Below are 52,288 nucleotides of genomic sequence, written 5' to 3' on the forward strand. Positions count from 1 at the left end.
ACAAAAGAAGAGTGTGGAGCCTGAGGGTAAAACGGCTGAAAAGAGACCATTCTGGTGGTGGGATCCAAAAGAAGAAGCACGAGGAAGGCAGTGCTCGAGAGTAAAAAAAAAGAAAAGAAACAAAAGAAGACGAGAGACTGCAAGGTGCTAAGGGATCCGAAAAAGAAGTGGAGAACAGCGAACATATAAGTAGAACATCGAGACAAGTTAAAGATAAGGTCTACGGCAAGAGAGAAGTCAAAAGAATATAAAGGAGAAAAGAATCGGAGAAGGTGTCTTACCCCAAGATTCATCGATTCGACAAAAAAGAAATCCCGGGTATTTTCTAATCTTTCTCTCTGTCCTTTATTCTTAATTTCTATTTTTTCATTTTATTTTAGTTATAAGATAGATGTAAGTTTAGTTTTTAAGTTAGAGTAAAAATATATCGACCCGCGTATATTTGTCACGTGCCACGAAGTCTTGTTTGTTGGTTAGATAAAAAGAAGTGGTCAACGCCTGTGTATCTTAACTAAGCCAGTGAGATAAAGTTGGGATCGTGTAAAAAAAGAACCGTTTTCGTTGTGAATAAATATAATACTTTGTGCTATTTTTGTTATCAAAGTCTTTTTTTTGTACCTTCCTGCTCGCGGGATCCAGTACGTATCATAACGAACATCACATTGGCGTCCGTGACAGGATCCCAACGATAAAATAAAAAGGCGTTTGATCATATGTAAGTTTTAATTTTGACGGGTAAAATATTGTTATATTTCCGTGTAATCATTTTGTATATATATATTATAATGACCACGAACAGCCCAGTCGGAAGTTCGAGTTCAGGGGAAGGAGTAGGCCCCAACCCACCGGTAGTGGTAACAGGATTCCTTGGGATGATTCCTATGTTTTCCGGATCGCAAAATGATGTGGTAAATGTAAAACAATTCTTTCAGACAATTGAAAATATCGCGCGTCTTGCAGGTTGGGACGACGGGGTTAAGGTGGCTGTTCTGCAAGCAAGGCTTAAAGGAGAGCCACTAACCACCTTTATGTGTTTATTAGAACAGTATCCTGGGTCATACTGTGAGATAAAAAGGGATCTAATAAAGTGCTTTGGTAAAAGAGGAGCTGGCGATAGGGATATCGTAGATCAATTACTAACCCTGAAGCAAGGGGGCAATGAGTCGGTAGCAGATTTTTCGGTCCGCACTAGAACTTTGCTTGCCCGTGCTATGAAAGAAAACAACAAAATTTGCATGCTGCGGGACGACATGATTCTTGAGCGCTTTATTAAAGGTCTGAAGGGAAGTATAAAAATTAATGTGATGAGAAAAGCTCTGAAGACGTTAGAGGAGGCTTTTGACGCTGCTGAGGCGGAGGAATTGATCGAAATCGAATTCAATGGCCGGTTCGAGCGAAGGACAGTTAGCGCGGCAATCGAGGAGAATGTAGATATCATGGTAGGGGAGCGTGAGGACAATAGGATAGATAGGGATAAAAACAATGAGAGAATGATGGAGTTGGAAAGAAAGGTCGATACCCTTGTTGAGGCGGTAGGAAAGTTGTTGGACACCAGGAGTCAGGAACCGGAAAGAAATAATAAAAGGTGTTATGTGTGCGGAGAAGTGGGCCATTTCGCCCGGGGATGCCCAAAGCGAGCGAATGCTCGTTTAAACTGATTAGGGAGCGTAATAGAGGCCAGCATAGCGCTCCTCACATATCGGTCAGTCTGGCCAATGATATATTAATATCGCGAAAGGGTCTCCCGTTTGTCGAGGGTGAAGTGGAAAACATTAAGTTTTCTTTCCTGATCGACACTGGTGCGGAGAAGTCGATAATAGATTTAAAAGCAGTGGGAAGTGTCCCGAGAGAGAAGGTAATTAGGGCCACACTGAAAGATGAAAGTGTTGGTATAAGGGGCATCAACGGGAGTATCACTGAGTATGAAGAAAATCTAAGGGTAGAAATAAGTTACGGGGGCCAGGTGTGTGGTGTAACGGTTGCGTGTATGCAGCTACCGGAACACATGGAGTATGACGGCATATTGGGGATGGACGTCGTGAACGACCTGTATAAAATTATTGACGGGGTTAGGAGATCGGTGAAAAGGGGCTCGACTCATAGGTTCCGATATAAAGACCACCACGATGAGTGTCTGGACGTAACCCCCATTGAGATTAAGGGCTTAGATAGCTTAAATTTGGAGGAAAGGAAACTTGTTTATGATATATTTGGAAAATACCCTGGATGCTTTGCAAGTTCAATCAAGGACCTAACGGGGATGATGGGCGAGCTACATAGTCCTGTAGTAGACCAAACTAAGCCTGTAAGCATCCACCAATACCGCATTCCTGAATGCTATTTACCAAGACTGAAAGAATTAACAAAATCGTATCTAAGAGCAGGTATTATAGAGGAGAGCTCCTCGGCGTGGAACTCGCCCATTCATATCGTTGAGAAGCAAAGTGGGGAAATCCGCATGACCCTGGATTTAAGACGCGTAAATGACCTTACTGCCCCCCCAGGAATTTCCAATCTCCCGTGTGGACGAGATTTTGAGTAAGTTCCACGGAAGCAAATATTTCTCAGTCTTGGACCTAAAGTCCGGATATTTTCAAAAAGCTTTAGACCCTTCCGTGAGACATGTTTATGCGTTTTCAACCCCGTGGGGGAAGTTCCAGATGTGTCGCCTCCCACAGGGGGCTAAGAATAGTGGCCGCTTTTTTCAGGCAGTAATGTCTAGAGTATTAACCCGTTTCGTAGGGATCAACTGTTATATATTCCAGGATGATGTTGTTTTATTTTCAAAGTCATTGAACGACCATTTAACTTTATTAAACGAAGTCGTAGGAACCCTTCACAGCAAAAACCTTAAACTACACCCTACAAAAAGTCGTTTTATTGTGGGGGAGGTCAAATATCTCGGTCATATTATTAATCAGAAAGGAATACTCCTGGATAATGATAACGTGAAGGCAATTCGCGAAGTAAAGCCGCCGATTAATACAAAGGGTGTACGGAGCTTCTTGGGTATAATTGGTTATTTTAGGAGTTTCATACCCAGATTTTCCGACCTCGCACTGCCCCTTACAAATCTTACAAGGAAGAACAAAAAATTTGCCTGGGATGCGGCATGCCAAGATAGCTTTGAAAAGTTTAAGAACATACTTTCTAAACCCCCTCTTTTATGTCATCCCGATTTTAGTTCCCCATTTCACCTATATACGGACGCGTCAGAGAAATGCGTCGGTGCGGTGTTGGGGCAAATGAAAGATAAAGGTTTCTGCCCAGTGGGATACTTCAGTCGACGGTTTAGTAGTACAGAAGAAAATTACTCAACAGTCGAAAGGGAGTGCTTGGCGATGGTGCTGTCATTGCGACATTTTAAACCGCTGGTTTTAGGTCACCCCATAGAACTGCATACCGATCATAAACCGTTAATTTTCATGACAAATATGAATAATCACAACAAAAGGCTCATGAGGTGGTCGACGGAGTTAGCTGATTATAACATAAAGATAACTCACGTGAAGAGCCGACATAATGAAGTTGCAGATGCGTTATCACGCATGAATTGTAATCAGGAGGAACGTGGCAGAGCGGTGTGCAGTGCTATAGTAGAAAATCGGAAACTTTGGGAAGAGGTAGTCAAATCCCAATCTAAGGACGAGTTCCTTAGACGTATGCGTAGTAATCGGGAGTCGCAAAGGCGGGAGCGATGCGAGGTGATGGGGGGCATTCAGCTGGAATTCAGGCTGGAAGATGATGTGTTGATGCACGTGAAACCGAGAAGGATGGGCCTCGGAAATAGAGCACATGTGTGTGTGGGGAAGGAAGTGGCTGATCGTGTAATTTGGTCGATCCACAGCTCTCCACTGTCAGGGCATCTTGGTGCCGAGAAGACGCATGACTTGGTTGATAAGTATTATTACATCAGGGACCTAAAGAGTCGCATTAAGCGTATAATCAGAGGATGTGAAACGTGCCAAAGGCATAATCTGCATAGGGGGCGGGCCCCATTTCAGGAAACGAAAACTGCGGAAGTTCCCCTTCAGAAAGTTGCAATCGATATCATCAGCCCACTCCCGATATCCCGTAAAGGCAATAGGTATATCCTCACGATTATTGACATTTTTACACGCTATGCCGAAGCAATACCTATCCCCAGTCAATCGGCCCAAGTCATAGCTGAGGCCATATTCGAAAACCTGATATGCCGTTATGGTTGTCCTGATGTAATCGTGTCTGATAGGGCGGCAAATTTTACATCGAGCCTTTTCAAAGAGGTGTGTGACGCGCTCTTGATTAAGCGCAACATAACAACTGCCTACCGTCCGTGCTCCAACTCCGTTTGCGAGCGCTTCAATAAAACTATATGTGGAATCATCGCACGCATATCAGAGGGGGATGAGCATAGTTGGGATGAGTTTGTAAATCAGGCTTTGTTCGCATATAACAATTCGACTCACTCGGCAACGAATGAGTCTCCTGCTTTCTTGTTGTACGGCATTGACCCTCATTTTCCTGGCGCGTTTCCAAGCGAGAGCCCAGTTGATGATTATGATAGGAATCAGGGGTGGAGGTTTATAAATAAATTAAATGTGATAAGAGAAGCTGCATATAACTTAGGTAGGCAGCGTAATCAAAGAAATAGGTGGAGAATAAATAGAGGTAGAAAGTGCGAGATATGGAAAGAAGGCCAAAGGGTGTGGCTTCTGCGTAAGGGAAAGAGGAAAGGTGTAGGGAAGTTCTCACCTAAGTATCTGGTGCCTTACAGAATCACCCGTGTGTTGGGGCCTGTTACGGTGGAGTTGGCAGGCAACAGGAAGAAAGACAAATGGATAGTTCATACAGATCGCATCAAGAATTGCTACTCCCCAATCTATAGAGAACAGAGGAGTGTTCGGCGTTCACGCCGGAAGGAAGATGCACAGGGCGAATTAAATGGCATGGAGGATGAAGAGGCGGATGACCATCTAAGGATATGGGCTCACCTAAGGAATGCAGCACCTGATACATCTGCACCCCAAGTGAGAAGAAATGAGGATAATGAGATAGGGAATAGGAATATGACCGAGGGGGACGTAGAGCCACAATCCCGCTATAATTTGCGGGGAAAGCGGATAAACTACCATAAATTACACCATGGTGTTTAACTCATAAAGGGGGACATATGTGGCCGTCGGCCATGTTTTTTTTGTATAATTTTGTACATATGTTCGTATTTTATTGGATTAGTTTTAAGTCTTTCCTGTCTCTTTGTTCTAAAATTCTTCCTAGAACGTTTTCTTAATCCTTCTCCCATGGGGGTAAGACGACCAGTTCCGAGAACGTGGGAAAACAAAAGAAGAGTGTGGAGCCTGAGGGTAAAACGGCTGAAAAGAGACCATTCTGGTGGTGGGATCCAAAAGAAGAAGCACGAGGAAGGCAGTGCTCGAGAGTAAAAAAAAAGAAAAGAAACAAAAGAAGACGAGAGACTGCAAGGTGCTAAGGGATCCGAAAAAGAAGTGGAGAACAGCGAACATATAAGTAGAACATCGAGACAAGTTAAAGATAAGGTCTACGGCAAGAGAGAAGTCAAAAGAATATAAAGGAGAAAAGAATCGGAGAAGGTGTCTTACCCCAAGATTCATCGATTCGACAAAAAAGAAATCCCGGGTATTTTCTAATCTTTCTCTCTGTCCTTTATTCTTAATTTCTATTTTTTCATTTTATTTTAGTTATAAGATAGATGTAAGTTTAGTTTTTAAGTTAGAGTAAAAATATATCGACCCGCGTATATTTGTCACGTGCCACGAAGTCTTGTTTGTTGGTTAGATAAAAAGAAGTGGTCAACGCCTGTGTATCTTAACTAAGCCAGTGAGATAAAGTTGGGATCGTGTAAAAAAAGAACCGTTTTCGTTGTGAATAAATATAATACTTTGTGCTATTTTTGTTATCAAAGTCTTTTTTTTGTACCTTCCTGCTCGCGGGATCCAGTACGTATCATAACGAACATCACACTATAAAATAATATTTAATTATACTTTCTATTTGCAAAATTTCCTCAATTTTAACTCAAAATAAGAAAAAAGTGAGCTTTTAAGAAATTTGAGGGATTTCCCGGGACAAGAAGAATTTCCCGGGTTAAAAAAACAACCGGGATCCTGTTTGAGAAACCCTAATTGTAATATTTTAGATTATATAATCAAAGTCGTAAAAAACTCAGAGACAAAAATGTAAAAAATTACAAAGATTAAGGAAAGTATTAAATTTAAAAAATTATGTCATAAAATTTATTCTCCGTGCTTTGATTTTAGCGAAATTTTTAATTATATCGTCAAAATATAATTTCTTTTGCATATTTTTCTCATATAATATGAAAAAGAAAACTTGTTTTAGTTTTTAGAGGAAATTCCGGGATTTAGTTCTGCTCCAGGTGCAATATACAGCAGAATCTCGCATAACGAGCATAATTCGTTCCAGATTCCTACTCGTAATGCAAAATGCTCGTTAATCGAAACAATTTTTTTCTAGAGAAATTAATGTAAAATACGATAATGCGTTCCACGCTGAAAAAGTGCTCAAATGTTTTATGTATAACGTTTATTCAAAAAAATTGTACAATATACATTGTGAAGGACCGTGAATCATCATCTTTTTTCTAGCGCGGAATGAACCATCCTGGAATGAGAATTCGATGTGCAGAAACAAAAAAAAAAAAAGAAAAAAAAATCACAGCTAATATGTTTGATAAACACTCCAAACGATATGCCAAATTCTCGGGTTATGTAAATGCTATAATTAAATATTAGAAATTAATTAATTTGACTAGAGATAGGCAGTTATGTTTCCATCTTGTATTAAATTTAATAATTATAAATAGTTAATTTTTAATTCAAACATTTTTAAAATTTAATTTGGAATCTGTCATTAATCGGTTATTATATACGGGCTATGGTTGTTGATGTTTATAAGTAATATGTGTAAACACAAGTTTAGAAAAATATGTGATCGCAAGCGACACTAAGATGCTAGCGGAACAAGTGCTAAACATATGCCGCATGCGCACAATTCGCCCTCTCATCACTCGTAATGTGAAATATCGCTCGTTAAGCGAGGCAAATTTTTACAATTTGTTTTGCTCGTTATGCAAAATACTCGTTGTAAGATGTGCTCGTTAAGCGAGATTTCACTGTATATCTAAAAATATTAATCTTTTGAAATCTAGAGAAGCACAAATTTTCATTAGCATACACATTAACTAAGGTGACCAGATTTCTTGAACGCAAAAGCGGGACGCCAGATTAATATTAGTACAATGTACAGGTACAGTACACTAACTCTTTGTTGGTTACAAATAATTATTTGAAATAAGTAGCATATGTAATTAATATGACCCGCAGGAGTATTTATTGATCACATTTTTATAGTAACAAGTAAGAAATAAATCACCTTATTCGTTTGACCTAGGATTGCCTACGAGTTACAGGTATACCTCGAGTTACGTCGTTTGTCAAAAAAGTACATGGAAAAATAAAAATCAAGTTTAAGTCATTTTATTTGACTTTAATATTTGTGGCAGACGGACGGTCTGCCACAAATATTAAAGTCGTAATATCACTAGAAAAGCGTTAAAAGTATATAAAATCATATTAAAATATGTACATTTACAGTAAATGTTAATATAATCATCATAAATCCTAGAGAACGAAATATGAAAACATCTGTGTTTCTGCGTTGTCGTCTTATTTAGCGATCTTTAAGTGCTCGTTATTGGCGTTTTCCACCGTAGTTTCGACTTACGTCGTAACTACACAAGTAAATTCGACTTACGTCGCCTCTCCTAGAACCAATTACCGACGTAAGGCGAGGTATACCTGTATTTACTCTAAAGGCTAAAGCGAACAATAGACCGGAAGAATGTGTGGCCAACAAGTATTTCATAGATGAGTAGAGCTTTCGTAACATTCCTTCAGCTGCATTTCGTAAACTTTCTCGCAGGACTTGTCAGTAAAGTTACACTTGACTATCAGCATGCCTTTTTAACATTTCAACTTTAAGCTGTGTTTTCTCGGTTGTCCCAATCTTTCACTTGCAGCATTAGTTCCCGGGAGACACAAGACAAACTTGACATGCTTTAAAACTCGTTTATATGGCACATGATTTTCTGTGAAATGTTTAAATATTTCCATCCGTAGATCTGCAACGGTCGACTTCTTGGTGTTCCACTCGCAAATCTTTTCTTTGGAAACAAACTTGGTAATTTAAGTGATCTTATCAAATAACTTATTGCCATTGAAAGCCCGGTTTGGAAATTTGTATATGACTTGTGGTAAGCTTGTTTCGGTATTTTTCCAAGTCAGCGTTTCTTTCAAAGCAACTCAGCTGAAGTCATTTATGTCTTCAAATTGCCCTATTCTTTCTTGAAAATGCTTAACACTGTTGTCATAGAACTTAATATTTTATCATCATAATCACTATCAAGAATCAAATTACAGTAAAATCCTGTTAAAATATTTTTGAAGAAACCGGCTTGGAAAAGTGTCTTAAGCGAGAATGACAAAAAAACTTTTTTTAAATCAAGATATTTGATTACAGAAGAAATACAATGAAATGTGATAGCTACAACTTTTCAAAATACTGATCCAGAGTGGCTTGCTTTTTGTTTTTAGTGCAAGCTTCTAAACATGCAAGATTCTAGGAAAAACATAGCGTAATATTCGGGCCAATACGGTATATAAATATATACATTTATATACACTTAACAATATGATAAGACGGCGCAGAACTTCTTGGAAAGCACAGATACTCGACGGAGCTACCTATTTACAGCCTACTGTTTTTAAAACCATCGTTAGTCAACTCACTATTTTTTTCTAATCGATCACTGCAATAAATTTAATATTTTGAAAAAAATAATTTTTGAATTCAAAAGTATTTACAGTTGAAATTTATCAGCCAATCAAAAGCATAATTTCAATTTCCGAACACTTGGCACTTTTCCACTTCTATTAGTTGATGGTTAGAAATCGTTTAACTATTGATATTGGAATCAAACTTAACGAATCTCATTTGTACATAAATTTTCAAAATTTCAATTTTAAAGTTTGTTAGCATTGGCCGTTAAACGAATTAACTTCATAAATTTCGGTATTAATTACCTATTTCATAATATCAAACGTTACGCACCCTTCTTTCGAAATTACATGATTCTTGTTCATGCATCTAGGAATTGGTCACCGACATGATCATTTTAAAGAGTAAAAATTACTTCACAGGCTGATATCTTGTAACATGTTATGGGCATCTTATGTGGAAATTTTTAACATGTGTCTTATGAGCGAAATAACATGATCGCAAAATTTGAACAACTTAGACGGGAAACATCGCATTCAAAAACATCTTAACAGAGTTTTACTGTATAATGCCATTTTGAGGTCCCCGGCAAACGTCAGGTTCATCCATGAGTTAAATTTAAAACGTCCCCTGCATATTGTTTTCTGGAAATTCCTGGAAATTTGCCAATAGCAGCAAATTCCCTCGTGGCGCGGCAATATACTTCAGCCGCACCTTCACTACGATGCATTCACGCAAGCATATATTATAGATAGACTGTCAGATGACAATGGAGTCTTCTGGTTGAGCGTGCTGCCTTGTATTTTTATTCTCCGAGCGGAAAGTGGGATGCTTAGGCATCCCGGCGGCATAACGGGCATGAACTTAAAATGTGGGACGTGTCTCGCGTAAAGCGGGACGTCTAGTCACCTTAAATCAGCTTTATTTTTATCTTAATCCTACATTTTTACTTTCCCGGCTGTTAAATACAACAGAGGAAAAGTATGGCAATCGGTAAAAGAAAATGACTCCCTCCCAAACTTTTGCATTTTTGGACGCAGGAAACTTGAAACGTCGAGAAATGCAAACAATTCGGAGATTTTTGGGAGGTCTGTATGGATGTTAGTGCGAGTGTGTGAGTTTGGCACCAACTCCTGTGCTTTTTCCCGAAAATTTCCGAAATTTTGCAGGGAGATTTGTGTATTAGGGAGATTGACGCTGTTAAATTTTGATTGTTAAAGGTCCAGCGAGTGGGTAGATAGAGAGGTCATGTGTCATATCGCGAGTGTAATCGGATTTAATATTTTTAAAGCTAAAGAACATTTTCAAAACTAAAACATAAAAAATTCAATTATATCTTGAAATTATTCTGCCGGGTGATGTTAGTCACAGAATATAAATTCTGTAGAAAGCCACGGAACCATCATCAAGGTCTCACCCTCATCCGTGGGTTTTTTGTTTGTCCAGAAACCCCGTAATGACTAGGCAGAATCGCCATTACGGGAAAAACTGGAATCACGACATTTACAAATATAAATATTGTTGATATATTGGAAATTATCTCGGGAATTCTGTTTTCATGCGTTAGAATGTTATGTAACTGGAATTGGTACACCATATCCAAGTGAGGAAAACAGTACGAATTTTATTTATCATTGACGGCACAACGACGCTGAAGCACTTTCCAATTGAAATTAAAAATTAATTCTGTACATTGTTCGCAATTGATGACAGATAAGACAGGCAAATATATCCAATCGAAAGGAATTTTCTTCTATAATCAAGTATCGAAATCTTCCAGTGCAATTTGCAAATCCAATTTTCCACAAAGTTTTCAATCGGCAAATTAAAAACATTAAAATGATGTGTCTTTAATGCATTTTCGATCAATTCGTCATCTGATGTATAAATTGAAATTGTAAATAATCAAACACGAAATGTTAAAAATTGAAAACAAACTTCCCTTTTACATCTCTTGTGACCTGAATTCTGAAATTAATGATAAGTTTTTTGAATATTGAAGATGGATTTACACTTATCTTTTAATTGAGATCCTTTCACGTTTATAAAACTTTACACTTTCAGATAAGATAGAAAGAAAATCTGAAAATGCATTCTTCACAATGAAAAATTTATAACAAAAGGAGAGTAATTGTTACTTTGACTTATATTGTTTCAATTTTAATTATTATCTTTTGAGATAATTTAAGTATGATGCGAAACTTATATTATTAGAATTTTAATTCAAATCCCCTTAGAAATTTGAGATTTATTATTTATTCAATAAATGAAAATTTTGTTGGAATTAAATAAGCATAACATTTCCATATTTAATAAAATGTTATTTGGCACGATGAATAGCCCGCATTTGAGGAAAACTTTTGATATGGGGTCTCGAAGGCTTTGCAGCGTACTTTTATTTTTCCATTTTCAATCTCGTACCATTATGCAACACTAATTCGTGACGGAGCATGCAAACTAAACTTTTTAGAATTCACAGTAAGAAGGGATTTCTCGAAATTCCCCGCCGGGGGGGAGAAGGAGAGCATTAAGGCTTAACCGGAAGAACGGCTTCTACTGTACTATTTTAGATGCGATTTTTTGTTTTCAACTACGTTTAGTCTTCATTGAGTACTTAGGTGTATTAAATTGATAACATTTCAGATATTGTTATAAATATTTTTATATATTTCGATTTTTTAATCAAATGTTCGAACTGTTTTAAATTCGAATTTGCTATTACATATTGGTTTGACTATAGAACGATTGTAAACGTTCCAGAAAATTGATCAAATTGAAAACAGTTCGTTTGATTTTCAGCAATTCTCAGTGGACAATCTTTACTTTCTCATAAAAAGTATTCTGTCAAGCTTGACCAGGGAATTTCTAATAGGTCGTATACAGAGCCGTAACTAGGGTATGGCCAACGTGGCTCCCGCTATAGGCGCCGATTTAATAAAGGCGCCAACGAGAAGGTTTTGGAATAATATGTATTCGAAATTAATAACACAAAAAAACTTCTATAATTATATTTATATAGTATTTATTATCTGTAATTTTTATGAACATATATTTCAGAAATAAACCACCATTTTTTATTTTTATTTAATAACAAAACTTAAAAAAAACGCGCCATTTTTATTCTTGGCCATAGGCGTCCAAAATCCTAGTTACGGCACTGGTCGTATAGTATGTTACCGGCAAAACCCGATTTTACGCCAAACTAGTTTGGCGTAAGCGTGTCAGGCCAAACTAATTTAGAATTATTATTCAAGTATATTAATGGTTAAAATAAAATTAAAAGGCAATCAATTAGATGAACAATATTTATTCAAACATAGTCTACTTAATTATAAAAAAACGGGGTTAATGTTAGCCTATCTATCGAAGGTGGCTGCTCGTCTCCGAGTCCAGCAATCAGAAGACAGGGGACAGTGGGGACGCGCGTTCTAACCTAACCTATTCTAATAAATTACCATAATTATTAGCAACCAAATTATTAGAATAGGTTAGGTTAGGTTAGAACGTGCGTCCCACTATTCCCTGTCTTCTGATCGATGGAATCGGAGACGAGCCGCCATCTTCGATACCTAGGGTTACATTAACCAAAAACGGTATTAATTAGAAGTGACACAACACTTGTACAAAACTGCTGTATAAAATAAAAATAAGCTAATCAGTACTTATCAGTTTGTATTTTTTTTAAGCCATGCAGGGCCGGATTTACCAATCCAGGGGCCCTGGGCACAAATTCGGTGGGGGTCCCCCTTTAAGAGTAGGCAAATTTGATGATTTAGAAAATTTACACAAAATACTGTACTTTCAATTAGATTTGAACTAGGAAGTTGTAAATTTCATTTAAAAATAAGGTTATTGTAAACATACATATATTTTATTGTGTAAAACTAATTATTTTAATTTAACTGAAAAATACCTATATGAAATTTTTTCCCGAAATTTTCCGATGTTTCATAGGTTTTTTCCCGGGTTTGGTTTTCTCTGCCTGTTGCCCTCATGATTAGGCCACACTAGGCTGTCGCGGTAATAGAAAAAAATTATGTTTAAACATAATTTTTTTTAGTTTTGTGGGGGCCCTGGGCACAGGCCCCAAATGCCCTTATGTAAATCCGGCCCTGAAGTCATGCACTGTACCCATACCTGTCGTTCGAAAATATTTTCAAAAATTCAAACGAAAATAATAAAAATAACTTTTAAAATCAAACTAAAATTAAAAATGAACTTATTTGTGTTTTATGATGAACTTAAATTAACTATTAATATACTTGAATAATAATTCTAAACTAGTTTGGCCTGACACGCTTATGCCAAACTAGTTTGGCCTAGGCCAGGAGTCGGCAGTTTGTCAACTGAAAAGAGCCAAATTGTCATGGAAACAGGATAACAAAAGTACCAGAGAGCCGCACGTTACACGGATGGACAGACAGATGGACATGGGTTATATATAAAGATATGCTTCAAATGCTACCACTCGCATGCGACTCATATTAATCAACGTAAGTGTGGTCATGTGCGGACGGGCTAAAGAGTGGTAGAGAGTATGCCGTACGAGTCGAAGTTTGTTCGGCGGCTCTATCTCGTAAACTCATAAGTTATAAGGCTGCTTGAGATGAGGTGAAATTGTAGTTTATGTCCGAATAGCCTCAAACATTTATGCAAAGAACCGCTCCTGCCAACCCCTGGCCTAGGCAAAACTAGTTTGGAGTAAAATCGGGTTTTTGCCGGTAACATATATATAACTCCACCCTGTGAAGGGAGTCTTTTTAGCAAGGTAACTGGGTGGTAAGAGATGGAGAACCCCTGAAAAATTCCTAAAATTTTTTGACCTGTTAGGATTGATCCCAGGTCCCCAGAAAAGTAAGGGCTGGCATCTTAACCACTGGACCATCAGGCTGTCAATACTTTATTTGTATAGTAATTTATCTTATCTCAGAATGCATATGAGTAGTATAAGGGAGAGAGACTCTGGGATAATTTGTTAAACTTTTAAGACTTTATAACTTTTATCGTAGTAACGCTCAACATTTCGAGGGAAAGACGTCGACCAGGGGCTAAAAATGGCAATAACCGTTGAATCGTTCGAGCGATTCTACGATATTAGCATTCCAAAAGCTCTCGTAGACATTAAAACCACGCCCATTTTTGTTGCCCCTTCGGATATACTTCACCGCGAAATGTGAGCGAGCGTTTTTACAATACGACGAACGAGCGATTGTAGAATAATTCGCCGAGTCTTAAGAGAAACGATATTTTTGTTATATATTTTTTTAAGACATTTTTTGTTTATATATAGATCTCTTTACAATACGACGATCGCCGACGAGTCTTAAGAGAAACGATATTTTTTTTAAGAGATTTTTTTGTTTATATATAGACCTCTTAAGAGAATTAATATTATTTTATATATATATAGCTCCGGCAAACGTTGTTTTGCATATAAATTATTTCTAGTAATTGTCTAAGCTGACCATCACGCTTGTGTGGCTCAAAATGTAAACTTATTATTGTATAACACTTTCCCCGTGGGCGAATTTAAAAAAATCCCTTCTTAGTGTCGATTCTCGTGACGTACCCTATTCGGATCAGCGCATCTAATGTATTAATACCGAGTTCTTCACAGTAAGCCTTAATCCGTCACTTTTCCCGATGGGAATATCAAAAATCCTTTTTGTGTATTGCTGTGGACGTACTATGAAACGCATTAAAACGCAAAAAACGCATGTAAAATAATATAGAAGCCGAGTTCTTCACGGAAGGCTTAATCCCGTCCATCTCCCCCACTGTGGGGAATTTCGACACGTATATTATATAAAAACACGTGCGTTTTGAATGCACGTGCGTCAAATTTCAGAGGAACGCATAGAACAAACGAACGTCTCACATTTATTATATAGATAGACTAGAAAATGACTTCGTCATTCGAAATAGAATTAATGCTCACAGACAAGCAACTTAGGTCGTCGGAAGTTGCTGCCATCTGTCTGGTCATAAAGCCTTAATCCATTATACAATATTTTTGCAAGGGGGAAATGGTGTAGGTGATTAAAAATAGATGTAGCCATTCTCAGACCTACTGAATATGCATATAATTTGGTAAATAATCGTAAAGCGTTTCGGATAATTAATAACTTGTGACCGAGAATTTATTATAATAAGATTAACTTTAATATTTAAGATATTTTTTTTGTTAAGCCAGTGCCTCTGTTGGCAAAATATTAACTTATTTTCCTTCGAAATTTCGAAGGCGATAAAAAAATTACAAAAGCGGAACCGTCCGTCGCTATTCGGATCGCGCCATGCTATTTGGTTTTTATCGATCTTTACTATATTTTTTTTTCCTCTTTCTTTTATTTATTTTTATATTTTTATATATATTTTTATTTTTTTATATTTATATATTTTTATTTTTATTTTTATAAGTTCTTTGTTAAGCTGGTGCCATCTGTCGACAAATTAATTTGTGTCGCGACTACGATTAAATAAACGACACACAATTTTCTCTCTTGTCTTTTTATTTGAAATACAAGCTAAATGATATTATAATAATTAAAAAACAAATAAATATAAAAAAGTTATAATAAAAAAATGATGTATAATATGTATTTAACGTATAATAAAAAATATAGATGAGTAGATGGGATCTCCGTCAAATGTATCTAAAAAAAACAATAAATATTATGTTGTATATTTATTTTTAAAAAAATTTTTATTATAAATAGTTTAAATTAGAAATTAAAAGTAGATTGTAAGGAAAATCCGCAAGAAAAAAAAAAGCAGAGGGCGTTAGTTGTTGTTCTTTTTCGAAACAAAGAAGATTGTCAAAGAAAGAAAGATGCTTAGTCATTGTGTCTAAATGCAACTGTTGCTTTTTGACTTACAATTGTTTTAAATATAAGAGACGATCGATAGGATTAGTCGATGTATCGCTATCAACCGCGTCTATAAGAACCGCGAAGGTAAGAAGTTTAAGATTAAAATTATAAAAAGTGAATTAAAGCTATAAAAAAAAAAGTTTAAGAACTAGCTTTAAGAACTTTGAAGAGGAAGAGCATCAAATATGCTTTTTTCATAAAGGAACATGGAAAATTATGAAGCGCAATGGTAATTATCTTTTTTATATTTTAGTAAAAAAATTTTTATTCAATTATATTTTTTTTAAAAAAGTATTTCGTAATTTTTCAGAATCATCGGATATTCCGATAGACAATATTTATTTCGTTAAACCACCAGTAACATCAACCCTTAACATTGAATCCGAAATTAAAATCAACATATGCAAAAAAGAAACGATTGATTATAACAGAAAAACCTATTGTAATCTAATTAATTTAAATGCTCAATTTAAAAAAACTATTAATATTCTTTATGTAGGCCTCAAACATATAATAATAAAAATGGGAAATAGAAAATTGATATTATTTGAAAAAGACCTATAGAAGGTAAGTTTTTCAAAAAACTTTATATAAAATTTTAAATAATAGATGTAAGAATATTCCGCAAGATTTTTCGAAGCAAAGAAAGACCGGTGTCTAGGCATAAGCTCATTCTTTAGTTTTTTAATATTCGAAATAAATTTAAGCTAATGCTTCCTAAAGCTAGTTCTTAAACTTTTTTTTATAGCTTTAATTCACTTTTTATAATTTTAATCTTAAACTTCTTACCTTCGCGGTTCTTATAGACGCGGTTGATAGCGATACATCGACTAATCCTATCGATCGTCTCTTATATTTAAAACAATTGTAAGTCAAAAAGCAACAGTTGCATTTAGACACAATGACTAAGCATCTTTCTTTCTTTGACAATCTTCTTTGTTTCGAAAAAGAACAACAACTAACGCCCTCTGCTTTTTTTTTCTTGCGGATTTTCCTTACAATCTACTTTTAATTTCTAATTTAAACTATTTATAATAAAATTTTTTTTAAAATAAATATACAACATAATATTTATTGTTTTTTTAGATACATTTGACGGAGATCCCATCTACTCATCTATATTTTTTATTATACGTTAATACATATTATACATCATTTTTTTATTATAACTTTTTTATATTTATTTGTTTTTTAATTATTATAATATCATTTAGCTTGTATTTCAAATAAAAAGACAAGAGAGAAAATTGTGTGTCGTTTATTTAATCGTAGTCGCGACACAAATTAATTTGTCGACAGATGGCGCCAGCTTAACAAAAAAAAACTTATAAAAATAAAAATATATAAATATAAAAAATAAAAAATATATAAAATATTATTTATAAAATAAAAATATATATATATTTTATTATTAAATATAAAAATAAATAAAAGAAAAGAAAAAAATATATATATCGTAAAAGAATCGATAAAAACCAAATAGCAAATGGCGCGATCCGAATAGCGACGGACGGTTCGCGCTGTTTGTTATTTTTTTAATCGCCTTCGAAATTTCGAAGGAAAATGAAGTTTAATATTTTGCCAACAGATGGCATTGGCTTAACGAAAAAAAATATCTTAAATATTAAAGTTATATATATATATAAAATAATATAATTCTCTTAAATAAAGAAAATTATTCTCTTAAGAGAGATCTATATATAAACAAAAAAATATCGTTCTCTTAAGACTCGCGATCGTAAGAGATATAACAAAAAATCTCTTAAAAATATATAACAAAAATATCGGCGAATTATTCTACAATCGCTCGTTCGTCGTATTGTAAAAACGCTCGCTCACATTTCGCGGTGAAGTATATCCGAAGGGGCAACAAAAATGGGCGTGGTTTTAATGTCTACGAGAGCTTTTGGAATGCTAATATCGTAGAATCGCTCGAACGATTCAACGGTTATTGCCATTTTTAGCCCCTGGTCGACGTCTTTCCCTCGGAATGTTGAGCGTTACTACGATAAAAGTTATAAAGTCTTAAAAGTTTAACAAATTATCCCAGAGTCTCTCTCCCTTATACTACTCATATGTTAAGAAAAATTTATTTTAATTTTTTGATTATGGAATATTTTTCAAATTTATATAATAAATTAAGAAAACTGTAGTAAATACTATTTGCTATAAGTAAGGAGACAAAAATTGTTGAAATTTCTATATTTAAAAATAATAAACAGCATTTATACATTAATTTACAGAACAAAAAAAAATCTTGGAGAAATATAAATCTTATATTATTTACATATTTAAAATATAATATCTGTTAATATTTTTGAATTTGGGTGCATGTTTTACTTATTCTAAGATAAGTCTATTAAAAAAAAAAAAAAATTACATGTAAAGATTGAGATCGCTTTAATTATAGTCTTTTTAAAATATAGTTTGACTTTAACAAATATTATACTAAATTAAAAATTTGGACAATTATTATATGATTAATCTAACATAATAATAATAAAAATATATATTCAATATATATATATATATGGATAATTAAAAAAACTGTTTCTAATACAAAATTTGGTCATTGAATCACATTCAATAAATATGTTTAATTCTTGTAGAATATATAGAATATATATGTAATAATTTAATGACACAAAATAGTTTATTTTGATGAATACTGTAGAGGAAACAATCTCAAGTCAGGGGTGATGAATCTTTTGGGTAAGCATGCCAAAACAAACAGATCTAATTTAAAAACCTGCATGTAATCAAACAATACAGCTGGATTCATATCAGGCTACAGTAAACAATTTGGACTATCTTGAGAGTGATTATTGTAGCTGTTGAACCTCAGATGTTGATCCACTCTAGTTGCAGAGTACTTGTCCAGGAACAATGTCCTTGCTCTCTCAACTGCCCATACTAGTAACTGCAGCCATGATAGCAACTTTCAATATAGTTGCAAAAAAAAAAAAAAAAGGCTTTGGTGACTTCTTCCAGTAGTAGTATGGACATTAGCAGAAGTGCATAGCTGGAAAAGGGAATTAACTCACTTCAAAGGTGGTATTATATAATCCTCTTTTCTTCCAATAAATAATTTTTTACAATCTGTGTCTCAAAACTTATTGACTGAAGGGAGTATATATGTATAATATATAACTGTAGTCTAATATGAATCTGGCTTAGGCATTTGATTACTAATGTTTATTGGGTTGATTGTATATGTAAACTAATGTATGCCAAAACTTTACAATTCAGATAACTATATTTAAAGAAATATAAAAACTTTAAATCTGTAAATTAAATTAAAATTAAATAAAATAAATTAAAAAAAAAAAATGCTGCTAGAAAACAATGATGATAAACAAAACTGGATATAAATTAATCCTGTACAATTTTGATGTCATAACTATCGCAGAGAACAATGTCATTTAATTAAATGACATTGTTTTTGAACTCTGAAATATTTTACAGTGAAAAAGTTATAATAATAAAATATTACAATTATTAATTATTACAAATCTACACAATAAAAAATAAATACAATCAAATAAAATATTCATGCTAGATGAATTCAAGTATGCCACTTTGAGCATACATGCCATAGATTCATAACCCCTGATTTTTATAAATGGCATTAATAAATTTATTTACAGGATATAGTTATTCAAATCTTTCTTAATGGAGCAAAAGAATAATTAATAAGAAAAACTTATTTGAAAATAAACTCTGTAGCTTTAACAAAAATAAACTTAAAAGTACAATCCATTGAGATTTTACAAGTTATAAAATATATTCGATAAAAATATAAATATTTTTCTAATGAAATACAGATTCATTTAAAACAAATATCTGATTTTACTTTACTTCTTCTGAATTTTAAAAATTATTTATTAATAAAAATGTGTATCATACACATTTGTTAAAATTATAGAATGCTATTTATTTTATATAAACTTATTTACTATTCTCTTTTAAATTTAAAGAGATGGACCAGAAATTTGCAATGAAGGAAATAATCCTTTTCTTTGCCTGAGCAATGATGAAATGGAATGTGCACATTTTAAATAATGTCAGTTGAATTATCATTTCAGTGAATGACTGCTTGAATTGTTAAATAATTTTGTTCAACAGAGTTCACATTTTGCATACCAGCAACTGAAGAATTAAAGTTATTTTGACTATGTGTGATCTCTTGTTCATCACTCCGATAAATGTCACTAGTTGGTAAATCAAGTTCTTCTATAAGGAAATGAACCTATATTCAATAACAATAATAAATTATAAATTTGATGAAAAAATTGAAGTGTTTTAATCTTATTTACTAAATTGTTTTACTTAGAAAATAAGTACATCATCTTTAAAAATACAGCCCAAAAACTATTACTAAATATAAAAATAGTAATAGAGTTTAGATGTTATTCTCTTGAATTATATTTCTTAACATATGTGAAAAATTTCTAACAAATTATTGGCAACAAAATTTTTAATGACATTCTTGATAGTTTAATGGGCTATTACTCTGCAAATACTATTTTTGATATTGGTTGAAGTTTGGTTGTAATGTGCTCCAAAAATGTGTATGATAGTCAAATGTCTGAAAGTTAAGCAATATAGTTACGTGTTATAAAGGGAATTCTGTTCCCAGAGAACTAAAATGATAGCTTATAAAATTGCTGAAGATAGGAAATGTTTTAATTTTTACAGTGAATATGCTACAATGCATAAAACATGAAGTCATGGATTAAACCAAACCTGGCCAACCCATGGCCCGTCACGTTAAATTGTATGGCCCGCCAAGCAATATTATATATCTATTAAAACTTTTGTTTCCCATTATGTGTATACTAAAACAATTAAATAAATGAAAATTTGCATGTGTCATTGTTACAATGCACAAGTGCAAGTATGAACTATTGGTATAACAATAAAATCTTATAAATTTTGTATTTGTTTTACTTTAGGCAAACATGTTTTTAAAAAATTGTGGCTCAACATAATGTTACATGTGATCAAAGTGGCCCATGAAACAATTTAGGTTGGCCAGGACTGGATTAAACAAAGTATACAATAAAAATTAAAATTTTCACAAATGATTTTGATGTTACCAAAATCAAAACTAGTAGAAAATGCCACCACACAAGAGCTTGAAACTCATATTTTTTTGGCTGAAAAATGTAAAGAAGTCCAAATTTGATATATGGAAAGCAAATTACAGATATCAAATTATCATACACAAAAGAGAGAGTTGTCTGAAAGTCAAACATTTGAAGGGTGAGAACCATCTAGTATTTTGTTAAATTAACAATGTTCTCTATTTTTTGTTAAAATACACTTGAAATCAACATGATTGAAATAACTCACTTCATCATTGAAAGTTTCTGGTGAACAATGTTCCTATGAGTTTATTTGCTTGTACAGGGAGTTTCAAAATAGCTTTACAACTTGACAGTAACATATTGGTGGACTGATGGAAGAAATACATAATTTAAAACATTGAAATGTAGTCAAACACTTTGAAGTTTCGTCCATAAATTTTTTTGATTCAATGCAATTTCCATTTGTTGTGTAGCAGATGTAGTTAATTTCTTCCCATACAGTGAAGCAGCTCTGATGTCACTTGAGCAACTGCAATAGTTATTTGAGTTTGGAGTTTGGCCACATATGCAGGTAAAGGTGGCATGTATACTTGATCTTTAACAAATCCCCTATAAGGAAAAAAATCTAAAAGTGTTAGATCTAGGAAATGAGGTAGCCATGCATTTGGTGCATCCTGACCAATCCACCCTCCTGACAATTGAATTGACACACACTCTAATAAAAATTTTGAATGCAAAAGTTTATGTAAATGAAAATTAATCTGCATAGCTAAATTTGTGCTTTTAAAAATACTGTGTATATCTTTTAAATAAATTTTTATTCTCCTACAAAGTTGTAGAAACAATTTTGAAAAACCCTGTATAATGTTCTTATAGAAGTTGTAGCAAGATATTCCTTATAGCATTATAGTTGTAAATCTATAAATTTATAAACAATAATTTTATGCATCTAACTTTATATAGAAGTATTGAAAATTGTCAGTAATAAACTTAAGTTTGAATATATAACTAATATAAAAGTATAAAAACTCATAAATTATCTTCAGTTCAAAAGATTTTTAAAACAAAGTAACTAATTTATTAGATTTCATTAAAAATTATATATTTTACAATTTAGAAGAATTAAAATTATATGAAGGTTTGAAATATCAGAAAAAAAAATTTATTTTGATACATGATACTAAACATATATCTAACTAATTATATAAAGTTATAAATTAATTAATTAAATTAATATTTTACATTTGTTATTTGTTTCAATGTAGAAAATAAAAAGTGAAAATTATGAAAATGAGCAGAGAGAAAAGTAGAAATCACATGATTATATTCTGTAGACATTTATGAGTCTTGTTAAAAAGTACAATATTGTAATCCATCTATAAAATTTTATAATAAATTATCTCAGATAATTACACAGATCATAGGATAACATAAGATACACATATATATTATACATACTTTAATGTCCTGCAACAAAAACTTTCAAGGAAATCAACAGGAACACAATACTTTATTTTAAACACAAATAAACAAAAAAGTTACATATAAAGCATTAAAAATAACTCTTTGGAATCAACATGATAAAATCAACAGTTAGTACCCCACTATTCAAGTAGACAACAGTTTGAAGATTCCAAAAACTGTATCACCCTTCATAAATTAAATTCTTTTTTACCATTTTTAAAATGCACAACTGAAATTAGATAAGAAAGTCATTCTCTTTACAAAATATATAATATAAATACACATGCATACACATACATATGCACACAGTTGTTGTTAATAAAAATTAAATATTAAAATCTTTTCAACATTTACGTTGAAAATTTTTTAAAAATATGTTGGAAAAGATAATTCAAAAAGATATTATTTGAACTTTATTGCTATTTTTATGTATTTTCAATTGTATTATTAAGATGATGTAATTATTTATATTTTAAAAAACTATTTATTTTAATCATTATAATTATGTTTTTATCGCCTATTAAATTTATCATTTTTATAAATGTTTTTATTGAAATATTTTATTCATAGCTAGAATTTATAATATATCTTATAATGCTAACAAAATAATTGCAAATTTATAAAATAATAACTATATTAAAGGTTTAATTGTTCATTAATGAAACATTGATTAAATTATTATAGACCTGTGGTGACAGAAGTGATATATGCCGTAGTTCCCGAACAAATGTTAGGAAGAAGAAATCAAATCCCATAACCAATATCCATTCTGTTGTTGTGCTTATTAGATGATATACAAATCCCTGAAAAAGATATAATTATAATAAATGGTAACATATTAAAAAATATTAATAATCATTAAATTTAATATTAAAATTTTATTTTATAAGTTCAATTAATATTAAGTTATTTTAATATTTTTAATGTTTGTTCTTATTTAAATTTAAACAATTTTAGTTATAAAAAAATATTCTTCAGAAATTATTATAAAAAAAGAAAAAAATTGGATACATTTTTCAAAGCTAAGCAACTCTTATGGCATTATTCTAAAGTAAATTCCATTATTATTTTTCATCAAAAATATAAATATCACATTAAAAAAGCAATAAAAACACCAAATGTTAAAAAATACAAAAACAATCTTTACAGAAAAAAGATCAAGAAATGTTAACATTAAATATCATATTATATATAGTTGAACCTCGAATGATGGCCAGTCTAAACAGTAGTCATTTTTTCAGGAATACTTTATGTTCCTGTCAATGGGTGATGTTCAATGATTTGGCTGTATATGAATATGAAATAATGTAAAAAAATGGCACAAAATTTTTATTATACAGTTTTCTTTATATAATTATCATCAAGTATCAATAAATAATCATAGCAGTCATTATATAATCCAACATACAACTAAAATATATATAATTGTTTGTTTTGATTGAAATATATATGTACAGTTGACTCCACATAAGTCAACACCCGGATAACTCGACACCGTAGGTTAATTACTCGTACGTACTTAATTACGTAGGTTAATAAAAAACTCGGTTTACTCGATATTGTTTAACTCGTCACCACTGGATAAATCAACATACTTTTCCGTTTCACACTTTTTAGACGTCTGATAAGTCAACTCCCCTCCTGAAAAAATGAGTTCACACCGTGCAAGCTGTGTGGTGTGAACTCATTTTTCAGGGGGAGTCGATTTATCAGAATTCTAAAAAGTGTGAAACAGAAAAAGTATGTTGATTTATCCAGTGGTGACGAGTTAAACGATGTCGAGTAAACCGAGTTTTTTAAGGTTAATAACATTAATGCCTATGTAAGTCAGCCGGGACCACAAAAACTGACTATATAACCGACGAGTGTCAAGTTATCCGGGTGTCAACTTATGCAGAGTCGACTGTATATGGGTCTGCAATATCTTTATTATATGAATTAGTTAGGAAAATCTAATAATTTAAAGAACAGAAAAAATTCTTAATTGATTTAGAATGAATTAAAAATTCTTTAACCACATTGTGTGAAAATTTACTCTAATAAAAAAATTGGTAATATACTACTTACTCCATCTTTTGGATACCATTTTGTTGGATCTTTACCATTAAAATGTTTCATAGCAATAACTCCTGTTACAATAGCTGTGTAAATAGTTATGTTCAGAAAAATAATTTTTCTTTTGTTGCTACATTTTTTCAAAATAATCATGTAATAAAAACAAATATAATAAATACAAAAAAAGGATACTTATGATAAAACATACTGATGACGTTAAAACCAATCCAAGTCTAACACGAGCTACTGCTAAAGAATTCAGAAGAGGATATGCATAATAAGACATTACGGTTTGAAGCCACATGTACACTATGCCAGATCCAAAAGCTATAAAGGTACCAATAAAATGTACTATTGACACAGAGGTTTCCTACAAAGAAAGAAATAATAAATAATTTAATTAAAATAGTTTTTAAAATCTCAAAAATTTAAAAAAGTTTACCTGGAAATTTGCAACCAAGGTCACTCCAAATGCACCTATCCATCCCATCCATAAACTCGCAAGATTGAACTTCAAAACTTTACTAGACTCTGCTGATAGATGATCACGATAGTATTGTTCTACTTGCTTAAATTTCACATAGGTGGTTGCCAATACTATTTAAATAATATTTTTCATATAATTACAATATTTATAAGGATTAACTTACTACTATGGTTATCCAACTGAACAAATGAATCAATGCATCTCTAACAATAGGTGAAGTTTAAACAATGCTAATGTTTTTTGACCCTATGGGTCTTGTCTTCAGGCAGACAGTTGAAAGTGGAATATCAGTGTCAAAAGAAAGGAAGATGGGATAGACTCCAATAGAGTAAACAATTGGGGATTGAAACTATAACAGCAGCACTTGATTCAAAAGACTAAGAAGATATTGGCAAGTATGGGAAAAGGAGTTCTTTGTCCCTCCTGTTTATACATGAGTTTATAATTGAGTAGTTATAAATTTTACACTTCTCTATGATGCTGACATAGAAAGGGCAAGAGAGAGTTCTTAAGACTTCACCTGCTGTTGAAGGTACATTGATTAATTCAGCTACAATATTTAACTCCTAAATTTTCAGTTTTAAATAATACACATTATATTGATTTATGATAAATAATTTAATAAAACTTTTAAATCTTATGTAATAATGATAATGTTTAAGAACAATTATGCCCAGTAAATATTAAATTTTGAATTGAACTAATATCAATGTTGTTAAATTACAGGAATATATCAAAAACAAAATAATCAAGCTAAGAAATTTGATAAATTTATTTTTAATATCTGAATGATTTATGTCAGAAACTGTGTGAATATTTACATGAAAAAGTTTTTCCACTTCTGAAATAAGTGATAGTCAATCCATTATATTTTACAATTTTAAAGTCTATGAAACCCTGAAGATGGAACACAGCAACACAGCTCCAAAAGAGCTTGATTTATATAATGTACTGATATGATGTGTTAAAGTACTGTATCTCCAAATACAGCAGTTTTGTTTGATGTTTAAAAATTTACAAAAAACAAGTTTAATTTTTAAAAAAACTTTAAAAATTAAACTTGTAAATTCAATTCATTTAAAATTTATTTTAATTTTAACCACTATTGAATATAATATTAGTATAATATTAATCATTATTTTCTTTAATACATATAAAAAACAAAATACAGAACTTACAAAAAAGTGCTACAATAGTTAGCAATTCTCCAAAAATACAACTCTCTGGGATGTAAGTTCCTGTATCACTGATATATGGAAACTCAATTTCAACATGATGAAGACAGATAGATATGAGGTATCTAAAAATTTATTAATTCAAGATAAATGTTATTTGAAAAATATTTAATATTTTTAGAGTATCTGACAAAATTTCTTAATACTTACGTGATCAGAAATGTTACAGGTATCAAAACAAACAATAATAAAGGTAGTAAATATACTTTTCTTAGCACCATGCTTCAACAAATTTTTTAACCTAGAATTAATTTATTTTATTTAAAAAATAAATTATTGCTGCTTTCTTAATGATATTACTTATAATTATAAATAAATGCTTTTATAGATAGAATAGAACTAAGATCATCTAAACTAATTGGAACTGAAGGTAGTTTGGATAACTGAACACCAAACCGTATAATGCTAAAAAATTTACATTAATGCATCATGTCAGGATAATAAAATAAAAATCATAAATGAGTACTACAGAGCCAAACTTTATCTTTATTGAAAGAAATAATCACGTATGTTCCTTTGAACAAAACAGATCGTTTCTACAAAATTAACAACACAACTGTCTATTGACATTATGGAAAAGGTTATTTATGCAAATAAATGAATTTTTTCCATACCATTTCTCCAACATAATACCACTTGAAGTGGTATTATGTTGGAGAAATGGTATGGAAAAATGGTATATTATGTTGGAGTATAAAAAGTCAAACTTAATCTAATGCAACACACACATCATTATCATAGGCAAAGACTACTAGGGCAGTCAAGAAAAGATCCTTCTTGATGCTGTATGTACACTCCTTAATCCACTTCGCTAGGCCTCTAGCTGTCACTCCTGCATACTCCAACGAGTGGCTTAGGTTATCGCTTCTGGCTAAAACAACTCCACTTTGTTTAAACGGTTGATGATGTCTAGTTTTGATTCTATTATCAGCCTGTTATGCTTTCTTTTAGATGACAATGTGAGCACTTTCAAAAACAACTCTCACAATGTCCACAAGAAATGTAAAAAAGCAGTGCACACCTCCTCAGCGACGGTTTTGTGGATACACTTCTATAATTTCCAAGAATGTTCTCATTGTCCTGCAAAAGATCTTTTCCGAAAGTGTCTCTGGTCAGTATGATATGCCTTTTATACAGTCAAACCTGTTTTTGTGCGGTCTTTTTCTGTGCGATTTTTATTTGTGCGATTTTTTTTGTGCAGGTATATGAAAATTTCAATCAAATTGGAACATAATTGACTCCTGTAAAATTTTTAAAAACTCTATTGGTTGTTTTCTATGACATCAGCAGGTTTTTTTCATTTTTTATTCAGTAAAATTTTTTTCTCATACGTTTATTTTGGTCCCCTCTTATTTTAATAGCATAAAAACCATAAATATTATGTTATATTTGAACAGATGCAGTAAGTTAGCTCCCCTCCAGCTTTAGACTGCAGGTGTGAAATTTCATGCCTTGTTAAATGAAATAACACTTCCTGCAGCTATATTTATCAAATAAAATCATTATTTAACGATTATTTTTAACTTTTTAATGTTAGATTGTATTTAAGTGGAAATAATTAATTAATATAAAAATTAAAATTCTTAGAGGATTTTTTTCCCCATTAGGTGTTGCAGAAAAAGGCCCAAGGAGTTAAAAAAGCAATTCCTAGTTATTTCGTACGGTTTCGAGTTATTTTCTACGTGAGACTTTTTTTATGCGGTCCCTATTCACCGCATAAAAAAAAATATTTTTTTAATTGTGTTGGGAAAACTATTTTTTATAGCCACTTGTGAAGTTTCGCGCGATTTTTTTTTAATGCATTTTCTTTTATGCGGTCCCTATCCCCCGCATAAAAACAGGTTTGACTGTATTTCTCATACTTTCTTTGTGCATTGTGCATGTCTGGTTTCTTCTAGAAACACCTAATGGTAAGATGGCTTTGTTTAGAATGTGGTACTGTACCTTAAGTAAAGAACCATAAGACTTCTTTGAGTGAGGGGAAAAAAAACAACAGTCCAATTTGGATAACTGAAGGTCTACTATTATTTTCAGTTTTTTAACTTGTTTAATTACAATAATTTTTACTTTACAATATTTCAAAAAAATTATTTCTTGAAGTACAAAATAAATATTTTATTAGATTGCAAGGCACTTTCCTAGTTTGACATTATCAACATATATAATTTAAATATCTAAAAGGTAGTTAATTGTTAAAATCCAAAACTTCTTTACCAACTGTTTGAGATAAAACTAGATCTCCCCTTAACATGAGAACAAAAAAAATAATAGATTATTGTTCAGAATGTGTAAAAAATACTGTAACATAGATAAAACTACTAATTACCATTCATATAGCCCACTAGCAGACCCGGTCACGCATTGCTGTGGCTCAAAATGTGTCTATTATAGATGTATAACACTTCCCCCGCAGGAGAATTTCAAAAAATCCTTTCTTAGTGTACATTCTCTTGACATACCCTATTAAAATGCAATCAAAAATGCAAAAAACTGCATCTAAAATAGTATAATAGAAACTGAGTTCTTCACAGTAAGCCTTAATCCTGTCCTTCTACCTGCAGGGGAGAATTTTAACATCTATATTACATAAAATCACTCTGGTATTCAAATGCAACGTTGTGTCAAAATTTCAAAGCAATTAGTGAAGAACTTTTGGAGATTTGAGATTAGGAACAAACGAACATTTACATTTTTATTTATATAGATTGTACATTAAAAAAAATAATTTTGTTACAGAATTTTAAAAAATTGATTGTAGAACAACATTAACAACAGTGATAAAGATATTGCTAAAATATATAAAAAATAATTATCCAAATATTTATTATATTGGGTTGTTCAGAAAGTAATTTCGTTTTTTTATTACTAGAGGAATTAGATGTATTTTTAACAACCAATATCATTTTAAACCACATTTTCATTATATACTTCGACAGCTGACATTTTAAGGCTTATTTGCAAAAAATTTTGTTTGATTCTGTACAATTGTTTTTTTTCGGTGTCTCATCAAATTTGGAAATCGAAAGCATCATTTTCGGCATATGTTGCTTTTTTATAACTAAAAAACCAAAATGCTGTTCAAACAAGAAAAAAATTGTGGGACATGTTTGGAGATGTGTTGAAAGACAGTGCCAAAACTGGTTTACAAAATTGCATTCTGGCAATTTTAATATCGAAGATACACCACCATTTGGCCATTTGAAGCCAATGAAAACAAAATAAAGGTACTGATTGAAGCAATTTGCCGTATAACAACATGTGAAATCACTAAGAGATTAAATCTGTTAAATTGAACCATTTATTACTACTTAAAACGAATTGGTTTCATTTCAATGCTTGATATATGGGTTCCACATGTTATTAAAGAGAGATGCTCTCTATGGTGGGATTTTAAAGAAATTTGTTTTTGAGCTTTTACCAGACAATTTAACAATTGATTCGAAAGTGTACTGCCATCGAGTAAACAAATTGAGTGATATCATCAAACAGAAAAGGCCAGAATTGATCAACAAACAAAGTGTAGTGTTTTACCATGATAATGCTAAATTTCACAGAAGTTTGGTAACTCGTCAGAAACTATTATAGCTTAGATGGGATGTGTTATCACACCAACCATATTCACCAGATCGGGCACACTCAGATTATTACTTGTTCCGGTCTATACAATTTTTTTTTAACTGTAAGACATTTACTTGAAATGACAATGTCAAAAATCACTTGGATCAGTTTTTTGTAAACAATGATCAAAATTTTTATGAATGTGAAATCATGCCACTACCAGAAACAATGACAACAGGTATTTGACCAAAATGGTCAATATATAATTCAATAAAATATTTATTTATTATAAGAATATTGCATTTATTTTTCTATGGAAAAAACAAAATTACTTTCCAAACAACCCAATATAAATGGAAAAAAGAAATATGAAGAAAATAGATTTTCGGTTAAAGATAAAAAAATACAAGACAGATCTTACAGTTTTCCATACATAAGAGGTCTTGTTGAAAAGCAAAAAAATAAAATGAAGCAGGTAGGCATCAACGTAGTTCCTTAATTAACTAATAAACTAAATATTACAGGAGTAAAAAAGAAAAAATTAAGTGAAGAAGAAAAATTATACAAGATGAGCATAATATATGAATTAAAATGTGATTGTAATAGGCATATATATTGGAGAAATAAGAAGACAGTTAAAAATACAAATAAAAGAACACATAACAGCTTTAAAACTTAAATATCAATGGTCAGAATGGATATTACATCAAAAAAATAAATAAATAACTAAATATCTCCAAATGCAAGATATAAAAAAAAAAATTAAAAAACATTTTATTGTAACAGAAAAAAATTGCAAGAAAAAATGTAAATGTGATAAATTCAAACACAGGTGTAATAGTTTCTCTGGAGTGGCATATAATTCTAGATGATGATGATAAATAAACGAGAAATTGTTGGAAGGTTAAAGATCTGTAATTAGTACAGTATGATGTATATTATATGATGTTATATTGATATAAAAATTTTAGTGTTTTTGTGGCTGTCAAAAAGCTGAAATATGTGATAATGATGTGGATTATTGAATCAAAATGTCTTCATCACAATAAAGACATTGAAGAGAAGAAAATTGGCTTTTATTTTGATTATTCTTTTATGTCTCTTTTAACATAATTTTATCTTGGATAAACAATTGGTAAAGAAGTTTTGGATTTTAATAATTACCTTCCTGTTAGATATTTACATAATAACTGACATTAATGTTTTAAAAATACTTCAAAGTTATACCTTATTACTTTTTAGTGATTTAATATATAAATAAAAATGTAAATGTTTGTTTGTTCAAAATCTTAAATCTCTGAAAGTTCTTAACCAATTGCTTTGAAATTTTGACAGAACATTGCATTCGAATAGGCACATGTTTTTATATACTTACTATTATATTATAGATGTTGAAATTCGCCCTGCAGGGGAGAGGGACAGGATTAAGGCTTACTGTAAAGAACTCTGCTTCTATTATATAATTTTAGATGCAGTTTTTTGCGTTTTTGATTGTGTTTTAATAGGGTACGTCAAGAGAATGTACAGTAAGAATAGATTTTTTGAAATTCCCTCCCGTGGGGGAGAGGTTGTTAACACTTCCCCTGCAGGGAAGTATTAAGAGAAAGAGACATGTGAGATTTACAGGTGCAGATGCAGTTTTTTTTGCATTTTTGTGGGAAATCAAACATACTTTTAGATCCATCTAAAAATTCTCTAATTAGTCTGAAAACAGGGGGGACCTAATTCTTGCATTTTGTGAAAACAAGTAAGATTGACTATAATGTAATGATCTTAATTTTCACTATCGTTACTTTTTGTCCAAACAATGTTAGGCTTTTATCTGTTAATTTAAAATAAAAAAATAGACTGCTAAATTCAGATTGTCTAATTCAGTTTACATGACAATAGTGTTGACTAGGGTTTGATCATAATTAGCTTATTTCATATTGATAATTTAAACACCTATCAATAGTGTTGCCACCTTTACAAAATTGCTGACCCGGACGGCAGGTCAGGTTTGTTCGAACAGTAGTTCCTGACGCATGCGCAATGTCATTTTACAATGAGAAGAATAATATGCATGCCAGTTCTAAATCAGTTACAGTTAGGGACTAGGGACTTGCATAGGAGTAACATATGTAACCTAAATTAAGAAAGAAAGAACAGATAATTTAGCTCCATAGAAGACGTGTATGGATGTATACAAGCAAGAAAAAAATAAAAGGTTGCGAGGCAAGTTGCTTGTCACACGTAGGCATAAACAGAGTAACATGGTGGAATGGCAGATGAGTTTCAGTGAGTGTGAGGTCTTTTGCTGTTCAAATGGTGTAACTTTATAAAAATATTTGCAAAAACTTTGTTTCATCGTAATTTCACAATTTCTAAAAAATTTCTGGACAAAATTAATAGTTCACCTGGACAGTGAGTCAGTGGCGTGCCATGACATTTGATGACAGGGAAGCTGTGTTTCTGAAAGAAGCTGACTTCCAGGGGCAATCAGTTAATTGTGCGTCAGTGATGGCCTAGGGTCCATTAGTACGTGCGTGGTGGTGAAAGGACGTACCTGACAAAAACCGACAAAAAAGAAACATACACTGGACGACAAAAAAAATAACGCACCATGAAGGACTTGTTGGATTTGAATAAAAATTGGTATGTTGCATCATCATAGCTAGATATGTAAATGATTAGCTTTTGGGATCAGGTTCTTGTGTTGTATCGCCGCCAGAGGGTAGAAAAGTGCTTCCTCTGTCTGGTATAAAGGTGCACGCTGTGACGACTTGTGCATATGTCCTGCGCTTGTGTTGATGGTTGTGACTTTGTTGAGTGACAGACATGCCTCTATGACACATTCGACAGCCTTACACTCAGTTAAGTGAGTTTGAGAGAGGTCGCATCATTGGATTGAGAGGAAGAGAATGGTCATATCGCCGGATTGGCTGCCATCTGAACCATTCTGATGGAAATGTTAGGATGTGTTATGAGCAGTGGGGATGTAGGGGAATGCATGAATGGCAAACAGGCTCCGGACGCTATCGACAGACCACCAGGTGGGAGGATCATCTCATTGTACGTCAAGCACGGATAGCGCCTACAGCTTCGTCGTCTACCATTCATGCAGCAGTGGCACCTGCGTTACAAAACCGTGTATCCAGCTGCACCATTTCCAGGCGCTTAGTAGAAGGCGGATTGGTCTCCCGATGGCCAGTATGTGTTCTACCATTAACAGCCACTTACCAATGCCTCCATCTGCAGTGCTGTCGTGCACGACAATCATGGACAGCTACCGACTGGCAGCATATTGTCTTCAGCGACGAATCCTGCTTTTGTTTGGGGGCTCACGATGGCTGTGTGAGGGTATGGTGGCCCGCTGGTCAAGGCGTCAACCCAGCCTATACTGTGGAGCGGCACACGGGCCCAACCCCTGGTGTTATGGTGTGGGGAGCCGTAACATACGACAGTAGGACACCTCTAGTTGTCATGCGTACTACCCTCACAGCCCAACGATATGTGCAATACAACCTCCGGCCACATGTGTTGCCCCTCATGGCAGGGCTTCCGACAGGCATATTCCAGCAGAATAATGCCCAGCCACACGCTGCAGCGGTCTCCCAAGCATGCCTACATAACATTGCCACACTTCCTTGGCCTGCACGGTCTCCAGATTTATCATTAATCGAACATGTGTGGGACTACCTGGGACGCCAGCTGTGACAGCCGCGGGATCTGACACATCTTGAGTCCCAGTTGCATCACGTGTGGACAGATATGCCACAGAACATTATATGGAACCTTTATGCCTCCATGCCGAGGCGTATCACAGCTTATATCCGCACTAGAGGCGGCACAACGGGATATTAGTGCCTGCACTGTATTGAACATTACTGCACAATAAGTATGTTTTTGCTTTATGGTTGCAATCATATACCTGTCTAGCTATGACAATGTCACATACCAATTTTTGTTCAAATCCAACAAGTCCTTCCTGGTGCGTTATTTTTTTTGTCGTCCAGTGTAAAATAAACATATACTATGTACAAAATAGCTTGCTTTAGGACAATCAGCCGTTCAGACACCCTAAGCGTCGATGTGGTTCTTTGATGGTCAATCGAAGGTAGTCCCGGGACAGTGGCTTTGACAAGTCTGTAGAGCATGGGGAGACTTCCTCTGTTGGTGTTGGGGACACGGTCTAAGTCCGAAGTGGCACGGGTTACAGGTTGGCACAATAGACGAGAAACTGTTTTTTTTTTCCGCGTTGACACATGGCGTTTTTGTTATTCGGAACGTTAACCAAGTACCAGGTGTCCTCGATTGTCGGAGATTATATCAATCTCCGTCCTTTCTTTCATCCATTTTGATTGGTCGTTCTCCCTCAATCACGCTTCCCGAGTGGTTGGTCCCTCTTTACTAAACGTAAAGAGACTTACCTGGAGAGTGAGAAAAGTCAAAATCGAAGACAAATTCGATCTTCCACCGATCATAGGATGACTTCCTTCCGCAATTTATGGTTTCTGCCTGGCAGTTTGATATAAACAATGGGTGTCCGACTATAAACGACTTTTACCTATGTTTTTTTAAACTAATAAATTTTTCTCTAAATTAACCGTTTTTTCGCGTCTTTCGTGACGGGTCAGACCTGTCCGGTACATGACATTTCCATAAAAGTTTTAAACAAATACTGGAAATGACAAAAATAAACAATTTATGTATTTTAGTTATAAAATACAATTAATACATACATAATACAAATTGATATGATACAAACAATAATAAAAAAAAACTTTTTTAAAATTTTTTACAAACTAACTCTATTGACGATTTTTTTCCGCAAAGTCGTTAATTACTTTATCATAAAAGTCACTGGTCGTTGACTCCATCAATGTATTTGAAAGCTTTTTCTATCGAAAGCAACGCTAGCAACGACAATTTTTCCTCCAACTGAGTGAGTATTCCTGGCCAATGTATGAATTTGCTTCGCAGTCGAAAAACTGCGCTCAGCAGACCCACTGGTAGATGGTACCGTAAAAATTAATGATATTAAATCATATAATTCTTTTAGTATGTCTTTGTTTGGATCGTCATTAATTATAATACTTTTTATGTCTAAGAGTTACTAGTCAATATAGTCCAGACACAAATATAAATATTGCGATTCACTACGTAATTTAGATAAATCAAAAAATTTCCCATAAAATTTACTTAATATAAAGAATTAAAACATGCTTGGAAAAATTGTTTTTCATAATATTAAAATTATTAACATCTAAAAGTGATAAAAATTCTAAAGATTTTATGTCTGAAAATCTGTCAATATAATTACAGTTTAATTAAAAGAAAATTATAATTAAATATAACTTGGCACTTTATACGTACTCTTTACTTTTTAAATCTTAAACAATTCACTTAGTCAGATAGCTCCCTACCCAGTGGCTAGGGATAGCTACTGGGTAGGAAGTTTCCACCAGCTAAACCGGGTGAGGTTGGTGCTCTGTAAAGCGCATGCGCCAATGCCCTCTGGCTGCTTTACACCATTCAGTTATTCTCGCTGTGGAAGCTGTCTCGTAAGCGCTTCCATTCCGTCACTGATATTCGAATATACAATAGCAATCTTACCGTTTTTTTCACATGTAGTTTAGAAATTTGTAATAAGATACATAATGCAGTTATAATAAAATATTAATTTTAATTAATTCAAAGTACGTTAAAATATGAAAATTTATATTTTAGAAAATACAAGGGAAGTTCATTGGAAGGTGGAAGCGGCGCTTCCACCGCTTCCAATGACGGCACGCCACTGCAGTGAGTCAATTCCCGGACTGTCTGGGTGAAAACCGGACAGGTGGTAACACTACCTATCAACATCTGAAGAAATTGGAAAAAAATTTTTAATTAAAATTTAATTTAAATTTCTTTAAAAATTTCAACATAGTACGGATTAATATAAACAAAAATAATTATTAGAGGACCAAGTTCAGATTACATTTCATATAAGGACATTCCATACCATAGACATTTTTAAAGCCAACCAAAAACTATTTTATATTAATCATAGGGATGGTACCTTACCTATGGCCATAGAAATCCTTATATGAAATGTAACCTGGACTTGGTCCTCTAATAAATATTTTTGTTTATATTAATTTTTATTTTTACTTGTATTAATTATAATTATTAATTTTAACTTTTTCTGTGAGTGTGTGTTCTCTTTAGAAACATTTTCCATTGAATTCAATATGCTTATGCTTGTTTTTTTAAAATGGTGTACTTCATTGAGGAAGGCCTATGATATTAGGTCGAAAACATTATGATTTATTAAATATACTGCTAGAGTTACAAGGTGCACTGTTTCTTTTGTTTATTTCTCCAGTTAGATCTTACTTAATAAACATATTTTAAGTCATGAGAAAAGCTGGAAATAACAATATTGAAAATATTAGTTTCCTGAAAAAATTAACATCCAGAAACCTCAAACTCTTCATTCAATATTAATTTAAATCAGTATGAATTTTGAAATTAGCTATGTAAGGAACTGAGTCCAAGCGGTATTTTTATTTTATTTTATTTTTTTGGGTCTTATGTTTAGTTAGGACGAAGGTTCCCCACCACTCTCTTAGTAACCAAAAAAGAAGATAATAAACCAACTCATGAAAGAACGAGCACCATAGGAAAAATCACGCGCACTTGCGCTGCCCAGCGGAAATAAACAGTCCACACAAAAAAATGGAGGGGGAATCCCCACACTCACTAGAAAAAAAAAAAACTTACTAAACAGTCATAAAACATCCCAGAAAATTGTTCTAAATGCTTTGTAAATGGTTTGTAAGATTTTGTCGGAGAATTGAAGCTGCCAGAAAGAAATTTGATGTTAGACAATTAAGTATGTAAATAAGGGGAGTAACCTAGCTGAATTGTGACGTCACCTCACAACATAAAACCAGCTCACTATCCGAAGACGAACGAGGTGATTTCCTGATTGAGGTGTACTACTGAGTGAAAGATTCGAGGCGAAGTCCCGATTGAGAATTAGGCGATCTAAGGTGTTTAAAGAGGAATTCGATTTGACGATAGCGAAAGGATTGAGGAAACAGGTTCCTAGTATAGTGAGGTGACGGATAGACGTTTAGTTTGTAAGAGATATTGTTCATAGTTCTTAAGTATTTGATTTGTCAAATTTTCAAAGGGGAATTAAGATTAAGTTAAGCTAAGTAGCTGAGTTTTATTGTCGGGTTGACTTGTTGATTTTCGTTAATAAATTTTGTTTTGGATTATAGACATTTGTACGTAGTTAAATTCGATTTACTAATTAAATATATTTGAAACTTTTTCTTTGACTTGATATTTGTCGTTATTCTTACTAATTTTTTCAGTGCACGCGTAAAAGCCCAGGCCTGGCAAACTAATCTCAAATCTGCGTAAAGTATCTGTTAGGTTAACGGAAGTTTTACCGGCCACAGTTAGTGTTGGTTTCCTGAGATACTAAAAATAGTACTTTACAGCTACACAATATAGAATATGATTTAAGGGCAGAACAGATCCAAAAAATTTTAGCATAACACAAAAATTGTATTTCTTGTATTTCTATAAACATTATGATACAATCTAAAAGTTTTTATATCACTTGAAATAACTGTTTCCAAGCAGACAATACTGTGTTTACTTGTGAATAGCATCTTCCACATGTGTGGTAACAACCAATCAGATCAATGTTCCATGTTTTAAATTTTCAAATTTTATTCTATTTTGTTTATTTTGATGTAATCTGATGATAGTTGCTGAAAGCAATTGAAAATGTTTGTTTTGATTAAATTATTTAGTTTGTTGCTGGATTTTTGGTTACTTAGTGAATCAATCAACATTATGACACCTTTCTCCAGTTTGACACCTCAGGTAGTTGCCTCTCCACCTCATCTATAGGCATGGCCTTAATTAAGATCACAACTAAAGTTAGGTTGACAGACCAAATAATCTACAAAGCAATAACAACAGAGTTTCAATCTTTTCCTTATTGTTTCAGTTTTTCCTATCATCTAATAAATGATTAATTCTTACCTAATATAATAGAATAGTAGTTTAAGTTCAATAATAGCCAAGAGATCGCATGTTTAATCAGTCTCCATTAATTTGCCTATGATGTTAAAAATCAGCATGGTTCATTACGTAATGTTTATCATTAAACAGCTATAGATAAAAACATGAGCAATAGCTCTTATTAATTTATGTATTTATTTTAAACTATATGATAATGTTGAAGCTTATCACATCTATCAGTCCTCACTTTTTGATCATTTTTAATTTATATGACCAAGTTAAAAATAATTAAAAATGACAACTAAAGAATTTTAAAATATTTTTCAAATATTTAAAATAACGACATAAATTTTAATTATCTTTTTTGCAATTTATTAAATATATGTTTTGAAAAATTGATACTCATCAGTTATCACATTCTAATAATAATATCACCACATCGTTACTGTGCATGATTAGCTCAAACCAGGGCTGTGGTGTTGAAGTCAAACATATTTGTTACTAGAAGAGTTGGACTTGGTAGAAATGGACCAACTCAGATTCCTGTTTTCTTTTTTTTATGTACTTTATATTAAATTCCTAATAAACACATTAACTTTCTATCTTGCATTATAAGAGCCTCCTGTAATACAAGATCTTAAAGACACCAACCACTGCCAAATTATCGGGCTAGAAAACGGCTATATCAATATTAATAATTAAAGATAATTTGGAACTAGAGTTAGGCGTTAGGCTTAACATGTCGTTACCAGTTCACTATGACATGTCCGAGGAAGCTGATAGAAAATTTTCTGAGGATACACTTTGATGAGTTGAGCACAATGCCAACATCACCGAAATGCTGGAATACTATCTCCAGGTGCTGTATATATAGTTCAGGTGAGTTGGAAGGCATCATGTAAATAGGGGATGCAGAAATCTAAGCCTCTCACCATTTGGTGAATAAAATGCTGAAAGGTTTGTGTTGCATTACATTGGAAACTCCATTTTTGTGTCCTTTGGATTATGAAACACAGCACGTATCAAACAAGCTGGAGGAGGTAGTAACTGCAGTCTTTGGGATGTCATCCATGTGCACAGGAATATTATCAGATTCCTGTGCAAACGGACGATTGGTGCCTGTTGTTAAGTCAAGGGCAAAAAAAAAAAAGAATTCTTTTTACCATGCAATATTTGTACATACTCTTGAATGTGAGGTAATGGGTACCTGTCAGGAATGCTGCTGGCATTGAGTTGACAATAGTCACTGCCAGGGCACCAATTGTTGTTGGGTTTTTTAATAGAATAAAAGGGTCTCGCCCAGCTGCTTTTATATAGCTTGCAAATTCCCAGTTGCACCATGCAGGCACCTAGGATAGGCAAAGACAGGATGCCCAATACTTTGGATGTAGTGGACTATGTCATGTTTGGGAGGCATTGGATTCACATCTTCACTCCTTATTAGTCCAAGTTACTAGCGGTTTACCATATTACCACACAAATTATACAATGGCCAGGAAAAAAATAAAATTTTTGTTTTTTATCATATTGAATACTTATTTCAAAACTTATAGATGAAACTAAATTTATAGTTCTATTTGTTGATATAAACTCTAATATTAGTGATTAAACAAACATCTTAATTTTTAATTAAAACAACAAAAAGTTGACCAAAACTATAATATAAAATAACAATTACAGTATATTATTAATAATTAAATAAAAAATAATTTGAAAACCAGTAAGGTATAGGCCTATTATTGCATGTTATTGCAGAATTGGCATCTGATGTCATCTGTTAAATCATATAATATAAAATAATAAAAATAAATTGATAGTCAATTTTTTGTTAAATTTGTTATCATGTAAGTAAATCGATTTTAACATTATACTTATTAATATGATTTTAGTATATTTTTCAGCATTTGGGTATATTTGGGTTTATACTCAATATTTGAACCAAATACTTTGAACTATTCAGCCAAATAATCTTATTTTAGTTGAGGAGAAGGAAAGAGAAAAAAGGGAAAAAATAAAACACAAATAAAATGAAAAGATCATTTGAAAACTCAGATATTTAAAAATATTATTTATTCAAGAAACCTTGGTTTGATTCCAATTGCTATAACGTGAAGTTACTAAAACAGCAAAATCTAAAATAATTCAGGAAATATTCAAATAATCAAACTATTATTAATTATAAAAAGTTAAAAAAACCTACATTAATTTACTTGAAGCTAAGAAAAAAGTTATTTTATTAATTTCGAAACTATTTTAAGTAATGACAGAAAATATAATTCTTTTGGTTAACAATTCACAAATTCTGTTTCAATAGTAACTCCAACAGTAATTTTCCCAGCAATTGATTTTGATATATGGTTAAAACTTTTATGAGTGCTTTCCTAAAATTTCACCAACCAGTCATCTTTAGTTTCAGGTCAGTCAATAACAAATATCTAGATTCAAATTTTACACTAGAGGAATTAGATAATTTAATTAACAAGATGCATATTAATTAATCATTGGGTAGTGATCACATTCTTACTAAATTTATCTTACGTAACACATATTTTCTACAGAATCAATTTAGTAAACTTCTCAAATTATTAATCCATCCATAAGAGTCAAATTACTTAACCTATTCAACTCAATGTATGACACACTTTCTTATCCAGTTTCATGGAATTGTGTTTGGCTTTATATGATATTAAAAAGGAGATAAATCTTCTCCCAAAATTAATCACCAATAACCCTTGTTTACAACTATAAGAATATGTTTTACAGCAATTTTACCTAAGAATTTCAACAATAGTCTAAAGAAAGGGTTTATATTCTAAATTTCAGTATGTATATGTAAGAAATAGAGGCACAAAATTGGTGATTTTTCATACCTTTCATAGATATCAAAAAAGCTTTTGATATACTATACATACTATTATCAGTTTAAAATATGAAGTCTAAAGGAGCTGGAGAAAAACTTTTCTCTACAATGCTTAAGCTATTCTCAGAATACAATATCAATATCATCCAGGGGACTATCATATCTCTCTCATTTTATATTATCACAAGGAATTCATGATGATCTGCATGCCCCTACTTAGTCAATACCACTTTGCTATAAATTAAATAACTTTATCAAAATTCCAAAGATGATATTGAAATTGTTAACAGAATTTTTCATAATGTTTTATTTGCAGATCTTGTCATTATGGTGCAAACAAGCATTTCTCTGCAAAGGAAACTCAAACACCTTAATTTATATCTCAAATCATTGCACTTAACATTAAACCCAAAAAAACAAAAATAATTATTTTCCGAAATAACAAAATTTCAGAAAAAGAAACCAAGTTATACCTTGATAATGTCTCTCTTCAAATAGTAAAGGAGACTGACTATTTTGGAGTGACTTTTAATTGAAATGACAGCTATAGGCCATATTCTTCTAAACTGAATAGTAAAGGTAACAAGTGATAATTTGTTATAGTTGTGCTCAGCTCTAAAAATTTCAAATATCCCCTTGTGTATAAAATTATATAATTCATTAATAAACTCAATGATTTACTATGCAGGTTCTGTTTGGGAATCAGACTATCTGTTTGATCTGAAGAATTTTCCAAGTTTATTTTCTTTGCAGATTATTCCAGTTAGAAAGAACTATATCTGGATACACTATTCATCACAAGACTTTTGTATTTGAATATTTTCATTCTTCCTAAAACAAATATTAAGTATTTTATTATCAGTTGAAATTTATGAAAATAGTTTTTTACAACAAGAAATAATAGCAAAGCAGAAGATTAAATACCAATCAATTATGGCAAACAAAATTCAATAAAATACTGCTATCATTTGTTGTAATTTCTCTTTTATTCGAAAATAATATATATAATTGGAAACACTGTTATATGTTGTTGCTTGACTCAGCAATATCAAAATCTATAACTAAAGATCAAGATAATCTATGTCAATCTACTTACCATCTAAAAATAATGAATATACCTTCATCTCAACCATACATAAAGAAATCTATAGGAATCAATATAAAAGATTAATCACTCAACTGTGATTAAACAAAAGTTCATTATTTATTGGAAATATATACAGTAACCTTTTAATTACAAATTGCTATTGATGTAATTCTAGTAATTTTTTGATAATCTACATATTACAGATTGTAAAAAACTCAGAAGTGTGAGAATCATTTAAAATATCACATATTTACAAAGCACAACGCATGATTTTAGAGAAACTGAAACAAGCTATCAAAGATAGAATTATATAATCTATATAATTATGTTATTAAAATTATTAAAGAAAAATTATAACCAAAAAATTTCGAACAAAATTTAAGGACTTGTTAGAATCTAACTAATAAAAAAAATGTTGGAATCGGGGACTAGTATTTGTGCAAATAAATTGTTTACATTAATATTTGTAATTGCCTTGTCCCTGGGCAACAGGGCATTTTCCATTTTGCTAATAAAGATCTTTATTTTTATTATTATAAAAAATATTATTTTTTTCCTTTTCAAAACAAATACAACTTTAATAAATGATCTCATGCAAACGTTATTTATTAATAATCACAATTCAAGTGTGATAAATTGTAATGAAGGAATAGTAGGGGTTGAGTTACACACAACAGTGACCTGCCGGCATAGTGACCGTTTGGTACAGTAATATCAATAAATATCACACATAGCCAATCAGAGTTTCATCTACAACACTTGTATGATTGACAGAATACAGATCACATGTCATAGATTAAACAGTGACGTGCTGTCTGATTGACAGCACGTCACTGTTGTGTGTAACTTGATCCTAATGCTTCTGCATTCATAGGAAGTAAGCCATTTTGTTGGTCATCTTAAATTCTTTCAGCTTCACTGAACATATTGTATATAGTGAATATACAGTAGAGCATCGATTATCCGACTTAGTTGGGGACTGGGGTTGGTCGGATAACTGAAAAGTCAGATAACCGAAAAGTATGATAAAATACATTATTAGTATAATCATCCCAACATTACTGGTATATAATTGAATAACTAAATAATTACCGAAAAACCAGCATTAACTCACTGCAGAACAAACGTTTTCAACCGTTTTCAATGGCCATCATCAGGTTTGATTCGTTGGAATGCTTGTAGGAGAACGCGCATTTCAAAAATACATTGGACATGCGCATACTTCAACACGTGCGGTTTTTCATATTTTTGAAATGCGCGTTCTCTTACAAGCATTCCAACGAATCGAACCCGACGATGGCCATTGAAAATGTTCGTTCTGTAGTGAGTTAATGCTGGTTTTTCGGTAATTATGAGTTAATACATTATTAGTATTGTGTATTAGACCTGGTTTAAATACTAGCCTCACTTTCATGGTCGAGCCAGTGTTGCCAGCTAAAACATGCAAAAATTTAACAAAAATAATATTAAAGTAGCCAAGACATAACCAAATATTGTAGCACCACATCACTAGTGAACATTTGAATTTGCCGACCAGAACATGGTTGGTTAACCGATAAGTCGGTTAATTGAGGGTCGGATAATTGATGCTCTACTGTACAGTAATTTGTAGGACTACCAAAAAAACCTTGGACCTCAATGGCAAGATTTAATTTTTTACTTTTCATCACACAATAAAATTTTTATTAATAAAAATCAAATATAATCTCTATTACTGAATAGCAGATGCTGCTTTCCACCTTTAACTTAGTGATTTCAGTGGGCACCACATCTCTGTTGGGAACAGATGATGACTCAAGCGGTACATATACTTTTCATTACAGATAGATTGCTCTGTAAGATCAAATCACTCTTTGTCAAGTGATACAAATTGCTTCTTCTTCTGTTAGTTTTAGAGTAGGATCAAATTGCATCTACTTTGTGACTAAAATTGTTCACAAATTAGCAAAACATGAAAGTGCATGCCATACATTCTCAAAATTGTTTCTTAATGCTTATTTTTTCATTTCAGTTTATCAGCTATTTTAATAACAATGTTTCCACTTATCATTTATAAGTTTTAAAATACTTTTGATTGTTGACAGTTAAACACATTTCTTTGCTCTCAACAATAAGCTTGATTTTAACCATGGAGGTCCTCATCTTAATCTTTTTTATCCTATCCTCTGCTCAGATTAGTTTGATCACAATCCAGTTAATCCTAGATGATGTTTGTATGCGTGGTTAGAGATTGATCAGATCATTACGGTTTGTTTGTATATGCAATTTGAACAATCAAAGTAATCTTGAGTAAGTTTGATTCCATAAGTATATGCACCCAAGAAGCATTAGAGAGAACTGGAAGGTAAGGGAGATAAAAATTCATTTTGAAAGAAAAAATTTTACTATTGAACAACAGATGACCTCTAAACTCAGTTTTTGAAACTTATTACTTTATCCATAGATCAGGAGATGGCACCTAATCCCTAGAGATAGGCATTAGGCACCATCTCCTGATAAATTTAATATTTAATAATTAATTTAGAAGGTTCTGGAAGAAAAGAATTAGCCTGAAGCAGGACTAAAACCTGCAATTCCATTTGCTGTGCAGATGCATTGCCAATTATGCTATACAAACCGCCATCCAATCTTTTGTTTCATAAACTTCTAAATTAATTATTAAATATTAAATTTACGATGGTGCTTAATGCCGACCTGTAGACCAAATTACTTGACATTCAATTATTAATAGTGACATTATATATATTAATGTTAGCCTGATATTAATATGGCAATCATTTGGCATTAAATTAATTTAAAATATTTTTAAACTAAACTCAACATCTATTTCTTGGTTGCTTCCTGTTCTCCTTACTACATGTATTTTCTTAGCATAACGTTGCCGATGAGAACAATTGTATATCCATTCCTACCAATAAACCAACCTTCTTCCACTAAATATGTTCCTGTGTGATTTGTTCTCAATGGCAATATCAACATCTATTTATCACACGATGGCATGAGTTCCATATAAGTTCATTATTTAAGGAAGAAGAATGATTGAATCAAAAAATAATAGTTTTCTGAAGATTTTTTTAAAGCATTTTTCTTCCTTTCTCAATAAATTCAGATATATATATCTGTGATTATATATATATATATAGATGAATGGAGTGTGGCAGCTGCATAAAAGTTAAAATGCTCATAATTTCTGATAATTGTAGGCTTACCAGATGTCCCGGTTTGATGATGATGTCCCAGTGTCCCAGCCAGTTTGTCATTTTGTCCCGGTTATTTGATAAAATTTTAAAAGTGCCGAATATACAAGAAGTAAAAGTAGTGCAGCCTCGAGTAAAATGGCAATTTGGCCTTCTGTTATACTCACTGTTGCTAATCTAAATATTTCGTATCTAGATCTAAGTACTTCTATAGATGTTTTCCTCAAAATTTATAGCATATGGCCTAATGAATTTAGATGTTTTATTTTTTCAGAATTTATAATAGCACGTAGCCTACAAGATCCAGATATTTTAATTTTTATTTCATTTTTTTAGATATTTTGTTTCAATTAGAGTTGGCAATACTAAAACTTATGCTGGCCACGTCATTGCTGTGCATGTCATATCTTACAAGTTAGTCGAGTCCAAGCTGGTCGGCATTTGCAATTATTTCGTACTGTACACTAAATTCATTTAATCTCTAAAATGCCAAAAAGAAACAGTGTATTTACTGATGATTAGAAAAAAAGGCTGTGATCTTATTGACCAAGTAAAATATGAATTGTGCTTTTCAGAATTTTCAGTAACTTGTGGTGGAAATTCAGACATTAAAAATCACTTGAAATGTGCGAAACATAAGGCAAACAATAGGAACTTCCTCAAATGTATTGTCGTATTTTGAAATGTGACAATGTTTGTGGAAAGAAGATTTTTTCACGCAAATTACACCGGTAACAGGTTCGGTATTTAGTAATATACGTTTAGTTCAGTTATTAAAAATTGCTTTTAACTCGTTTTTGTTAACAACTACTTTATTTAGCCTATTCAATCATAGGTACAGTACTTATCCTAGTAGACTTAATTTCTGTTGCAAGTATTTTCTCAAAATTGTCCCGGTTTGAGAAAAAAATATTATGGTAAGCCTAGATAATTGCATCTTTTAGAAAAATTTTCAGATAAAAGTTTATTTTTTGTGTATGCTCACAATATGTAATAATAAATTGTATTTCACATTTAAGAAAATGAAGTTGACCCATTTTTCACAGATTGTGGTGCCATCTATGATGAAACTGATAGTGTAATCTTGTTGCTCCTTGAAGGATATCTTTGGTTTAATAATTTTTTTTTGTAGGATATGTATTTTTTAAGTTTTTCCAGTGGATCGATTAGAATGAACCATCCTGTACATATAAATAATCAGCATCAGTGGTGCAATCAGGATTTTATTTTGAGGAAGCTGAATTGAACAGATAAAGTTTTTAATGTGAATTCAATAAAATTCCCACCTTATGTAACTGCTAATTTACAAGTAGTATAGAATTAGAAGACATAACACAATATAAATAAAAAAATTAATTTTAATTTAGAAAAGATTTTTGGAAAATTTTCTATTTGTTTTCATTTTTCTTTGGAGGGTGCACCACTGATCAACATCAAGTATTACACTAGCTAGCTGATACCCATATACCCAGTATTAGTAACTTTATATATTATCCAAAATTTATCATAGGATGTAATTTCATTGTAGCACATACAATAATAAGTCACATCTTCCACACTATTTCCAGCAAAATAGTTTAATAAAATTTAACAAAACAATCATTTTTGGCTACATTAAGTGGCCTGCTTCAGGTTTTAACAGTCTGAAATAGAACCTTAATATGGAAGGAGTGAATTATTATTAGTAAGTTCTAGCTCATCAGGTAGAGAATTATACATAAAATATTTTATTTTTCAAGATTTCAGATTTTCTCATAACATACTTGATGTTCCTTTTTCAAATCTTTTAACTGTTTCTGTATAAGCCTGATTCTACTCATATGTACTAGATATTTGAGATTCAAATTTTTTGAAGAAACTTACTCAACTAGTGTTACTACAATGAAAAAGATTCACATCTGTGTCACAAAATTCTACAAGAGCTATTATTCTCACATTTAACATCTCAAATATCAGACATAAAATTCAAAATGCCGTATTAGAATGTACAATGCAAAGGATTTGATACTATTACAAAACCCAGTCACAGCTCTAGATGCAATAGACAAAAACCTGTTTGTCATTAATGATGCACAGCAGGCATAGTGCAGAAAACTATTTTAAGACAACAATACCAATATATTAATTGTAAAGATCATGAAAAATTTGTCAATTATATGATAAAAAAAAATTTTGTTCTTCCTCACTCTAATCATATATGGAGACAATACAGAAAATTATAACATGTATGAGAGCCTGTAAGAAATAACTAATTCATCCGATTTTTCACAACAAACAGAAAAAATTCTTCAATAATCAAATACTATCACTCTATTCATAATATCTGCTCCTCCTTTACTGGATAGAAATAGATTTAAACTGGCAAAACAATAAAACTACGTCATTATTAACAACAGTAAAATCTATCTTGACAGAGATTTAAAAGAATGAAAGCAAAGTTTAAATTCATCAATTAAGATTTTAATAAACTCCTTTTTTTTTTAAATTAAGTATTTCTATTTTTATTCAAATTAATTAAAAGTTTTGTTTCATTACCAGTTTGATGAATCATAATCTCACACACAAAAACAATTTTTTTCACAACTTAAGTTTTATTGAAAGTTGAAAATTCTAAAACATACTAAACACAGATTACTTGCTAAATACCTGCATTATTCTTATTATGGCTTTATAGATTTATATATTAGTTTCTTTATACGTATGTAAATTTATAAGCACATGTTACCATTACTTTCAGCTACTTTCTACACACATACCTTTAGTCATTTGTTTATAAAGGTAACTTCTATCAATTTTTAGTGTATATTAAAGCATATAGTTTGTAATTTCAAGTCTCAAATTATTACGAAACAATCATTAAGATGTGTATTGCAAATTGATTGAGCAACATCTTTCGCGTTAAATACCAACAGAAGTATCACGTTACATGGTACTGTACATAACAAATAAGGCTGTGTTGACATTCTATTGAAACTTGTCACGATTATATTTTCAATTAACAAAGTATATTCAAAAATGGTAGCTTGCTTCCTTGATAACATGTATAAATACCTACACAAATTACGTAAAGATAACTCCTACTAAAGAAACTATTAGCTTAAAGATTAACTACGCCTTTAATCAAACAGAATACCGTTTTATCGTTTATTTTTATACGTAACACAATAAGAATTTCATCAAAGTAATAAAAAGTGGATTAAATATATAAAAGTGATTCACCTTTACAAATTAATTCCTTATGCACATAGTAATAGTGTATCATTCATTTATAATTTGATTGACAATCGTTAACCCGGCGAGTCAATAAGTAATACTAGCTTACAAGGTATATAGAGATTGGCTAGAAAGATTTCTTTAAGCTAGTCAATTTCATAGACATCGCAACTATTTGTCGCGAGTTTGAATAATTTAATATTACGCAATTGTTATATATATATATATAATATTATAAAAATAATTTTAAAATATGTTAATATATTATTAATATCATAAAAGTGCAGGTTTCTTTCAAAAGTTATCGAAAATAATATGCACGTAATTTTGAAAGAGTTGATGGCTATAGAATATAAAGGAATTTCTATGAAAATCGTTAAATTTTGTATTGTTATGAAATGTGATATTGTGTTACATAGGGTAACGGCGGTCAACTAGGCGATTCACAACGGGCGACGGTCAAGTGGGCGATAGAAATTTTAAAAATTTTCACGTTAAGCAAGCAAACAATTTGACGATATATATTGGTATATTTATAAGTTATAAACTATGAGTTATTTCCAACTTAGGAAACGTTTTGTTAATTATTGTCTTGTAACAGCTAGTTGGGCATGAGCTTCTAGCAGTGGCGTAGCGTGGGTGTCAGCCGCCCGGGGCGAAGGAAAATTTCGCCGCCCCCTTATTTAGGTATTTTTACAAGATATTATTTCTTGTGAAATTTTGCCGCCCCCTATAAGTGCCGCCCGGAGTGGGGAACCCCTGCCGCCCCCACTACGCTACACCACTAATTCTGAGCTCCTCCGATATAACTACGTAACTTATATTTGAAATAAAATTTCATAGATATTTTTGTAATTTTCTATAATGCACACGATTTTCCACAAATTCACCACTCACACTGACATTTTCTCGCAAATTTATTACTATCTTCCAATTACGATCTCTTTATGCTTTCTATCGGACAATATGTGTACCACGATGTGTGTTGCAGGATGACATTCCATCACACTACTATTTCGAAACCTTTTTCACCTATTTCGGTACTTAGTCACAGTGTTGGTTTGCGCCTGTAAACGGGCGCAAATCAACACTGTGACTAAGTACCGAAATAGTAGTGTGACCGAGGAAATAGTAGTGTGAACTTTACTCGTATTTCCCGAAAACTTTCGAACTCCGAACAGTCCGACGCCAACAATTTTTTTTTTTTTTTTTTTGTTTTCGGTGATTTCGTAACTTTCTGAAACAAAATTACGCTTTTATCGCTTTTGACCGGTGCATTCCCTACAAGTTTTTAACAGAAGGGACGTAAAATTATCGTTACGCTATTCCTTACGACGTTACGAACTGTAAACATTGTGGGGAACGTCACTCTCCACATCTTAACAGTCGTAACGAACCCCAGGTGGTAAGAGTTATTACTTCCTGGAACGGGACCGGACTCACCCTGTGGGACCTTTTGGTCAGCCAGTTGCCTTTTGTTAGCCACATCGTCGAGTCATGTAACTGTTACGCGAGCAGAAAATAAACGTAGTTTTGTTACTGTTCGTCTCATTCGTTTTTAATCGCGCGGAGTGACGAGAAGCAAAATTAATAGCAGTAAAAACACTACATTGGTGACCCGAACCCGGACTAATAACGTAATTCAACTAAGAAAACTACCGAATCCACCCATTGGAACCTTCATCAGGTACGTCGTTCTTCCTTGTTCACGACTTCAATCGTCAGATCATGGCCGAGATTGGAGCAGTAAAAATCCCTCCGTACAACTTTTCCGACCCAGCCTTATGGTTCCACATGTGCGAAAGCACATTTGCTCTAGGATCTCCAAAGCCGATCACGGAAAGTGCCACAAAGTTCAACTACGTAGTGGCTCATTTACCACCGGAAGTCGCATCAACGGTTAGAGACATTATTATTTCTCCGGACCGTACAGACCCGTACGGTCACATAAAGGTGGAACTTATTAAACGATCCGGCGAATCGTCTCAACAAGAGTTACGAAAACTATTGGCCGGAGAACAGCTAGGAGACCGCAAACCTTCCGAACTACTACGTGTTCTAAAGCGTCGGGCGGAAAATTTTCAAATCCCGGACGCAGTTATACTAGAGTTATTCATACAACATCTTCCGACTTCCGTCCAATCTATCCTAGCCGCCATTACCCCACTCGACGTAGACAAAGCAGCGGAAGTAGCGGACCGCGTGGTGGAAGTAACCCCTGCAACGATAGCTTCAGTGTCGCAACCTGAGAAGCCCGATACCTTAACCAACAAAATACTAGTCGAAATAGATAAACTTAACAAGCGAATCGATAAACTAACGCAGGCACGTCGGGATCGCAGCGACCATTTTTCTCGACGCTCCCGCAGTAGTTCAGGACATCGCAACAATTCCACTCACCGCAGTATCAACAACTACTGCTGGTACCACAACCGTTTTGGCGCAAAGGCACAAAAATGTACTCCGCCGTGTAGTTTTCCAACAAACGAGAGCGGCGAAGCGTAGAGGCGACATGCACTTTGCCGGAGCAATCTCGTCGCCTGTTCATCCTAGACAAGAGAACGAACGTAAACTTTCTCGTCGACACAGGTTCCGACGTATCAATATTTCCAGCCTCCTCGTCACAAAAGAAGCGCGCATCTCAAATGACCTTGATGGCAGCAAACACAACTGCAATTCATGTCTACGACCAACGAACACTCACTCTCGATTTTGGGTTAAAGAAAATTTTTCGTTGGAAATTCCTTATTGGCAACGTGTCAACAGCAATAATAGGCGCAGATTTCTTGTATCACTTCCATTTGGTACCGAATCTTAGACGAAAATGTCTCACAGACGTTCAGACAAAGGTAAACTCTCCAGGCAAATTATTAGAAACCTCCATCCACTCTATCAAGATAACGACCAACGACTCCATATATCATAAGATATTGGAAGAATTTCCTGAGATCACCAGACCTCCACGTCCTAACCAACCCGTAAAACACAACGTTGTACATCACATAGAAACTGTTGGTCAGCCCGTAACTGCGAAACCACGTCGCCTAGCACCCGATAGGCTTAAAATCGCTAAGGCCGAATTCGATAAGATGATAGCTCTCGGCCATATGCGAACATCAAAAAGCAATTACGCATCACCACTCCACATGGTCACCAAGAAAAACAGTTCAGATTGGCGACCCGTGGGAGATTATCGTGCTCTAAACGCACAAACCATAAAGGACAGATACAGCGTTCCAAACATCGCAGATTTCACATCGGAACTGCACGGAACACAAATCTTCTCTCACATAGACTTAATCAAGGCCTATCATCAAATACCCATCTACCCACCGCACGTGCACAAAACAGCTATAACGACACCGTTTGGTCTCTTCGAGAGTACCAGGATGCAATTCGGATTGTGCAACGCATCCGCAACATTTCAACGGTTCATCGACGAAGTAACCAGAGGACTCCCCTTTGCATATGCTTTCGTCGATGACATATTAATAGCGTCACGCTCCCAGGAAGAACACATCTCGCATCTTCGCGACTTATTCCAACGCCTCCAAGAATATGGGTTAACCATAAATCCGTCGAAATGCACCTTCGGCGTACCATTAATCGAATTTCTCGGATTCAAGGTCTCGGGAAAGGGTCTGGAACCACTCCCTGATAGAGTCAGAGCCATCCGAGAATTTCCCAAACCTTCGTCTCTCACTCAACTTAGACGATTCTTAGGCGTAATAAATTTCTACAGGAGATGCATCCCTCGAGCGGCGCACACCCTCGCCCCGCTAGTGCAGCTACTAGAAGGAAAAAAGAACGGGAAACGTACGTCACTCACTCGGAAAGCAGAATCACGATCTCTGCAATGGTCAGAAGCGGCAGAACAATCCTTCGTATCAGCTAAGGAAGCACTGTCCAAAGCCACACTTCTCCACCATCCACTACCCGGAGCTAAACTATGCATATGGGTAGATGCGTCAGACGTAGCGGTTGGAGGAGCACTGATGCAATACAACAGGAAATGGGAACCCATCGCCTTTATCTCAGCGAAACTGGCACCAAATCAACGCAACTGGTCAGCTTACGACAGAGAACTATTGGCAATATACACATCAATAAAACGATTTCGCCACATGCTAGAAGGCCGTGAATTCACGATCTACACGGATCAAAAACCGCTCATATATGCCTTCAAACAAAAACCAGATAAATGTTCACCACGACAAATGCGGCATCTCGATTTTATATCCCAATTCTCTACGGATATACGTCATATTCCGGGCACAGCTAACACGATAGCAGACGCGCTCTCCCGCATCGAGATAGATTCGATCACCTCTGCTTCTCCTGTAGAC

General features: G+C 32.9%; 2 protein-coding genes across 4 annotated transcripts; one reads left to right on the forward strand and one right to left on the reverse strand.

Annotated features, from left to right (window-relative positions):
• Positions 1 to 19,263: 19,263 nt before the first annotated feature.
• Positions 19,264 to 48,050, reverse strand: LOC136989942 (DNA damage-regulated autophagy modulator protein 1-like). Of its 3 annotated transcripts, XM_067288250.1 has the most exons (9): positions 47,949 to 48,050; positions 41,542 to 41,590; positions 26,168 to 26,258; positions 25,961 to 26,082; positions 24,738 to 24,892; positions 24,488 to 24,665; positions 24,308 to 24,381; positions 22,927 to 23,043; positions 19,265 to 19,935 (listed from the first exon to the last, which is right to left on the reverse strand). In XM_067288250.1, exons 3-9 carry the CDS (start codon positions 26,236 to 26,238, stop codon positions 19,768 to 19,770), a joined length of 885 nt encoding a protein of 294 aa, XP_067144351.1. In that variant the 5' UTR covers positions 26,239 to 26,258; positions 41,542 to 41,590; positions 47,949 to 48,050; the 3' UTR covers positions 19,265 to 19,767. The 3 variants fall into 3 exon arrangements, with proteins under 3 accessions (XP_067144353.1, XP_067144351.1, XP_067144352.1); XM_067288252.1 differs by lacking the exons at positions 41,542 to 41,590; positions 47,949 to 48,050 and adding an exon at positions 47,486 to 47,507 and having other exon boundaries at positions 19,264 to 19,935; XM_067288251.1 differs by lacking the exon at positions 41,542 to 41,590.
• A 1,568-nt stretch (positions 48,051 to 49,618) lies between these two features.
• Positions 49,619 to 50,796, forward strand: LOC136989756 (uncharacterized). The gene has a single exon (XM_067288010.1). The coding sequence runs from the start codon at positions 49,671 to 49,673 to the stop codon at positions 50,445 to 50,447; it is 777 nt and encodes a 258-aa protein (XP_067144111.1). The 5' UTR covers positions 49,619 to 49,670; the 3' UTR covers positions 50,448 to 50,796.
• Positions 50,797 to 52,288: the final 1,492 nt, after the last annotated feature.

The sequence above is a fragment of the Centruroides vittatus genome, unplaced genomic scaffold (genome assembly GCF_030686945.1).
Source record: "Centruroides vittatus isolate TY-2023 unplaced genomic scaffold, ASM3068694v2 scaffold_769, whole genome shotgun sequence".
Taxonomy (NCBI): Eukaryota; Metazoa; Arthropoda; class Arachnida; order Scorpiones; family Buthidae; genus Centruroides; species Centruroides vittatus.

Excerpts from the sequence above, each read along its gene's own strand:
- LOC136989942 (XM_067288252.1), bottom strand. The coding sequence starts at position 26,238 with ATGGTGCTAAGAAAAGTATATTTACTACCTTTATTATTGTTTGTTTTG. Across the intron at positions 24,893-25,960 it reads AACTATTGTAGCACTTTTTT|TATTGGCAACCACCTATGTG; the intron begins GTAAGTTCTGTA and ends TTATTTAAATAG. Across the intron at positions 23,044-24,307 it reads AATGGTATCCAAAAGATGGA|GGATTTGTATATCATCTAAT; the intron begins GTAAGTAGTATA and ends TATCTTTTTCAG.
- LOC136989756 (XM_067288010.1), top strand. The coding sequence starts at position 49,671 with ATGGCCGAGATTGGAGCAGTAAAAATCCCTCCGTACAACTTTTCCGAC.